The sequence below is a fragment of the Centroberyx affinis genome, unplaced genomic scaffold (genome assembly GCF_046629955.1).
Source record: "Centroberyx affinis isolate AG114_WGS23_722 - 3 ecotype Tasmania unplaced genomic scaffold, CSIRO-AGI_Caff_v1 ptg001015l_1, whole genome shotgun sequence".
NCBI lineage: Eukaryota > Metazoa > Chordata > Actinopteri > Beryciformes > Berycidae > Centroberyx > Centroberyx affinis.
Genome location: NW_027279576.1, coordinates 13,602 through 85,690, shown reverse-complemented (window position 1 = coordinate 85,690; position 72,089 = coordinate 13,602).

The window sequence follows — 72,089 nt, the reverse complement described above, 5'->3', positions numbered from 1 at the left end:
ACAAGACCAGTTGCAGGATCAAATGTTTCAAATTTAATCCAAAGCCAAATTTTAAAAGCAAAGCCTATACAATTTAATTAAACTTGTCTGATGGAAATAGTTGCAAGCATTCAAAAACAAACAAGCAATCAAAAAAAAATAGCAATAATATACAAATTCATCTGATAGTATGATTCCTGAGGGTGCGGTATTGAACCACTGTGCTTCCTGTGGTGCTCGGTATTGGTTTGGCTTTTACCATGTAATTTTTCTATGATTAAAAACAAACAGCAGAGATTAACAAATGGTGAGGTCTGGCAGTGCTGGGTCCACGGTGTTCCATTTAAAAAGGCTGGCAGCAGCAGGTTTTCAATTGAAATTAGTAAAGCAAGCCACTTTAAATCGCAACCCGAACTTGAATGCAGGCTCATCAGCAATCAGTGCAAAGAAAGGCAACTTCTTCTACTGGAAACACGCCTTTGTTAAAAAGAGTCATGAGATTGAAACATTTTTCTAGACCCCCAAAAAATCTGCAACCTACAGTGTCCTGATTAGAGAAGAAAGCTCACACAATAAACTGCTGATTGTGGCTGTAGCTATTCACTGAATAGAGTAAGAACGAGGACAGATATTTTCTGTAATATCATGTATTAGGGTATTTTTTTATTATTATTCTATGCACAGCTATGGGATCTTTCAATTGTTGCACTGATTGCAAATACCTGTACAAAACTGGAATGCAAAATCATGCCCCCCATAATTCGATAGCTCACATGTACATGTTTTTTCATTTGATGATAATCACGTGAGTTACTGTTCCGAGAGTTGCTGCGTTGTTGGTCTTGTCCAAGCACAGGTCACATGAATCCCTTCACCTGCTTTATAGTCTTTTCTCTGCTGCTTGGATCTTGCTTCACATGGATGTGACAGAGTACAGGTGATAAAAAAAGATGAAGAAGAATAACTGGGTGCCTTGGCTCCAAAATTTAATGGGTTCTTCCTTGGCCCATGCTACACCCTTCCACGAAGTTTCATGAAAATCGGGCCAGTAGTTTTTCCATAATCCTGCTAACAGACAAACAAACAAACGGCACCGAAAACATAACCTCCTTGGCGGAGGTAATGATGCAATACAGTAGCAACAAAATAAAACGCAAGGAAATGGAACAAAGCACAAAATAGCATGTTGGAGAGGCATAACAAGCTGACCTATCCCACCTAGCCGACCCAGCACCACCAACGTTAGACCCTCAGTGAAGACACAGAAACACTCCCACGACAGACCTTACAAGGAAACAAATGGAAGAAACCTCGGGCGGGCCGAGTCAAAGAGGGATCCCCCTCTGGGATGGCTGAGTGTGCAATAGGTCCCAGACTTGTTGATCCATCCAGGTTACTCTTATTATCACAGAGTCAAGTCTCTTTGAATGGAAAGCAGTGTGGGAGTCTCTTTTCAGTGGGAAAATATCTCGTTCACACCTTGCTCAAAGTCATTATGGGGTCAGCTAACCTCTCAGCTTTATAAAAACATAGTAGTAAACATATCACCCTGTACTATGTGTGTCAGTATGTGTATTGTGCCACTATGTTGTATGTCTCTGCACAAATGTGGGCAAATTCCTGTACATTTATTGTACTTGTAAGTGATTCTATACAGAAACCTATTTTTCCCATGAAAGAGTATAGGAGTAAAGTGGTTTTATGGTGAATTAGCGACAGGCTTGTCATCTTATTTGATTAAATAAATTAGGATGCTGATGCAGCATCAGCTGAGCTGCAACACAAGTCATTTAGTCTATTATTGCGTCCTAAAATTTTGTAAAACAAGTGAAAAAATCTGACAGCGAGGTTTGATCATTTCACTTGTTTCCAATGCAAATCAACTTTCGTTTCAAGAATTTTGTAGAATCAAGTTTCATTTTCTTGATAGTGCAGTGATCTGCCTTATTCTGACTTGTCACTCATTTTGAGAACATTCTAGTGAAACTGCATTGGAAACTAGTGGAGTTATCAACCCATTGGCAGAATTGTTCTCTTGTTTTAATAAAAATAAGATTTGAAAGTTGAATATGAGACTAAATGACTTGTTAAGATGGACGTTTTTTGCAGTGTAATCTCAACGGTTTACGTGGCGACTGCGGACCAGTGTGACCTGTCTTTGTCTGGGTCCGCTCCTCCTAAAACTCACTTTACATTCTGCAAAAGACAGAAGCTTTTCAAAGGTGTTGCAATGTCACAGGCCTGTTTTGACTGACCCGTCCAACCGGTGTGGATGCTAACAATAACTACAACAGAACCACTTGTCACAGTTTCCGCCAGGCTGGATTTTGCCCTCGGACCTGTCTAGCCTACTTTCACAAGAGCAAAGCCCGTCTGTCATAATGTGTTACAGTGAATGATGGCTTATCTCTTTTATTGCCACAAAAGATGCTGCAATATCGGAGTTGCTTTTTCTCCAACTTAAAGGATTTCTTCTTTGTGTGTCAGGAACAAACAAGGGGTGTATTTGACTTGCTGCCTCCAATCCAAGCTTTTTTTTGCAGGTTAACCTCTGTTTTTTTTCTCAACTATAAATAACCAAAAATGCTCCTTAATGGAGTAATTTACACACACCCTGCCAAGGCCATTGACAGGACTCTCTCCTCTGGCAAATGTCTGGCATTTACCGAATCGATGACATGAGTTATGAAGAGGAGCCGGGGCCTTGCTGCCTCTCCATTCTTCTCAATAACAAAAGAGGAAGTGCATTAAAAACTAGCATTGATGGGTTGTTGGGAGTTGCAGTCAATGAGCTCTCCCAGAGTTTAAAATTAAAAGGCTGTTAGGGTGAAAATTGTTTTCTCTGGTCATCCGTCATGTCCTGAAGGGTCTTTTTCACAGTGATTAATTAGAAACTAAAAGGGTAAGGGAAGGGGGGGGTTAGAAATCCAGTTGTTATAAAATCCTGGTGTAGTTATCCTGCCCCCTTGTGAGTTAATGACACTAGCTTCGCCTTGACTAAGTGTTATTGCTGCAGTCCATAATTTCATCTTGAAAATGGGCAAGGGAGTGGATCTTCCTTATAGTAATTGAGTATTGATTTGAAAATAAACAGCAGCGAGACTCCCACCCAACTGACAGACCCATCCTTCGGATGGAATCGACAATAAATGGGCCCCCGGTTCGAGGAAAAGTTATGGATCAGGATGATACAGTCAAGCGCACTGTTCCCCCTGCGATCATTCTTCCAATATATATTGGATTTTAGATAACCCATTTACGAGCCCTGTCATCTAAAACCTATAGTTTGGAGCAGGCAGATGATAAGTTAAGGCCAGGACTTCTGCAATACCGAAAAGTAATTACTGTATATGTTTTTTTTGTTTTTTTTTAAATGCACAGGAAATAGCATCCGATATAAAACTGTAATGAAACCGTGAGCTGATTAAAATTCAATGAGATTATCAGACGGCGTTAAGCAAATGTTTGATGTCAAACATAATGTACTGTATGCTCTCATAAATGCGGAGTACATCTAATGTCTAGCCGTGGGCAAACACCTTTATCTGAGCGCGAGAGGGAGAAAGCGGTAATGGTTCAACAGCTCAGCGGATCGACATAATACGAGGAGTCTAACACTTATGTCACGCCGGCCGTTAACCTCTGCGTAATCACTGTTGAACTGTGTTCGCACGCCCAACACTCCCCCCGAGCCCCCCCCGAGCCCCCAGCCCCGCGCTAACGACATACAAATGTGCTATTCGTTTTCATTAGCCGCCACTTCACTTTTGATTCAGGGGAAACAGCGGGGGCAGCGTGGGGGGAGTCGGGGGGTGGGGGGTGGAGGAGTAACACGGTGCTCTGCCAAATGACCTCTAGGTTCCTATCAGCCCGCAGAACAGATTAACAGAGAGATATGGGGCTCAGTTAATTTCACTCGCTGCCCTTAGAGTGGTAGAGGTGATGTCAAAGCGTGGTCGCCGCCGCCGCACTGCATTGTCATTCACACCTGCCTAATGAGCCCTGATTATCATTCACATGCTAATGCTTCATTTGTTATCGGTGTGACCCGCGTCGGTAGCATTATTAACCGTTATCTATATTTATCTTGTCAATTATTGATTGCCTTTTCCCGCCGCACGTCATTATTAATTTGACGTGCGGTGTCAAGCTCACTGTTAATCATATTTAAACAGATACGGGGGGAGATAAAAATCAATTTTCCATTATCCTTGAGGTTTTTTTTTCATATCCATCCCCGCACTACGGAAAGGACTTGAGAGATCCGCCATGCATGGCTGAGCAGAGATAGAGCCACGCAGAGTAAATAATCATCTAGTTTGAGTTTAATATGAGAGCAGTGAAAAGATGGAAATGGAATCTTCAGCTGTTCTCATGGTGAAATCAAAAAATCTAATTTTCAGATGCTCACCTGGGCTGGTATGTTGGTGTTTACCCAAATCGGTCAGCTTCTTATCTTGCCAAGTGTTTCAGTTTAAGATTATTGCTTTTGTATGTCAGATCATCTTGAATGAGATGGGTTCAAGTATTATCACTTGGATCTTCACTGCTACTCTAAGGCTTTAAATCATGGCCATTGTACCTTAAGTTGAAGCAGTAGTAAACCATGCAAAGTTGTTCTGTACAACAACAAAAGAAATCCAGTTGTATGTTTAAGAAATCTGTTCAGGGAAAAAAAGTTCAGTAGCTCCTTTTTTCTAGCGAGAAAACCAGGCCAGAAAGACAGGAAGCCTAAAGAGCTATTACCCAGTGGAAGGTAATGGCGCGAGGCGCGGGAGGATACAAATAGCTGAGGAAGGGCACTTCACCCAGATAATGGGGTTGAAGGTTTCTGGCATGGCGAGATTCATGTACAGACAAGGCTCCTTTGATGCAGTGACATTGGGGAGCCCATAAAAGCCACAGTATAAAATACAGAGGCGTTACTCTGAGCTAATAGGATCTCCGGCTTTTTGGAGGCAGATTTAGCATAGCCTGACATGGGAGACACAGAGACACTAATTGGATTCACCTACCTGGGTTCAATAAATGAACACAGGGGGATCCATCAGAGGAGATATAGGTAGGACCGGGGAAGGTTTAGTAGCTGTGAACCAGTGGTGGGTTCAACACTGAGCTGGCTGCACATACACACAGCAGTGGTGGCAGAAGTACACACTTCCTTTTTTAAAACAAGTAAAAGTAGAAACAATTCAAAGTCCTCAATTAAAAAAGAAATCTTTCGAAATGACATGATTTCATCATTACATACAATGTAGTAGCCTACTCATAGTAAAAGTAGATGTTCAATATTATGTCCCTCAGTGGTTAAGAAGTGTTCTGATCTCTGAAGCACTGACCTTCTAGGCTTCCGCTTTGCAGTTGTGTCACAAATCTGAAAGCAGCCACAGCTGGCACCATCATGGAGGTCCATTGGAGAATAAACTGTGCACAAATAATGACACCTGAGATAGAAAAAAGAGATAGGCCTACCTGTGGTGTGGGTATAGGACAATTCAGTAATGTTAGAAGTAAAGGTGAATAGTCTCACAATGTAGATGTGTTTCCAAATGTAGGCTACTAAACTATCTTGATTTCAACCAACACAGATTAGGTGTTGTGGACACCTACTTTGATGGAATTCTGTGACACCATGAAAGTATCATATGACAATAGCAGGAATTGGACACACCATTTTCACCTGTGCGACACGTGACAAGGTTAGCTAATGGCTAAGTTTAGGCAAGTAAAAGAATTTTGGTTAAGGTAAGGTTTTGGTCATGGTTAAATAAGAGAAATCTTCGCTACAAAATTAAAACTTCACTCGCAGTAGAAAATTCCTTGGCATGAGTAAATCGAACCAGGGAGTTGGCAAATGTCTCCAGCCATATTTTCCACCGTGTTATTTCAAAGTCAAACCATTGTTTCTAGTCGTGCACGTATTTGTATTTTAAGCCATCATGCTCATTCTTCACTAAATATCGGGACACCAGGCTGCTTTAGTACTATAGCTCCTCTAGCCTCCAAAACACTATAAGTTGAAGCTTGTGGAGAGTCAGCTCAGTTACAACAGTTTGCAGCAAAGTTATCTAGCTAACTAGCCAACAGGCTAATTTAGCAAAGCAACCAATGTTAATGTTAAATTGCAACTGCTAGCCACAACTAAAGTTTGTACTAGATACGTTAGCTAGTACACAAATCATGTCTTTAAGAAAATGGTGATAGCTGTCCAGATACTATGGTTAGCTAGCTAACAAGCTGATATTAGCCTATTTAAACACATAATTCAGCTGTTCTCATCTATTGTTGCTAAAAAGCTGAGGACCTCCAATATGACCACCCAGAGCATGCACATGAAAGCCTATAAAGGTGAAGCTAAAGTGGGTGGTGTTCAAGTTATGGTTGCCCTGTGAGTGCTGACTGGCATGTATATGGACTTTGACCTCACACAAGGTCAGACTATGTCAAAACTGCTGCATTTGCCATGATGTAAAAAAAAAAAAAAAATCATTTGTGTCTTAACACTTTAAAGACAGCGGTGAAAATGTTCCGAGAATCAGAGTCCCGAAGGTTAATACAATGACCTGCTTATGTGAGCTTTCTCCATGCTGACTGTCTCTGCCATCTTTTCAAGCAAAAATGGCTCAAGTTCACACCTTAAACCCTGACTGAGCTGACGATAACTCCACGGGGGCTGAACCTCCTTGTATAGCGGTCTAGTAGTAACACCACTGCTCAGATAGGTGATTTTGGTGGCAGGGACCGACGGGGGTAACACCTCCATACGTAGCATGGAATAAAGCTCTTGCACAGACCGCTCTGTCCTCTTGGCCAAATGATACATACGTGATTTATTTGGCACAGAGGAGACCGGGGTTTGATTCTCTCTGTCTGCATCCAGCCAGACACTATTTAGCGATGCTGTCAGAAAAGCTCTTTAGACGGACTAATCTTTGGCCCGCTGACAGCTGTGTCCTCTTCCAAAATGAACACAAATTCCCCCAGACCAGCTTCTCCTCCGGCTCAGATCAATATGGCTCTGATAAGCCAGGACACCTTCCAGGAGCTGCAAGGCACAAGGATGGGCTCTGACATATCATGATTTGGGCTTTAATTACTTGGCACATGCAGCTGACTTGAATGCGTGTATGAATGTGTGTGTGCGTCTGCTTTTGTGTGTGTCTGCTTTTGTGTGTAAGGGTATGCGTGCTTGCAAGGTGATTATCGGTGTAATTGATTACAGTACGCACGCAGTTAGTGTGCGATCACACCTACAGTTGATTTTCTTCTGGTACGAACCATAGTGGAAAAATTTGTTGCGTTTTTTTTGGGTTTGTTTAGGTACAGGTTCCTCCACTCTTTGCTGTAATTGACCTTTTCTGGTGATCATACCAGTTAAGAACACATGAAGACATTGCCTTCAGTTCATTTTGTTACACTAGGATTTCCAAGTGTGAGGAATTGCTGGCTGTCAGATGTCAACATCCGTCTCCTTATACCCATAAAACCCATTTTTGGGGTTGTTTCCATTACGTTCTCACTCCTAACTACAGTTCACTTGGAAGAGGACAGAGAGTGACATTTTCAGGCATCTCAGTGCAGTTATTTATTGCCAACTATAACCCTTCAAATGACATTGTTCTCACCTGTCCCCCCAAAAAACCATATCAAACTACGATAGGTACGATACGATATGTTGCGATATACTTTATTTTCCCCGTGGGGAAATTTGTTTTGGACTAAATGGGCAAACACACAGTTTAGAATAAACTTCTCCAAACATGCTTGGTGTGAATACGGCCACTTTAACACATGCAGTAAACACACACAGTAGTACGTTGTCTAGATATGTACTGTATGTCTAGATAGGTACTGTATGTCTTTTTCAATGGTCTGACTGAGGGCCTCTCTACTCCTGAGCCCCAGCCTGTAGGATCCTTCTCAGCAGACACATATATTATTTGTTATCTCCCCAACAAGCTCCAGGCCTCTGGGTAGCATGGTGGAATGGGAAATAAATGACAAGAGAGGGGAGCGAGCCCATCGCTCTGCCGGCCCACAGGCCTTCACGTAAATAGCTTTTAACGCGGGGATCAATAACGATAAGTTGTGATTAAATAGATTATTACATTCCAAATTGGCCACCCCGGGGGCCAACACATGTTCGTGGAATAACCAAAGGGGTGGCGGTACGCTCGCTTAGTCTTTTAAGGAGAGCTTGCAGATGTTTTTGCAGATGTCTTGAATAAGCCAGCTCTTTTTAAAAAACAAAAAACAAAAAGGTAAATCATCCCAATTACATTCCTTGTCAGTTTTTGTTCAGTTCCAGTGGAGAGGGGGCAAAGTAGATATTGGGATTCAACAACAATCTATTTTGTTTTCCTATTATTAGCATTATCATCATTAGTATTATTATTTATTTCAGTTTTATTATTATTATAATGGTGGACTATTATCTTGGACTCTCTTTTCATCCCTTGTACAAATGACTAAAATGCACATATCCTATGACACCAATGACAAACCAAAATATAACACTGAAGGTCGCAGTCCAAACCCAGTGACGCCTTCTGTTTGAAAGAAGCACGATGACAGATACGGCGGCACAAATGGAATTTACTTATCACATCGCGCAGGTTGTTTTCATTGAAGCACTTTGCGCTTTGTTTTACAAAAAGACCTGAAGTAGAACACAGCTCCATTCTTTTTAAATTGAAACCAAATTTGTTTTACAAGGCTAATCCATTTCTGACGGCTCTGCATATTCTTCCAGCATAATAGGCCCCTGAGTCTCTCTCTATCTGTGTGTGTGTGTGTGTGTGTGAGAGAGAGAGAGAGAGAGAGAGAGTGAGTGAGTGAGAGAGAGAAAGAGAGAGAGAGAGAGGGAGACATTCTACCCCACAGCCTTTGCCAAATCCATTTGACTTTAAACAGAAGTTCATTTATTAAATCTTTTATTAGACCCTTTTATTATGTATGCTTCTAAAGATCCTAATAGAGATGTAAGATAATGAAATTCCAGGTTCTTAAAGCGCTCATGAATCTCCATAAGTTGCCATTTTCAAAGAAAACCTGTTCCAATTGAGTCTGATATTTTATTCACATTATGAAAATGTTCATTCAGTTTAATTAACCAAATATGATTTATCTTGCTGCCTTCCCCTCTTCCAACATACTCATTATAAAGGTGTTGTTGTGTAACAGCATTATTGACGAAAAGTAATTAAACTGGCGCTGGAAGAAATGTTTCTGCGTTTCCACTAGTCTAAGGAAAGGGGGGATGAGGATTTGCCAGTCCGCCTCAACAGTGAACCTCGGCATGGCGGTTTACTCCAGGTGATACTTTACTAAGTGATCAACTCGCTCTCGAGGTGGGGGGAGGTGTGTGGGGGGGGGGGGGGCTCAAACGGACAGAAATAGCTCAAACATCATCTGTGCTGAAAGTGGAGGAAAAGTGGTGTGGGAAAGTGGGCATAATGGGAAGTTTTCGTAGACGAGAGTTGGTGTGCTGATAAGCGGCAGATAGAGGTTTTACACTTGGCCGGAGCATATCGGTAATGGCTCCAGGAGCAGCGGTGTATTGACTCCAGTGGAGGAGGAGATGAAGAAGGGGAAAAAAGCAACACTTCCGTCTGTGGTTTGGAGAAGGTGGCGCCCAGCCTTGGAAGAGTGCAGGCCTACAGGGAGGAGTATCTACCATGGAACAGATGTCCTAGTCACAGGAGACCGAGGGTGCGATCACACCGTACAGTTTGTTTTCTTTGGCCCAAATCATAGTGGAAAAGTTTACTTTGGGTTTTTTTAGTATTTGGTTCATTTAGGTTCATACTGCCCAATTACAAGTGAACCAGGGCTTGTAAACAGAAGTCACATGGACTCACAAGTAGCTCATTTACTGGACAGAGTTTGGTAATCTGCCATCCTGCGAGATGCTGTTGACATCTGACAACCAGCAGTTCTTCATGCTTGGAAAGCCTATAGCAAAACAAAATGAATTGAGGGCAAACCACAGTCTGGACTGATGCTCATATTCAGCTATTTCTTCATGTGTTCTTAACTGTCCATCAGAGTCCATCATGCTTAGCTAAAGTTACAATGACTGAAATGCCCCCACCAAAATCTACTTATACTGGGCTTGGGTGATATCAAAATTGACAACATTCCTTTGATGATGATGAAAATGTACAATATTTTCATTGCTATTTTGGTTGAATAGAAGCTCATAGACTACACAATAGGCAGTAAATGTGAGTTCCTCCTTATCCTATGATAGGAGAAGGAAGGAACTCACATTTTGGTTGGGTTGAGATGAAAAATTAGGGATAGGATTCCTATCCCAAATGTTTCATCTCAACCCAATTAATAAGTAACTACATTGGGAAATAATGTTTTTTTCTTTTTTCTCTAATTGAACTCTTTCACAATTATGCAAGACATACAGTATATATGCCTAAACACACATTACTGCCTGTAAACTTCACTGGTTTGGGATTGGCATTGGCATTGGTCTGGATCCAGCACCAGTGGAAATTCCCTTGTCGATTTAAAGTTCTTTTTTCTTGATTTTTGTTAGTATAAAATGTAAAAATGCAGCTTCCTTCATAGCCATCATACCACAAAACCTCCCTCACCTTGTATTGTGGTGTACTCGCTCGCCCCAGCTGACTGCGCTACTGGCTCACATAGCCAAATCTTTATAATTGCAGTGGTTCATCTAAAACTATTTTTCTTGGCGAATATCTATAGTTACTAGTAGATTGCGCAAGTGCAGCAGTTTTGTGTGGAATTTATTAGGTCTAGGAATGCTACAGTAGCACCGGTAGGGAAGCTGATTAATGATGGTGGATGAACATCTCACCCAACTTTATCCAGGTTCGCTGACTCTCTTTTCTCATTTGGTTTGAACCCAAGGAAATGTCAAATGGGCACAGTTACATTTTTCTTTGAATAAGATTTGCCATCATGCTGCCATTTTAAAAATACGCACAATTTTACATATTTGATTCTGCAAAGGGTTGTGCCACTGACTCATGGTTATTGTGTCATTATTGTGGCAGAGTGACAAGTATTATTGTGGCCTCCCAGTATCATGCTGAAATATAATTAGATTGCCCAAGTCGACCTTTATACCCATAAAACCTTGTGTTTTGGGATGGTTTCCTTAGTTAGTTTGGATTACATTTTCACTCCTAACGAAACACCGCAATTCACTTGGAAGAGGACAGAGACCTATCATTCATTTCACCAACAAGTGAAACCACCAAGAATTCAATATTAATGCCAAAAGGTCCATCAAAGTTGAATGTTCTCAAAAGATCCTGTCTTTAGGCTTATCGGGGGAAAAAAGCTTCTCAATGGGCTTGTACTCATTCTATCTCGCCCGCAAACTGGATCACTTGAACGTCGCATAGTCAGAGGTTGCAAAGATTCCAGTAATCCCTCTTCAACTTTCTTAGAGGTTTGAAATACATAAATGAGTTCATTAAAAACTTCTTTTACAAAACTGCAAACATGACAGTCAGCACTTCATCTTGGGGCCTTAAGCACACCGTCCAGAAGTGCAGCCATTTGCACTTTTTATAAGCTTTATCCCTACCTAGTTATTCTAAGATCTGCTGCTAAATTTGTCCCTCATTCCCTCTCCCTAAGCTTAAGCCGTCAGCCCAGTAATACAGCTTCAAGAGCACATCTCCTACCAACTTATTTATTTATATAGGTGTCTGCCTTTGGTTAAGGCTGCCATGCTGCCAAAATGCAGCACAGTGTGAGACTGGGAAGCAGAAATTCTGAGTTATTTTACACTACTTAAGTATCTATGGTATAGCTTATCTATAAAGCACGCTGTTTGATGTCATCTTGATGACTTAAAAATGCAGCCAATGGGCAGTGACTTGGAGAGAGACGTAACCACGCAGTGTGTCGCTACGTGAATATTACATATCTGTTTCTTTGAGAGAAAAAGCAGTGAAATGAAAATGTATTGCAATAGATTTCTTGGTGATGGGCTTTGAAAACATCACATTGGACACACATGCAGTTTCTCTATACAGTGATTGTGTCAACAGTCCTGACTACAGCCTCTTTGTCATTTTTATTTATTGAGCTTTTGCACTCGCATGAGCTTAACTTTGAAGTAGGACATCTATATCCCAAGAAAATATTTGACTATAGGGGACAGCAATGCAGGGTTAAATGTGCGACAACGGAGAGAAAACATCATTTGAATCCTGAAATTCAGTGGCATTACCCCCTTAACATGTCACCATACTTCTGATGGCACGCAACGGATGTTCTTTGTCTCCTGCTGAGCGCAAAATATCATTCCCTCTGCCTCTCCGCATCTCTACGGGCCGTTCAGGGAGACATCAGAGGAAGCCATCTGACGAACGACGGCAGCAAATCCTTGTTAGGTTGAAACCCCCTGGTTACCGGCGGGGTGCTCGGAGAATTCGCCGAGGCAGTCGATCGCAAAAAAAAAAAACCAGACGACTCTTCTGATATCCTTATATCTCATTCAGCTCGGTTCGGGCTCCATCGTTTGAGATATCCTGCTTTTTATCTGAGAGAAAAGAACATATTTTGAGCGGTTCACCTCGAGTTGAAATGTTGAAATTGTGCTTTGCTGACATCTTTCATGCTGTCAGTTATGTCTGATGAGCGCAGGACCTTACACAAAAATCCATTTACCCCTCAGAGGGCTATCACCATTGTGTCGGAACACATGTACTCAGCCATGTAACATCTTGCAGAACCTTCTGCAGATTTTCTTCACCCGCGCCTCCTAACGCGCCGGGGTGTTTTCCTTTCGAGGCCCCGTTCCCGGCGTTTTGTGCGATCGCGTTCTTTGTTTGCGCGTCTCATGCTATTCTTCCCTCTGTCAAAACGGTGAGGTGATATTTGGGTAACTGCGGGCTGTGAGGTAGAGCACCAGACTCCACCAGAGCGCCCCGAGTCAGCGAGGGGAGGGACGTCACGATGTGTCAGCCGGCATCACATCACTTCTGGCTCGCAGCAAGGCGAAGGTCTCCGGCCAAATCAGTTCATATAATAGACAGGATGAAGACAGCGACCTCAGTCAGATGCAGCCTGCACACTTAGACACAATGGGGACTGTGTGTGCGTGATGTTTTCCGCTGTCATGTTTGTGTGTGTGTGTGTGTGTGCGTGTGTGTGTACAGAATGTCCCTCAATAATACAAACAATAAAACGGTCACATGGTCAAAAAGTGGCTTGATTCAAATGCTCATACATAATAATCTGGAACTTTTTGTCTGTTTTGCTACACTGTATTGCCCATTAATACCATACAATAGTGATTCAACATATAGCCAGTTCATGAAAGCTTTTGTATTTGATGATCTTTCCCAGGAATCCATGACAAAAAACAGTGGGATGAAAAGGGCTTCCTAAATAGCACAGGATATAATCAAAATAAAAGGATTGGAAGCACCTTACTTGAGCAACGGCAAAATGTATTAAAGCTTCAAAAGCGCATACATCAACAACAGCGCATAATGAGCAGGTGAACATATATAAACATGCAGGATATGCAACGCATTTCGAGCAAAGTGCCAAAAATCCTCTTCCACAGAGAAGTGATGCGTTTTACATTTCTGGATGCGGCAACTGCGGTTTGTTTGGGATGAACAGAAGAAGAACTGGGTAGTTAGCATGAGCAGTGATAGCCACCATGGCTGAACAGACAAAGAACAGAGCGCCACCTACAGAAACTCAAACTGCATCAACAGAAAATCCAAGGAAAAGGAAACTGATTAATCGCTCAGTCTCTGAGCCAAAACGTGAACATCAGCATTGCCTACCAAAGATGAAAATTAGTCCAAGATGTGAAGAGATGATGAGGCACATGTGGCTCTTTTTCTTTTGGACGAAAGATTTGGAACGAGAGAGAGGGGTGACATGCAACAACGGTCCTAGGCCGAATTTGACCTTAGGACGTCGCAGGTACACCAGCCACCAAGAAGTAGAGCTGCAACAATTAATCGATTAATTGATTAGTTGTCAACTATTAAATTAATCGCCAGCTAGTTTGATAATCGTTTAATCGGTTTGAGTCATTTTTTAAGAAAAATAAATCAAAATTCTCTGATTCCAGCTTCTTAAATGTGAATATTTTCTGGTTTCTTTACTCCTCTATGACAGTAAACTGAATATCTTTGGGTTGTGGACAAAACAAGACATTTGAGGACGTCATCTTGGGCTTTGGGAAACACTGATCGACATTTTTCACCATTTTCTGACATTTTATAGACCAAACAACTAATCGATTAATCGAGAAAATAATCGACAGATTAATCGACAATGAAAATAATCATTAGTTGCAGCAGCCCTACCGAGAAGCCTCAGGTTTGGAGGTTTTAAATGTGGAATAGATCTATGCTGCCACCAGTTTGACTCATCTCATTCACATCCTCAACAGGCAACTGAACTGGGGTTTCTTCCTAATGGATTAGCTGAGGAGGAAGGTTCCAGCGGTCACCGATGACCAGGACAACAACCTGGACTTCAAAAGGAAAGCCACAGGAAAGCTGGACACACACGCTCTGGGTCCTGGTTGACTGGATCTAAATGGCCTGTGCAACCAGGCTGGAAGTGGTTTCTGACACATTGGTCACAGATCCCTGTGTGATCATGGAGGCCACCCTCAGCGATAGTGAATCATAACACACACTACAACACACAACATCAAGGACAGCGCTCCTAAGTGTGAAACAGACAGAACAACACAGGGCCCGACTGAGGCTGCGGGGCAGATTCACTTCCCTGGATCATTCTGTGTCACGTTCTCTGTGCAGCAACGCTGCTGCTGGCGAGGACAGTCTCTGCTTTACTGTCAGTGCCAGATTACAGGTGCAGCTAAACAGAAACAGGCTTTAGGGTATTCGAGTTCAACATGTACAATCTATCACACATGCTCACATCTTTATTTACTCTCAGACAAACAAATCAAGTTATCAGCCCTAAACAGCATGTTATCAGAGGTCTTGGGTATATATGTAAGTGTTTGTGTGTGTTGATGTGCGTCTGTGTGTGATCTACTAAATTTCTACAGGCTTGTAGAGTCTAGGATATGAGTGTGACACACACTCATATCCTAGTTTTAATTTTTACAATTCTATTATATATAATTCTATTATTATATGTTATTGTGTTTGGGGTTTTATGTTTCATTCTCTCAAATAATCTAATGCTTCAAAATCAGTAAGTAGCCTGTGACACCTGATTCTCATTCCTTCAGTCAACTCAAATACGCCAAAAAATGTATAAACAAGTACTGTTAGCTTTCATACTGATAATGGCTGTATCCCCTCTCATATGCTAGCATCTGTCCAACACATCCAGCACTGTTTACAGTTTACATGCCTGGTTAACTCCGGTGTGTGATTGGCTGTCAAGCTGTCAATCAAATCTCTGCTGAGAACGGAAATGATTCAACCATAGAAAATGTGAAGCCAGAAGTTTTTTGCGAAAATGAAGGCAAAGACATTTTTAGTGGATTTATTGCACTTTTAAGGTGATTTACCAACAGTGCAAACTGAATTTAAAGTTAATGAAATTAAATGTGTGTACTGTGGCTAGTAGGTCGTCAAAATGGAGAGCACAGAGAGCTTTGATATAGATACAGGACAAACACACAGTACAGAGTTTGCTTTACTAATGAATTTCAACAGGCTTTACTACAGTTGGACAGTTTGACAACATATATTACTCAAACTAAAGATAAATCATTTGGACAGAAAGGTAAGTTGGTTGCCAAAATAGGTGAAAAAGTTGCTGTACTAGACATAGAAATGAGTAACAAAGTTAGCTTGTTTAGCTAGCCTATATAGTAGCCATAGCGTTACATGGAGTTAGTGTTGTAAAACTAGCTAGCTAGGTTGCTAAAGATTAAAGATGGCCTGTGTGTTTGTCTGTCTGTCTGTATCGAATGCAGATATTACACCTGGGGAGAAGGAGAATGTGTTTAGGCAATTGAAATATGTGTCATTCGATGGAATCCGATTCAAAGTTCAGGGAAGCAAAAGCATGTGATGGACAAACATGATGAACTGAAAAGAAGAGTGCTACTATTCCTACTGTGAGTCAAATAAAAATGTTTAGCTAAAGTTTTTTCTTATTTTACCATGACAAAAGCCTTTCCCTAACCTTAACCAAATTGTTTTAGTTGCCTAACCATAACCTTAACCCAAACCTTAACCAAAGTTGTTTTACTTACCTAAATTTAACCATTAGCCAACCTTTAGCTGAAAATGCTCTGTCCAATTCATGCTGTTGCTACCGATTCCAATCTGTGTTTTAGATTACATACTTACATACATACTGTAATTCATGTCCACAGCAGGTAGGCCTAAATCTGCGTTTCAGAGTTCGTGCTCATTTCATAAATTTTTAAGAGATCACGTTCTGACATCACTTCCTGTAATCTCCTGTATCTTCTAGACACCAGGAAGAACAGCTGCAAAATACATCCATGCATGGGAGTAGTGACGAAAACTGACATCAGGCTGCACTGTAGGAGAAAATAACAGGCTGAGTCTATCTCTGAATCTATCAGTGACACACACACACACACACACACACACACACACACACACACACACACACATACATATGTGCACATAGTCACACATGCATACACGCTAACATACACACAAGCTTTCTTTGTGGATAGTATAAATCAAAAGGAAGATGAAGGTTTTCTTACAAGTTTGTACAAACAATCATATTGTGGCTATTTGTATTGAAAATGAAAACTGCCAAAATGTGTCATGTGTGTTGTTTGCGCTCATATTGGCAGCTGAGATTCTTATGTGTGAACAGACAACACAATGTACTGTAGCAGACAATGGATGGAAATCCAAGGACAGGAAAAAAACACGATTAGCTCAATGCTTTCAAACAAAAGTGACCTTTCGACTAATTTGCTCAGAAATGTTACCTCTCATTTTATATTTAACACAGTAATTAAAATGTTTACTTATCACCCATTTTCTCATTTTAATCTCATAGCACCGCGCCTGCCTTTTGTTTTTCCGTTTAATTTGTCTTCCACACAAAAGCCACTAATTAAAGAATCAGTCTTTGCACTCCTGTCTGTCTCCTCTTGTCGCCGCACGTCTTCGACCACCAGCTTCCTTCGCTCTGAAGTTGTGGCCCTGTGCCAGGTGGGTCCGCTGGCACAAGGCCTCAACAAAGATCTTTAGATAAAGTAATCATCAGTAGAGAATGCTCTACAAACAACAACCGACACAAATTAATGATGTCTTTTTGAATATCTCGCTTTCACATGAATCAATCAGCGGACAAAGCGGTCTTGCGGGCCCGGCGACAATGAGTCCAATTGAGCGGAGTTGTGATTATGATTCAGTGAAAGACACGATTCAAAGAATAGGGAGATTTAGTCAGAGGAAAGCGATCGAGCTTTCTTTCTTTTGAGGGAGTTTCTCTGCCTCGTGGGTCCCAGAATCAGCCGGTTATGTCGCTGATGATGCTGGAAGTGCTACTCAGTGGGAGAACTTTCAAGTGATTGGGGGGGGGGGGGGGGGGGGGGGGGGGGGGGGGGGGGGTGCATGAGATTTTTGTTTATTCAGGAGCCAGGTGCAGATAACAGGGCGATTAATGATTCGAAGTTGATTACAAGTCACTTACAGCACAGCACAGTATGCTGCTTCACAGTTTAATCAAGAACAAAAAAAATGAATGGATGCAGTTTGGCATTTGTTTAGGCATTAATACCTAGGTGACTGTATCTTCCCCTTGTTTGGCAGCATATCTTATCACTGGTCATCGTTTCTTTTCAGTTTCGCGTCAGAATTCAAGTTTGGACCATGTCTTTAATGAGCATTTTTCTTATTGCTGAGACCGTCAAGCTCCATGCACCGAGGGTTGAATCTAATCATTCTCCCCCAATATGAAATAATGAAGTATGAAGGGTAATTGTTAAACAAGTGGCCTCTTGGGGATCTTTACAAGATTGTACCTGACGTGTGCGATGTGTACAAGGCTTCGTGTGAGCACGGGCACACACACACACACACACGCACACACACAAACACTCGCAGATTAAACCCTATTAATGCAAACTCGGAGCCGGAGTGACATCTCCTGCAGCGTAATGAGAAATTTAGCATGAATCTGAGACTGATTATCAACTGCAAATTTGCTGTAATGCCAGTAATCAGAGGAGATGCTACAGTGGAGAGAGAGAGAGAGAGAGAGAGACAGCGAGAAGCCAGCAGCGTGCCCGACCGCTAATTAAACCATACCTGCAACTTGTTTTCTGGCATCTTGCTTTATAGGAGAATGCCGCCAATGCCCCGAGGAGAATTCACTCCTATGCCACGGAATGATGTTTTGATTTAATGGATTGCTATTTCTCGTCGAGTCCAACTAGTTTAGCCGGCTTTAAAGCGATGAATAAACATTTTTTATGCTTTTGAAAATGGCTGCGTTGAAATTTGGCCGCTCGGACTCTTTAACATTCATCCCGCCGCCGCAAGTAAGCGTCCCGGTGTCAGAAAGCCGCCCCATAATGTCAGAGAGCGAGACTTAGGGGGGGACACGCACTAAAATGATAATCACCTCATGATATTCTTGTTGCCACGGGTTGTCGGGTGGTCCGCTCAGGTGTCGGAGGGTTAATCACAAAATTAACTTATCATCTTCCTGGATGAAGTAATTAAGAGGCCGCAGTGCAAAATCTTCATATAATTGAGGGTGAATAATGAGGAAGAGAAGGGAGCGCTCTGCAGGGAGAGAGGAAGAAGGGAGAAAGATCACAGTTTGGTAATTAGAAGACGGGACACTTGATGCAACGCACAGGAAAAAAATGCTGTTGTGCCGCCTATGGCACGATTCTATCGGCGTGATATAAGGCCGCGGTCGTAATGAGACGAGGTACGCTGTGCACCCCACAGGCAAATGCTCTCTCCGCACCTGCAAAAGAAATGCTATACTATTAATAAACTACATTTGTGTGACTAAACCAGGCCAGCGCAGATTTATTTAATACACAGAAATAGATCGGGCAATACACAAAGCCACTGTACATTTGATACTGAATTTACATAGAGTGTATTTCAAGTTTTCCGGTTTTGAGTCACAGTGTGGGCCTCTGGTTAAAGGTCAAATGCCATCTAGTGTAGGATCTAGTGAAGAATTTCTATGCTCTGCCACCACACTGTTCCCCCCCTATAGGTGAATTGCAATAAAACCTCATAGTAGGACTTTTTCTTTTTGGAAAATGGAAAGCAAGCCAATTTTTGCTCCATAGATTTTAATGAGAATTTATGTATCCTTCACATCCTCTCACTTAGATGGTTAATGTAATGATTAATGGAAGAAAATGAAAGCAGGGCACTGGGAGATAATGGGACAGTGGTCTCTGTGTCCACTGCTTTTACTGCATCGAGCACTTTTTGGGGGTTTCTGTGTATTTTGTTCGACCACGGCAAAGATAGAGGCAGAGGAGCCAATCAGCTGTCTACAATACATGAAACCCTGCCTTGTGATTGGTTGATTGGTTGCTTAAAAATGAGGTCCACGTAAAAAGCAGCTAGATATAATGCTTTTTCCAAGGAGGCCATTTTCCACGGCCTTGTGGTCATTCCCCATTAACTTCAATAAAAAATATAAAAAGGGGCAGGCAGTTTGAGAAAACTAGCTCATGTAGTGTTCACAACAACATACTCTACTGTATGCTACAAGTGAGCAACACTAAGTACTGTAGGAAGCTGCCACACTCCACCACAAGAGTTTGAGAAAAACTTTGAGCAAAGCAAAGCAAAACGAACTGCCACATTTAATTTTTTCAAATTACAAATACGTATTTTTCATAGAAATATGACACCCTACCTGTTTTCAATGCTAATACTGTGTGAAACATTCAATATAGATAAAGTTTGTAATACATCATGAAGTGACTCGCCACGTGGGAATAATATTAAGCTTCAACTAGTTAGGAGGAGAGGTTTGCAGAAGTTTAGATGCTACCGCTTCATCTAGAGCAATGAAACAGGCAGCCAATCAGAAGCCTTTTTGATCCAGAGCTTTGACTTGATTGACTCACGGTCATAGAGTGGTCAGCAGGGGCAGACTTTGAGAATAAACACTGCACATAACAGAGGCATTCAAATGTTATTAACAACGTTAGCAGAAGTGACCCTTATTGATTTATCAACCAGAGGCAACTTTTACCAGTGTTTTAGCAGGTGTTAATTTGGGACCCTGGGCATGGTTCAGAAGCAGTCAGAAGCACAATTTGCACTAGTTTCATCTGTTGCAAGCTAGCTTCCACTGTTATGCACCAACTTAGCTAACATTAGCTAAGCTTTCACAGTAGTGCTAAGTAAGAAATGTGGGTGAACTATAACTAAAGAAAAAATAATAACTATATTTTCAGAAAAGCAATAATTAATTAATCCCATTCTTTTTAACTCTATTTCTGCAATAATAGGTATTATTTTCTATACAATTAGATGGCTATCATTTCACCAGTTAGCTCATTTCCTCTTACATACACTGAAAGGCAAGAACCAATTAACACTTTGTTTAATGTACTTTGTATCTGTGTAGTGCCACTGACAGACTGACCACAGCAATCATGCTCCACACCATTAACATAGTTAATGTTGATTAGCAAACAATTCAGCTTAGTTAGCATGTAGGTTTTGCTGCCAGCTGTAAAAGATGCCTTGCTGTTTAAATGGAAACACAACAGCTCAGAAGGATGCAGCTTTTTATCTTTTTTTTTTCTTTTTGTGTGTAGGTCTTATCCAGGTCTAATGAAATAGGCTTCATATAAAGTACAAGAAGATATGGCGTAGAGTAAATGTCTTGGATAGTCTTGAGTTTCAAATGAAGCAGGCATGATGTCATGTCAATATCAGACCTTCAGAGCCCAGTGTAGATCCATAAATGTCTGTGTAACAGGAATTCGATGGCCGCCAGAGACCTCGGCGCTAATGTTGGTTTAATGTGCACGGCTGTAGCACCAGAGGTATTATTAGGACCATTATGTCTCCCAAAAAGACGGCATCTGTCTCCTCTGCATTTTCTGCATGGCGAGCACATGAATACAGCAAATCAATACAGAGAATAGCAATCATGAGGAACCGCTCAAGCGTCGGTGAAAAGTGCGACACGGCGAGCGGTGCGAGCTGTTTAACGGAACATACACGGCCCGCTCGGGCCTTGCTCAATTTATCGACTGCTGCAAGAAATCAACAGTGGCAAGCAGCTTAGCGGCTCTCTCTTTCGGTAATAGACTCCATTCATACCGGCCTTTTATTCTCCGCACCGCACGAGGTGACAAATGGACATAATGTCTGCCGGGCCGCCGCTGAATTTATTTGATTTTTCCCCCCCCTCCTCCTCCCTTTCCTCCCTGTCCTCCCTTCACTTGTGAATCTGGCTGATATATCTTGACGCTCTGAAGTATCCAGAGTAAATTCACTCTGCCTCTATTGCTGTTTATAACCTTCAGGCTGCCAGGAGCTATCTGTGTAAGCACACCACGAACAGCCATTGTCATCCTTGAATAACTTCAGAACACAGAAAGAGGCAGGAAAAGTGTGAGCGGAGGCCTGAAATATGATAGAACGATGAAGAGGCTTTCATACAAAGGAGCATCCATGTTAAGTAACATCATGAGCATGACTTAAACGGGAATAGTTTGAATATAGTAGCTGTCCCGTGTGTAATTTGTGTTAACAGTAATAGAGTGGATGTTAAAACACAGTGCATGTATTCCATCATGATTTGGGGAGCCACAGATGGTAAACTGAACAGTATAATAAACATAAATCAGATGACAATTTGCTTATCGCTGCATAACCGTAAATAAATGCATCTTCCCAGAATCAAATAATCATATTTACTTCATTATATATAAACAAATATGTTTACTGCTTTTGGAAAAAAAAGGTAAAACAACATCAAGCACCGAGTTCTCGTTTACTTATTGAAAAAGGGCAGAAAGTCCAGATGATCATAATTTCATGTGAAGATGCAGACCGTTAATAACGAGAGCGTTTTACTGTGGGGTGCCGCATAAATAAATATTCCAGCCATCGGAGCCTCCGGTCGGTCATCTATCACCCCCCCACCCCCCCCTGCTCCCAAAGATGTGACGCACCCCCTGGAAGATAATTCACCAGTTGTGGATCCTGAGCAGCAGATGATCTATACAGTCCTAGAAAAGGTTATTTATCGCTTTCATAATTAAATTTGGTATCTTGGTGGAGGGACTGTCACGGTATGATTAATCAAGTCCCACTGGCCAGAGCCGGGAAGGGCCAAGTAGCAGGTGTTGCTCACTCCGGCTTGAAATGCTGCTGCTCTCTCCGGTGGTCACATGCGAAGGAAAAAAAACATGGCGCTTGAGAGCAAAGGAAAGGCCGGATAAATATAGGAAAAGATGCAAATCCGTCAGTAGTGCATTGAAGCATATAGTACAGTGTCTATATCAGATACAGACTATATAACAAATCCCACAACAAACTTACTTCCCTCTACGCCACACAATTACCTTACAAGCTTATGTTTTCTTCACCTAGATGGATGAGAATAATAGGCGATCATTTGCATTTATTGATTAAATGTCACCAGTTCAACGCAGTAGGTTGGAATACAGAAGACGCCAGCGTTCCTCTCGTCAGCGAGGCGCCTTTTTTTTTAACCGCGCTAATATCACTTAATGAATATGAATGAAAGCGACTCGTGATTTCAAGTAATTAGACTCGACGGAAAAAGGTCGGAGAGGTCGCGGAGATCCCGGGTAGGACCTAACGCTTCGAGTCGCCATGTCAACGGCGGGGAGAGGGGATGAACCGACTGCAGGACAACAGAAAGTCAATATCGGTGTTGAACACAAAATGAACACGGTGTTTAATCCTGTGTCCACAACAATAGTCCGCTCCATCACATTGCTTCGCCCGAGCCCGCGCTTCAATTTACCTTTCCGCCGCCGGGCCTCGAGGCGCGGGCTGAAGGTGTGCGGTTTTATTAGAGTCTACTTTGTGCGTGTGTGTGTGTGTGCCGTGTGTGATCAGAAGCTATGGATTACGCTCTAGCCTGCGCTCGGCTCGTTTTGAAAGGGCTCAAATTGGCAGAAGTTGCGGAAAATGTGACAGCTCCAGCTATGAGTTGGTCTGATGATCATCGTTTCACTTCCCTGACAAATGCGATTAAAAGGAGCTGTTATGTAAAGTTGGGATTAGCGAGGTTTTGACAATCTTCGGTAAAAAATAGGGCAAATTGAGTCCTAGAGCTATATTGAGTGTTTATGTTAATCGACAGCAGTATGTGACCTGAGCGAGGCGGTGTACTTTTTTAGTCGACGTTTGCGTCTTTATTTAGAGGCCGCAGTCAGGTGCTTGACCGGAATATTCTAAGTGAACGGGTACAGACGGGAAAGAGACTTGAATCTAAAATGATTTAATTTGATTTTTTTTTCGTTTCTCCAATAATGGCATGCAGGTTCAGTGCATGGTTCATCAGCATGAGGTACAGCAGGTTAATAATAACCTGTCATACTGATTCTGAAGAGTTGTTAGGTTTTACTTTGTGGTGGTAGATGGAACATTAATAGAATAATACACTGAAATGGTGCTTTAATATGTTAAGTTATGTTCTTGACAATCTTGTATATCAAATATACGGAGTTACAGTGAGGTAGTCGACTGTGCAAAATTTTGCAGGCTTTAGCAATTTACAAATGCTAAGGTACGTTTCCTGAAAAAAGCCAATTTGCAGTGCTGACACTCATAGGCCCATAATATCTTTGTATGTTTTTTCCTTTGCCTGCCACAACCACTGAAACAGGAGGTAACATTTTACATGAACTCATCTTATACAGGAGGACTTTTATTTTGAAATCTGAAGTTTTTCAGCTGGGTAAACCTTATTCTGTTCATTTATAGTGTTTTTTTTAGAAAAAACATCTACACACCTAGACATTTCACCACATGTACAGCCTTCTGTAGACATGTGAATGTAAATTTCAGCAAATTTTTTGGCACTTTTTATTTGTAATTTTTTTTTTGAGTTTTTGACTTATTTCATACTGCACGCATTTCATATTTTTTTGTATATTCTCATCATGCACATAGGCCTACTGTATTTTTCATTCATCTTCTATGTCTCAGTAAGTTTTACTGCTTCTAAACCAGACCTCTCCATAATTGTATTCACATTTTTCTACTTAACATGATCTGGTGTTGAAATTGAAACGTATATTTATATAACTCTGATTAACAATATAACCCTATATTGTCATTTACATCCTATTTTTCTCTGCTGTAACCTATTGCTATTTGCTATGACAATCACTATTACTTTAGCTCTATGTTTATTATCACTATTTACTACTGCAATGGTTCATTTTCATCTAATCTTATCCTGTGTTATGCCTATACATGGTGCTCTATCCTGCCCTGCTGTCCTCTGACTGCCAGCAGGGTGTTAAGTTCACCGGAGGGCCGCTTTCCTCGTCACATGTCTGTTGTCTCGCCCCCCTCCCCCCCCCCCCTCTCTCCTCCTCACCTGGTGGCTGGCCGGAGGGTTGCTAGCCTCAGATGGTTAATTATCTCTTGTCTGAGCAGTGATCACCTCCCCGGGGGCCCTGCAGCATAACGCTGCATCAGAGGCTGCCGATTGAACTCCCTCCCGGCCCGCTGGGGCGTCCGACCGCCTGGCTAATAACGATTCATGCAGCTGCCAATCCGGCTGACCGACGCCATCAATATTCCCGTCTGCAGAATAACAGCAATTAAGAGACAGGGATGTTAACAGTAAGGTGCGGGACAAACATCGTCCGCCGAGATTATGTCTTACATGGCAAAGACTGGCAGCTGATTATATGGAGGCAACATTTTCAACCAGTCTGGAAAATTAGTATTGAACACAGGTGCATTGGATCTGGATGCATCAAATGTTTTGATATTTACTACAGTGATAATGTGTTACATCACACAGCAGACATCTCCGACAAAATATGATGAATGCTTTTTATATTCAATTCTCGCTGTAAATGAACATCACTGCTCCTGATCTGAGGAGCAGCATGCAGTACATGCCACATGAATTTGAAAACCTTGCCGCACAATGCAGTATCTTATCAATAATAACAGGAAGATGAGAAATCGAGCATATCATTATGTTACTTTTTGGGGAGGGGGGAAACAGAATTAAATACCCACCAATCTGGTGCAGTTATAATTCATGACACAGCCTCTTCCAGCTCCCCAGGAGCCATGTTAGGAGTCAGAGGCTGTCTTAATCATGCCGAACAGTGGGGAATGCCTCTGAGCCCCGCTCTGTTAATGGCAGCAGCAGAGAGAGCAGGGGATGTGGAGGGAGGGGCAGGTTGAAAACCCTAGGCCCTAAAAGTGTAGGCCGGGGTTATTATCTGCAATTACCCTGATTACTGAGCCCTTCATTTGAATGACTAAGGTGAAATTCATTTACTCCCGGTATTACCACCAAACTGACTCTGAGATGTTCATTAAATACTAGATGAACTGCTCCTAAATTTAATGTATTCAGATAGGAAACAGATTGTTCATGGAACAATATGAATACCTCTTAATCATGGAGGCAATAGTAAATGTTACTGGCAGCAAAACTCTCATTCATTTTACCGTATTTGATCTGACCATGACTCCCTTTGTGCTCTGTTCTTCCTTGGTCCTCTAAAACTATTTTACTAAAACACAGCAAAGCCTCATTGCATTTAATAAAAGCTCTTTCATCGCCCTAGTTATGCCATCTGTGAAAGTCAAATTCCCAAATACATAGTTATTGCTAATTCTCCCTGCGTCCTCAGACAAATATCGCTGCTAGGGAACACCATATCTAGTGATCAATCATATCACCTCCCTGAACCTGCTATGCAATTTATTAAGTGCTAAACAAATGGGCCGGAGCAGGCGAGCGGCTGTTCCCAGGGCCAGGGAATGTAAATCTAAGCAGAGTAACAAATTAGTCGGACTTCTCTCTTTTTTCCGGCATGCATACCAAATTTGCTGGTGGCAATGCAAAGCGACCCAAGGTACGCATTAAACTTGCAAAGGTTATAAAAGAAATTTGTATTCGTAGGCAGACAGCCAGAAGCTGTTGTTACCGACGCATTATGGTGCTATTAGGAATATGGTGAGCTACAGTTAAGAGTTTTACCTTGAAGAGTGTCTTTGTTTTCTCATCTATTTATTATACAGAGTTTATTTGTGTGGATATGAAGCGAACGTGAAGTCAGTAAAGTCAAAACCTCTGCTGTCTAAATGTATTTATTTATTTAGTTACGTAGCCTTTAGTTAACCAGGTTAGTCCCACTGGGATTAAGAACCTCTTACTCACAGGAGACTTGCCCAAGAAAGCAGCATCAATACAAACATAAAGGTTCCAGATAGACACCATACAAAACAAAATGCAATCAAAGTCACATAGAGAGAGAGAGCAAAAGAGAGAGAGAGAGAGTGGAATTTTCTGTGTGAGCACTCCAATAGGCAGTTGTCCAATATCAAATCAGTGGGCTCATGGGCCAAATCTATTTAAATCTTGGTACAAAACAAAGACAGCCACAAGATCCTTCAGTATCACTTTAAACTCACCAACAGAGAGCAGCTATTCCAGCTTTAAGTCATATGTAGAGGGAGCGGAATACATGAAAGCACTTCTCCTCATTCAATTCTGACCTTAGGGACAGATAATGGAACAAATCCTGAGACTGTCATCAGTCATGTTTTGTAGATATTAGAGCAAAGGTCATCAGTAAGCAGACCCAGAATGGCCTTGTATATAAAATGTATATAAATGTAATTAGTGTGTGAAAAGGACAGTCAACCTCAGCAAAGACGATGATGGGTAAAAAATAAAAGTAAATAATAAACCTCAGTGTTCCATGATGCACAGTATCTATTGTACCAAGGCATTGGGAGGAGGAATATGAATACATAACATTGCCATAATCAAGTATTGGCATAACATAACATGCTTTATGCTTTCAGCTTTAATTTCCTGGCAAGATGCTAAATGTGCCCAAGGGAAATGAAGTCATCAATTAAAACTCCCAAAAACTGTATTAAATACATATATTTCTCTACATAAAAGTATGTATTATATTCCTAAATACACAAGATTCAACAGACTCAATTACTTGAATTTGAGTATTATTGAGTATAGGCAACAGTGAGGCATACTGTAGATTTGCAGTGCTGGAATACACCAATCCAGTGAAATGACTACATGAATATTCAGGAGTGTGAAATGATTAATTGATGAACTGCATGATTTCTGCCACAGGCCCAAATATTCAGGCATTATTTTACCATTTGGATTTAAGCAAAGAATTTGAGCCGTCTTTATCAATCCAGACACATTACACCAATAGCCACTGCCATTATTATTTTCTTGGATACCAATTTGAGACGCAATTCAGGAACAAAGACAGCAGTGTAAATTGTGTGCAGAGCGAGTTAGCGTGGGCTGCGAATCGGGGGAGAGCGGCAGGCTCATCAGTATGTTTTTTTTTTTTTCCTCCCAGTACTCGTCATGGATGGAAATGGCATCACAAGGCTCTTTCAACATGAATACCGGCCTCATACCGATGCGGCGACCCGGTCGTGAACTTCTCCGTATCTTCGCCAAACAGACGTCGCCCCGAAAATGGCAAAATGTTTGAAATCCCTCCGCTAGATTTCCTCTGTGCCATATGAGAGGAGCGGGCCTTTTTTTTTTTTTTTCTTCTTCTCCCCTCAGCGCTAATGCACTCCCCAAACCTCACCTTTTATCTGGCCGTTTAAAATTCATAAAGTGCGACTCGGTGATTACTTTTACACATACTGCCTTTGACCTCCCGTCGGTTAATTATCATAAAGCCGCGCAGAGGAGAATGAGCCATCGCCTCCTCTTTTGTGCCACTGTAATTGCATTCTTAATTTTCGGAGGTGAGGAATACTGATATGGCAACTCAGGCCTGATATCACAGGAGTTACATTGTTGGGGGGGGGGGGGGGTTTGGTTTGTCTATAGCGTCGGGCCGTACAGAGAAACAATGGCAGGGGGTCGGTCCAGCGGTGGAAAAAACAGAATCCACACATGCAACTTTAATAATTTGTCATCAAGAGGCAGATATTCCTCGGAGAATTGAATTTGGAGACTCACCTTGTGGGAGCCCGGAATGACTCACTGAACTTTTACAGCCAAATCAGGTTTGTTTCACAGCGGGGCTAATGAGGGTGAACCTGAAAATGTGCCGGTATCCCTCACAGTCTCGCACGGGCCGCGTTGCCTCTGAAGCTCGATACGTCGCTAAAATTTTACGCGAGCAACTGCAACGAAAAAGGAGAGGAAAAAAAAGTTGTTCTGTTTTCACCTTTGTTCGGCAGCGACGCCGCTCCTATTAACATTCCCCTAGGAAACTGAGTTAAAGCAACAGTCGTGACAGAGAGAAACAACCAAAAGTAAGAAACTCCGAATCTAGATCAGCAACTGGCTTCGCGAGCACATCATTAACTGGAAAAAAGGCGAGGGAAAATTCACACCTGGATTAATGAGAAGCCTGCCAGCAGCATGAAGCATATAACACTTTATGATATATCCATACACTTATAAGACTTTATTATTACTGCCTTCAACAGGGTGTAAAAACACAATATCGTGCTGCCATATTTTACCCCCTAATGAAGGCAGCCTGCCTGTTGAAACACAGACGATCATAAAAGCTCATTCTGTATCGCAATACAAAGAGTGCGGCCATTCTTTCAAGTCTTAGATGGACTGGACTCAGGTTGATGGCCTTCCTGCAGCGACGGTAAAAGGCTAAATCCCACATCAAAAGAGTCACTTTATGTTGTGTTTACGCACACCTACTGATGCTAAGAACGGTTTCCATGGTGTCAGAGTAGACGCGACTCGCCAAGTGCCACTGGGGCGTTACGCATTCACATTTTCTCACATTCCGCTGATGATCTTATCCTGAGCAACTTACAGTGAGTGAGTAGGTAGGGATTCTGCGTATTGCTCACAGGCACCAATAGCACATGTGGTTGTTGCTGGGATTAAACGTGAGACCTACTGGTTACGGGACAGTGTCAAATTATTACACCCTGTTTTCTCCTCCATCCCTCATAGGAACAGGTTGGAAGTAATGAGCCTTGTCTCCGGAGATGTTTCTATTTTTCTATTTTTACATTTTTCGTTTTCCGTGCGCTAAAAGTCAGAAAAATACCTTTTCCCATCATGAAAGGATTACATTAAGGAGGCACGACTAGAAACAGATATTAGTTTTGATATAGCGAGGTGGGAATAAAGAGGATGGGCAGATACATTTTCCTTCAACTCTGATGACCTGGGTTCAACTCCTAACTCATACAAAGAAATGTTAGTGTAGTTTTGATTTTTTGTGAAAGTTGTTCTTATTTAACCATAACCAAAACCTCAACCCTAACCTTAACCAAGTTGCCTAACCAAATTTGTTTATTTTACTACTTTACTACTCCATGACATGTAATCTAAACAAGTTCTAACATTTAACAACTAACAATTAACAGTTAATCTTCCTTCTTTGACTGTATCCAAAACCTTGTCCAGATACCTCATGGCTGTTTTTGAAACTTTATTTATCTAGCGAAGGGTTTGCCACAGTCTTTTCCAGTTGGCCACTGAACAGCTTCACTGGAACCATTAGTGGTTGAGTGCCTTGCCCAAGGACACTTCAGTGGTATTGTTCAGGGAGGGGAGGATGTTTCTCCCAGCACGTCCAGGGCCTCGAACCGGCGACTTTCCAGTCACAGTGACACAGTACAGCTCGCAGTGACCATCAGTAAATCCCATATAACCTTGTCAAGGTTGAGCTTTTGGAGATAACAAGATTCCGTCCCGATAGTCACAACATAGATAAGAAATATACATTTTATAATCAAATATTGATTTTTTTTCTATCTTGTTTTCAAGTGTGTGACATCAAATTGACTTTGCAGGATGGCAAAGACTCATATTTCCAAGCCTGGGAAGCCTCAGGAGTTGTTTGGGTTGGTGAGCTGGATTTAGTGGGACATTTTTAACAATGAAGGACCATATTTGATTAATTATAATGAATATTAATAATATTAATAATGAAGGACCAACTTCATATTTGGTCAACAGTGAATATTAACAGCAATAAACAAGAAAACAGTATGACAGTTATTTTTCATTGTTACAAATTATCAATAAATCCCATTTTTTACTCATATTCCACAAATTTATACTCTGCTGTCACCCAGCAGGTAAACAGTGTCAAGCTCTCCAGTGAAAGACTGGTTGACTCACCTAATCAATATGTGCTGTTTAATCTGTGAAAAACATATTGATTGGATAGGACATTAGCTTAATGTCAAAATGTATTTGGTAAAGGTCTTGTGGGAGTTATTAATAAATATGTGTGATGGTGTTCAACTTTAATTGATTTACCATGTTGGCAGCGCAACATTTCATAATTATGCCTCCGTCTTTCTTTAATCATGCAAATTGGCATTTTTGGTATATTGGATCTTAAGAAAATGTCTGTTTACTGTCTGATCCATTAATCCTGCTATCCATATGCATCCATTTATTCACCGTTCAGCCAGCCACTACCACACCCACCTAGCAACCATTCATCAATCCCACCTGCATCCATCCATCCATCTATCCTTTCCTCTGCTTCTTTCTTTCTCTCATTCCCTCCATCCATTCGCCCCGTTATGCTGCTTTAGTTGTACCTTGGATCTGAGAAGTACCTCTCCTGTCCTGACTGATGACAGAGTTGGCCAAGATCCTAATTGCTGGATTGGAGGAGAAGGGCTGTGTAGCGTTGCATCTAAATGAGCAACAGCAGCATCACAACCTCCGCTAAGACCATCTGGAGATGAGGGGAAAAGACATCTCTGGATCCTTGCTACCCAAGTTCTGAACGTTTATGTATCCAGGAAAAGTCGATAGAGTATGTGTTCTCTTTCCCAGCTCCACCCTGCCTCACTTGAGCAGTTAGGGGGTTAAATGTCTTGCTCAAAGGCGCTTTGATGGTAGTTGTTGAGAGACTTGTTTACTTCTCTCAAACACATTTTCCCAGGGTTCGGGTTAGCTTCTCCAGCTTCTAGGCTACCATGGCCCCAATTTGCGGTGCAGGGTAAATCAAGGATTTAGTGGTAAATCAAAACTATGACCTCCAGCTGGTGATCACATAAGGAAAACAACCACCATATAAACAAAAATCAATTACATTGTCGGAATCACATTAATTTATGCTTTTTCCTCTTACGACCCATCTTCATATAACTTACATATGTTTGAGACTACGTTCTAAAATGTATACTATTAATTTATGTCATAAAGATTAGCCTGAAAAGGTGGTAAACTCTATTCTGCAAATAAAAAATGAGTAAAGTTTAGGTTTAGGTGGTTTCACACTGATGAATACTGTTTACCACACTGAAAAACTAGAATCTTTTACCAAACTTTCTTTCCCAAACTTTTACAGATCACTAGAGGATAGGACTTCAACGGCTGTGCTACTTTTAGTGCTGTGATTAGCTTGTACTGTAATCAGAGGAGAACATTGCTAAAGTAGGCTACACAAGCGGCTGATGAGTGGGAACATACGATGATTGAATGCGTGCCCATATCTAATATCTTCAGAGTATTTTAGCTGTCAAAAAGGGCACTGGAAAAAGGGAACTGGTCATGCGAGTGCTTCGCTAACGTAACCAGGCAGCGCTAGGGAGATGGTAATGTAGCCGTCCCTGGGTAGATGTGGTTTATGTAGAAACAAGGCTGTAATCAAGCACGAGGACAGGGTCTAATTACTCATCTCCCCCCCTGTCTCTCAGAGACCACATCACTGCTCCCGAATTACAGGCTTCACGCCGACCTGTGTCTGTCAGGGGCAATACACTGACAGCACCTGGGCTACACACACACACACACACACACACGTTAGATGACACACCTACGTGCATACACACATACGTACGCGTCCATTTTGTACATACGAGCAGACGTACACCCCCACACACACAGCACACAAATGTATGAAATCAAGCTCTGAAATGGTAGAGGAACACACATACTGGCATCCAAAGAACAGAAGTAATATATTATAGTGATGCTCAGGGATGTAGTGGAGGGAAATTTATTGCATACATTACAGTAAGTATCAAATTGATGCAAGATAAAGGAAAAATATAAATCAATGCTATTCACAAAGTTTGATTTTTGTTTACAGAGGGATTTTCAGGTGTCGTGACGCCCCCTCAGGCGGCCATATTGGAGCTCAGTGCTTGGGCAACAACAGCTGTGCAGAAGTGATTGCGTTTCTAAATATAACTTGAATTTGATCGATTTTGTGTTTAGATAATGTCAGCTTGTTAGCTAGCGATTCGTGACGCAACTGCGAAGCCTCTCTACTGGTTGGCTGGAGGTCGCAGTCTACCCACCTTTATACTTTCCACTACACCACTGTATTTTACAAAGAAACAGACTTATTTTTTGTTGAGAACAGATTGCTACAGCAGATGAGACAATCCGGTATGTCACATGGCTTATGGAGCGTCATAAAAAAAAAAAAACCCCAGCCACATGCACAGATGTCATTTTTGAGACATTTATTTTCCATCTTATCTGAATGAGATGTCCCTTCAAGACATTTCAAAGCAATAGAAGATTAACTATAAAGATTGGCAATGGGTGGAAGCTGTTCAAATGTCACCCCAAAATAGCTGTGATGTGGCAACTTAAGTAGATATGTTATCTGATAACAAAAAAAAAAAAAAAAAAGCTAAAGAAGCTGCCTGCACAGACAGAGCCCTTATCTACTGGCTCAGAAAAAAAAAGATGGCATGACGGTTCCTACACAGCAGGTAGGTAACTGGCAGTCACCTTGATCCTCACACACATGTTCTCACACGTGTGGCCACACGCAAGCATCACACACACACGCACACAGCGAGCAAGGTCACCAAACATGGATTTAGGTTATTAAGTTAGAAGACGGCCATGTTCCTCTTGGTGGATTTTGGTATTTCTGCAGTCACTAAAGACAGCTAGGGTTGGAAAGTTTTACAGATAAAAATGTCAATGCCATAGAAATGGGCAACAATTTCATCATAAGCACAAATTTTTACTCTTCTACCAACCATAATACCTGGTGTAATCACTTCTACATGTCCAAGCCAGCATGAACCCAGGTAATGTAGTAGAAAGAGAGGGTGGACCTCTTGTTCTAAAGGTGTAATAGGTCAGCTATCTCCAGGTTAGCATGTCTCTGTGCTCTTCATTGACATAAACCACCAGGGATTTTTTTTCTACATTTCATTCAGAAGTTTATTGCCCTCTTCTAACCTTACTATATTCCAGAAAAAAAAAGGTCTGGTACATAGGAAACACGGTGCAGGTGCAACATATTTGAGACAGTGAACAATAGAGGCTTTGCAGTTGTGTCAAATCTCCTTTTGGTCCATTGGAGAATTGGCCATGTGCAAAAATAATGTCGAAAGAAATAACAACCAGGCTAGAAAAAGAGATTCCTCTGAAAGATTGCTGTGGTTTGGGTGTATATCATTTCTTTATTATAAGTAAGACTGAACAGTTTGATAAGGTTTTGTTCCCAAATGTAGGTTACTGGTTTTTGGCTTTGTTAGCTAGCTAACTAGCCAGCAGGCTAATTTAGCAAAGCAACCAACACTAATGTTAACATGCAACTAGCTATGAACAGCTTCTACTCGGTGTAGTGCGCACATCAGACAGTGATAGTTAGCTGACCAGATATGACTTGTTAGCTAACCATTGACTGTAAGCTAACTAGCTAACATGATCTAAACACAAAAAGAGACGTATCAGTGGGGAAATGGTCAAATTCCCAGTCAGAAACACCACAGAAATTAACCACATAATTGAATTGTGTTGCTTTCCAAGTCGTACGCTTAGAAATTCAATTAGCTGTTCACAGCCACTGTTACTCAAGAGCTGCCAGGCCGCCAGAGGGTGTGTTACATAACCTTAGACAGTATATCTCATGTGAAATTAAACATAAATACTAGCCTACTACGTCCTTTTGGAAGAAATATCTAATATGTGATAGTCTGTCACATGTGAATGTTTGTGTAGACACGTGCATTTATAACATCTTCCTGACAGATGTTGCAAAAAAAACCACATGTGCATACACACACACACACACACACACACATACACACACACAGACCCCTCCCCTCGCCTCCCTTGCTGAGATTGATTTACCTTTGTGTCCCAGGCCTGTCGTTATCATGGGCCTCTCAGACAGGCCTGCTATGATAGCTCAGGGAAAGTGGGACGGAGGTGGCAGCAGGCGCATGATGGAGAAGAGCTTCTTATCGCCGATGGAGAGATCCATCATTCTTATGCTGTGAGAGAGAGAGAGAGAGAGAGAGAGAGAGAGAAGTAGAGTTTCTGGTTTGGTCTCGTTTCCTTCAAATGGATAAATAGTATAAGTGCTACTCACTGTAGGATGTTTGTCTGGCTTGTTGTTGCTTTTAAGAGACCACTGAGTAAGGGCGGCGTTTGAAGTAGTGTTTAAAGTGGCCTTCAGAGATCTGCCGACGCACTGTATAATATGACTCATTTTGTTGTTCCTTTCTTTTCTTTACCTGCTTTTTACCTGCTTAGTTTCTTCGGCATTCTGTGACCTTCACCTCATTTTTAACTTGTCAGAATTCCAGCCTCACAGGAACATTGCTTTGGTAACATTGATGAGCACCATTCAAAAGTGTATAAGTTAGAAGATCAACCAACAATATAATAAAAGTTTCTGTACCAAGAAACAACAGAATACAGTAACGTTAGGCTACTATAGGCTTGCTAGATAACAGTAGCAACTGAAATTCTAGCAAACATAGCTTATAGCACAAAAATAGCCTACATACTGTACGTACAGTAGAAGCAGGGCTTATACAACAATGTGCTTTATTATAAAATGCTACAGTACAATCATTAAAAGATTTAGCGATATGTATTGTTTCATCACTATATTGCTGTAGCCCATACAAACTAATAGATGAAGAACCCAGAAATAGTTCTCCTGTTGTGTGATGTCACTGAAATGTATTTGTATATAAAGAGAAATATAGGAGATCCCAGCTAAGGTGTGAAGATTTATAGTTAAAGTAAATCTTTTACAATAATACAATTTTTACTTCATTTAATTAATTACATACTGCTCAATAAAGAACAGAGTTGATTTGTACAAAATGACTTTTTGCCACACTATGATGAAGTTTCATAATGAGCAAGTATAGCGAAGCGTCTCATCTCTGCTGACCCTGCTTGACTTGACTGACTATTGGCTGCTCTAGAAGTCCCTGGATGATGTCATATGCTGATTTGCATATCACTATATTTGCTACAGCCCCCACTCTTAGTGGAGGGAAGGGACTACTACGCTGTGATCATCAGACATCACAGGATTAGACAAACAAGCAACGCAAATCGGCATCAGCCGCACAGATTTGTCACCAAATGCTTTGGGATCCAACGCATTAACGTGGCTCACCATGGTCTCTTCCGGTGCTACGTTTGTTGTTAGTCGCTTTTGACAAAATAAAGTCATCAGTGGGGTCTGAAAAGTTGCAAAATCTAGTGACAACGTTGCCAAGTTGGCAACAGTGGTGCTGTGGTGACTGTGTGGTTACAACTTACATAAGCAGAGGAACCCACACATCCAATCCTCTTAGTCCAGGTGCGTAGGAATAAACACCAAGGCTTGATTATTACGGAATGAAGTTCCTGCACTCTGCTCTTGCAATACAGATGCTTATTTATTCGATCCTATATGGACCTTCTTTAGAGCATGAGTATGTGACTGTCTGACTCTGTGGCTATGAAAGACATCCAGGACCTCTGTGTAACTACAGTATAATTTGCCACTGTAGCTTGGATATATATAGACTTTACCATACAGTATACGTACATTGCCCAAACCCCCTATGATCAGTCTGGGACCTGCCCTGCTGCAAACAGCAGCAGTGGAAACAGACATGACGCCTTTCAACTTGGATGTCTAACCTTTTGAAAAAAAAAAAAAAAATCTTCACTTCCTAATGCAACATCAAAGCCACACTCCCACTGAGTAAAATATCTCCCTCCATGAGTCAACCCGGCACGCAGGGGAGTGATATTGCTGATGATGAGGAGCTCCCAATGGGCTGAGATGGATCAGCACTAGATCATACGTGCTCCTATCCATCTCTGTCAAGCCACAGCGCCGCAAATAGTATCTTCCTGATCTCCACCCCAGGTGTCGCCTTGGTGCGTAAGGTTTGGACAGATTTACAGCCCTCCCTATATCATTCCTATGTATCATCTAGAGATTTTGAATGGGCGGTAAGGTTTATGATTATCTAGATAACCTATAGTCCGCATGAGGTGCCCTCTGTTTATGCATTACACACAAACATCCTGAATAGACCTTTATAGCCTAGTATAGTATAACAGTATGATATCACCTTTTCAGCGTGTCAGACTACGATTGAGATAGCATCTCTCCCATCTCCTAACCTGTCACTACGCAGCGCTTTGCACGGCCCCCAAAATACCTGTCAGATAATGATGTTTAAGTGCCTGGCCATTATTTCTCAAGCCGTCTCTGTCTGAAATAACTGTTATCCAGGAGTTCTGGGAGCCTTTAACAATGCTGCCGCGGAGACACGGTTCTTCTCACTCGGCCTAATGATCATCTCATCTAAACAGTGTGTGGATCTAGCAATTGCGCTGATGAGCTACATCATAAGATATTAAGCCATGTGAGATGCAGGCATTGTTGCAGTCATCAAAGCCTAAAGTGAAAGTGTTATTGATCCAGTCATTTCCTGAAGATCTTCTGGGCAGTTGATAAAGATTTCTCTATTCCCCATTTTAGTATAATTATGGCATTGGATTGGAGAGAGTAGTTGAAAGTACATTGACAGAACATTCTCGGAGAAAAAAAAAATGCTATCACTGTATCAACTTTTTGTCTACACAGTCTGTACATATGGCAGCAATCTTTGGTAATGCTTTGAATTGCAGCCTCTCACTTAAGGTTTAATTACTGCTTGTTAGTAACACAATAAAATATAGTTATTCAGCATTAATTTAAGATAGAATAAGATTTGTTGTAATGAACCATTTCTCATGCAGTGTAATACATAAGCTATATTCATATAATACAGCAAAAAAAGACAATTTGAGAGTTATTATATGCAAATCACTGTCAATTTCCTACATGAGCAGTGTATCACCTTTTTGGAGTTTCAAAAGTCCACAGAGTGCTGTTGTTTATTTGTAATAAAACACTTTGTAATTTTGGCTCTATTGACTCATTCCCACCTACCTAAGGCTGGCAAACTGTGAAAGCCCACTGGTGACATGTTTGGAGATAATGAAGAGGCAGATGGCTTCTGTTGATGAACATGATCTTTGAATGATATCTAATCTGCAGCCTTTCTCACAAGCTAATTTAATTTCTCAGAGGAAAACCTTCAGGATTCAAGAGCTGTCAGCAGGCAGTTCCCTAGCAGCTACAATCAGCACAATGTGCTGCAGTGACATTTTAACACGTGTGTTTGTATGCCACAGTTTGAGTCTTTGATGGCTTACAGGTGCTATGTGTATCATTTCTAAACATCAATATATCACTGTCAAATTAATTGTGATATGTTGGTATAATTACTGTAAACAAATGACACCGTTGGTAGCTTCTATCTCATGCCAATGGTATTGTTACTGCTGGTGTCTCTCAAAATTAAGACTACATTTCCCATGAACCTTGTTGCTTTCTGTCACAATAAGAGGATGTTCCCTGGTGCGTTTGTTTCCATAGGCTTTTCACTTGTTCCACCATCTGCCATTGCGAGAAACTGAAAGCTTTACCTCCATTTGCACTGGAAAAACAGCGCCCTCTATCTGTTTTGTGCTGTAAAGCAGATTTCCCTCCAAATCTGACCCGGTGGCACACAATGTAAAATACAGTGTAGAGGCTGCTGATCGTCTCAGTGATGGTCTTGTTTGTTTACAGTAATTCTACTACTGTCTCAAGCTTAATTTGGTAATGATTTATTGATGTTAAAACACATATAGCACCTTTAATATCGACTTCTTTAACGGCAAACATGGATAAGAATAAGCACGCTCTCTCTCGCCACCTTTTCAAGTTTTGTTGCAGATGAATAAAAACCGGCTCATTGTCCAATATTGTTTCTTGTTGTCTGCGCCGCCCAGCTGTTTATGCAGTCAACAAACATTACTGTGCGCTGAGAGCCGGAGCCAAATGAGGAAGGACACAACGCCCAAGGGTGATTTGTTTAACTTTGAAAGGTTCTTTGGTTTGTGTTAGATTGGCTGCGAGCTACGCGGCAGCGGATCATCTAGCCCGCTCTCCCAAGTGGGTAGCAGCCAACAGAGCCTGGGCGATGTGCGTGGGTAGAGAGGGAAAAGATAACCCCACCAGGGACTAAACGACAGTCCTCATTTAGACAGCGCCAGGCAGGCCAGCCATTTAACAACACAGAAACAAACACTCCATTATATAATCTTTGACTAGTTTTTTTCCCCCCCTGTTCTCTAAGTCTCTCTCTCTCTCTCTGTTTGACTCTCTCGGGAGTGTAATGTTGTTCTCTAACCAGCAGAGAATGAGCTGGATGTATCTCATGAATCATATTAGAGCAGCCTTTAATCCTCTAAAGTGTGGGTCTCGGGAGGATGAGGTTACAGAGGAGGAAGAGGGAGATGACAGAGAAAACAGATGAGGTGGGGGGGAGAATAAAAAAGGAAAACTGAACCAGGTAGAAGACAAGATAAGTCTGCCTGTGCCGGGGAAGTGATCCGGAGGTTTTTGCGAGGTGGAGGGGGGGGGGGGGTAGCCGTCCCGCGAGCTGTCAATCTGCACAGCTGGGAGTCGCCCGTTCCCTTTGGGGTTATGGGTAAAGAGAGCGCAGATAGGGCCGCTGCCGTCTTCCTCATCCGTCCCTCCTAATCCAGCCTAAGCACTTCACCGAGGAGGTGCGCCGGAGATCACCTGGGTCTGTGGGGGATCAAAGCCGCTTCAGCGAAAAATAAGAGAAGTCTTGAGGAGGGAAAAGCTGATGTAACAAGAGGAGGTAGATTAGCATTAAAGACTTGACAGATGCAAAAAAAAAAAAAAAAAAAAAAAGAAGAGAAAAAAAACTTGTCAGGGCCTCGGCGGTAATCTTCGCCGTGAATCACAGCACTTCTGGGTTCGCCGCTAATGACAGGCGTACCTGCGTAAGTATCCATCAAAGGAAACATCGCTTCACCAAATGAAAAGAGCGGTTATTTCATTTACCTCTCCAGAAAGAAAAAAAAGCGAGCCGGGGGGTGACGGGGGATCCAGCTGAAAGGGTTTGCATTAACCTTAAAAGAAAAGGCTGGGAGATACGGCGTTTTCCCCGTCCCAATTTAAAATATGTCCTGCCATCCATAATTTAGCAGACGGCTCCTGTACTCAACTTGCGCGAGGCCAGACCTCCCCCCAGTCATATATCAAGTCACACATAGTAATGTATTTTGACAAGTAAATTGCTTGCCTCTTTGCTGATAGCTCCTCACTTAAATAATGAATTCTTAGTAATAGCCGCAGAAATAATGCATACCGCAGATTAACGTGGATGAAATGGTTATTACCGATAGAGGGATCCGCTTCCCTGAAACGGCGGTTTATTTGGCGCAAACCGGTCAGTCAGTGGCTGTGTGAAAAGTTTAAAAGTTAATGACTACAGCAGGTCTATTATTAGAAGTTCGATCCAATTAAACTAGCTGAATGGCACGAAAAAATAAAGCAAAACGCTGTCCGTCCCACCTTGACTCGCCAAGGAATGCACAAAAATCGGACAAGAAAGGACGTTTATTCATCGGTGCTTGGCACATCATAGCAAGGTTGCTTTGTTTGCCATTGAGTTGTGCACCTGAGCGACGTCTGACTGGACCGCCTTAGGTGTTGGCAGTGGCGACGGGGAAGGGCGTGCTGATAATGCAGCTGATTAGGCCTCTGATCACTATCTACAGTACGGCTTATGATGGTCACAATCAATGGGAGGCAAGCAGAGCCAGCCCAGCAAAAAGATTAAACCGCTCATACCTTATGATAAAGTCTGACTCGTCGTCGTGCTGCTTTTAAACTACAGCGTATTCCGGCAAAACTTTCCTCTCTTCAAGCATCAGGTCGCGAGCCGAGCCACAAACACATTGTTTTGCACACAGCCGCGTATCAGCGCACTCCTCCATCAATGCCTTCCCCTATTTGCCAGGTTGAAAACAGGCCCGCCAGTGTATGGGTAAAACCAATTTGGTACCATGATCCATATCCTCCAACACTTTGAAGAGGGAGACATTTGACACAGCATCAAAGACTCCGCGGCGAGAATGAGACGGGAGAAGGGAGAAGAGTGAGGTGACAAATTGCCGGGGTATTAGCCGACATGAAACAAGGGGGCAGCTCTGGCGTCGCCATCATCCCCCCCCGGCCCGCAGCGCGCCGGGCTCTGAATGGACTAATGATGACATTATGTGGATGATAAAGCTGTTTTTTTGGAGTCCCTCAAAGCTTGTTACAAAGTCGCAGCGAACTTAAAGCACACACCCTTGAACAAGTTTGTGTCCGTAACTTTGATCTCCGCCGTGTTGTTCAGGCTTCGCGTCCCGTTCCTTTCATGCTGCGTGGCCTCCGGATCTTTTCCAAAAGGAATGCTTGTGTAATACTCCTTATGCACGGGACATGTATGCGTTTGAAGCGAGACTGTGTCGCTGCTTTCCTCGTTGTGGGCCTGGGTTTCCACAATTTGTTAGATATTCTGGGCGAATAAAATGAAAGCAAAGAGCAATTAGTGGGTAGAATTTCAATCATTTGCAAGACGCATAATCATGGAAACACTACTCCTAATCTTCAGTTAAATAGTAATAATTTGCACGGTATCACCTTCTCTGAAGAGTGTTTTTAATTAACTGATAATTAAATGTGTAACTTTATTCCAAAATGTAAAATAAAGCATGTAAGCAACGAACAAACACATTAATTACATATCAGTCTTTTGCTTGGTAACTGAAAAATGTAATGGTTCAAATATGAACTAAAATCAGGCTCGGTTCATTCGTTTACTCTGCGGAGAATTCATTTCACCCGGTTATTTTTCCTCTTACGACTCCTCCAGCAACACAACGCAGGATTGATGCCACTGACAAAAAGTACATAAATCTCCCGTTAAGAAACTGCTTTCCGCCTCTTCGGGAAACCGGGACCGGGTCACTGAAGTTTAAGGGTTAAGAGAATGAAATTTCTGCTCTACAATGTACAACATTGCGGGGCGGCACAGCCTGTCCAGTCGTTCCATTTCCCTGTGTAAGCACTACAGAGGAGGCTAAAAGGCTAAAAGATTTGGAGCATGCTGACGCCATATATTCTGTCGCTAAGATTCTTAGTGGGAGAGTGGAAATGGGAATAAACCGGGACACCGGAGTCAGCGGGGCAGATTTGTCTCCTTAAATTGACAACACAAACCATTCGCTTGGAGGAACTGTTCAGTAACTTAAATATGAGGAAAAATAAGGCTTCAAAGATGCTTTAGAGGTCACATAGAAGTCCATGAAGGTGTATACTGAACCATTTTGAGTGTAGCCAAATATAATGGTGTGCTCCATTGACAAAATTTTGTGCAGATTGGAGTTTCTGTTTATTCTTTTAACTCACATTCGTTTAAACTTGCTTTTGACATTTGGTAATGTTTTGTTGTATTATATTTATTTATATCTATCTATTCATAGTATTCCCATGATGTCACATGCATTTCCTACCAATAGGGTGCTTTACCATATACACAGCTCATTGGCTGTGGCTGTCATTTGATTATAACCACTTGTTAATTTGTTACAATCACCTGTTATTTTCCTACCAAGATGGCTGTGTGGTGATGTAACAGAATACTATGAACATTGTATTAATTTGCAATTAAATTACAGTAATTCTGTAATAGATCCTGAATTCCCAATTTGCTTTATGTAAATTGTAATAGACCTCTTCCTCTGTTTATCTATAGATAGACGGACTGATTTGAATTTGTTTGATTTGATTCTTTCTCACCTGCTTCATGACAAGTGACTGTATTATGATTACAACGGAAAGTAACAGGAGTGATGTGAGAGTGAGTGCGATGACATGCAGCATGGGTCACGAGCCAGATCTGCCACGGTGGAGCTGTGAACACACGGTACAACACGGTTCACTGATCCACTGAGAGCTCCTAATGCACCCAGTTCTGAAGAAAGATAAAAAAGTTGCACTTGTTCAAGTGAACCTCAGCTGCCCCTCTGCTTCCCACCAGGCTGAACACGGGCTGCCGTCCCAGCGGACAGAGAGGCGCTCTTCAGCCGGGGCCTACCTGGTTAGACGGAACAAGGAGGAAGGGAAAGAGGAGGAGAGACTCATTAAAAGTGATCCTTTTGTCCGGTGCAGCCTGATCAGCCTCAGCCCCTGCTATCCGCCGGAGGTCCCTTTGAAGAGGTGGGCCTAATCCCGGGCCTGGAGCGCTGTCATGGTCAACCTGGGCTACCCTGCTAATGAGTGAGGGGCCGGGGAGGAAGTTCACACCTCGGAGTTGCGAAGTAGTTCAACACCTGCTGGTACGCCTAAGATAAAGCAACTCACTATGAATGGATTTACACAGCTGATGTTATAGTGTTGAATTCTCAGATACATTCTGTGCCGCAAAGGCCGGAAAATCTGCTTCATTCTTCCTATGTAACCCAGCCAAACTTACACTGATGCTGTAACGATATATCCAACTGGGTTCATCTGATATTTTTGGACTGAAGCTACTGATATTTTACACCAATAATCAATATATTTAAATTTGACTAATTGCATGCCAGCTCTTTAATGCAGGGCTCCCCATCTATTCAATGGCAGGGAACCTGTGGGATACATTGCTGCCTTTAAATGAAGAATTGATTTACACAAAACACTGAAAAATTACAAAAATGACTGGCTGATATCTGATATTTAATTAAAGGCCAATTTCGTCTTCATACATTGGCGAACCGATATATCAGTCTAACCTCAATATCCAATATCCCAGTTTTCAATAGGAACATTCCGAGCAGGCGATCCTAAATTTGTCACTGACGTCTTCTCCGCGTCCCTTTATCTCCGCGCGGGGCTTTATGAGTGTTACTCCTGCGGCTGCTGCCTACACTCTCGCCGCGCTATAATCCATATTTACCTTTCCCTCTGCCGCTCTCTCTACCTGCGAGACACCTTCAGGGCATCCCTTTGTCTTCCCACACTCCCCGAAGAGCCGAGACAGACGCAGCCTTCTATCCTCGGCGTTACCTGTGCTGTATGTGCAAAGTGAAGAGAGAGGGGGTGGGGGGAGAATAAGTCACATCCCTAGAGGGAACTGTGGGTAAAAAAAGAGAGAAACCAGAGAGGTGGTGGAGGGATTAAAGCCTGTCTAATGATGTGGGGTAAGGAGCAGGTCTTTTAATAGGGCTGCAGCGGAGCATGATACGAGGAGAGACACACACACACACACACACACTTGAATATGCTGCGTTTCATAGAGAACGGGCTCACGCACACATGGAGATCACACACACACACACACACACACACACACATGCGAGGCCTACACGGTGCTCCGGGATAACAAGGCAGCGTCACAGGAAAACTTGAAAACACAGCCGCCCACAGCACTCCATGCCTAATATGTTCATGGAAAAAAAATTGGGGGTGGCAGATGATCAGATGAGTGTGTTCCTGCCTCAAAAACACAAAAGACGCGAGAGGGGGGGGGGGGGGGAACCTTTTCAAGCACAAAAAGGTGAATATTTTCAGAGATTTGTGGGGGGGGGAAACGAGCGTGAGCTAGAATATGACTGAGGGAGGAGATGCTGTCATTTCTAAAGGTAAAAGTCCGCTGCTAATTACCAGTGCAATTAACTAAGTGTGAGGTTCCAGCTCTGCTTTGAAACCTTCCTCGCCCCAAAATGTCTAACAAGAGGATCACACAACCTCCGCCGCTTTGCACTCTGATTAAAGGTAAGTGAGCGCTTGCTGTAATCCTCCGATCCTTTTTTTTTTTTGTCCCAGTGGGATTTAGTTGAGAATGATTTCCTCTCAGCGGCGAGATTTGTGGCTTTTGTTTTGGGGGGGGGGGGGCGTCTCGATGTTTATTCAGTCGCTCTTCGTCAGGCCCGGATATCGAAGCGGCCCGAAAAAATCACCCTCAGAGTTAAAACGTAAAGCGAGCCCCCCCCCCCCCCCCCCACCACCACCACGCTAGATTACGGATCCGCCCGTGAAGGATGGAGTGCACCCCGTGTTGTTTTCTCAGGCGGTGCGTAACCCTTGTTGACTCACTCTCCGGCACGAGCGTCGCCATGGCAATGCGCTAACACCAATCTCCAGTGAAATGTGTATTAGTGGGAGTTTTTTCTCTCTCTCTCTCTCTCTCTCTCTCTCTTTCGCTCCCTGCAGAAACATCTTGTTAATTGCTCTGCAGCGCTAACATGACAGCGAGGCTAAGAGTGCCTTTGGAAGGTTCAGAGATGGCCAAGCGGAGCCGTTTATTGGCTGAGAAGCGTGATTTATGACGCCTCATTGGGAGGACTAAATCGTCTCTGTGTTTGTGTGTGTGTGTGTGTGTGTGTGTGTGTGTGTGCGATTCCCCTCTCGACGGGGGGAGCAGCTGAGGGGACAGTTGATTGAAGTCTTAAAATGTTTGGGGGGGGGAATAAATAAGCTTGACTCCTTGACATCATTCTAAACTCTCAGCCATTTAGCCGTGCGCCGAGAGGGCCGTGATTAATTGGAATGCGTGCCGCTAACAAACGAGGGATTAATTCCCCCGGCAGATTTAACAGCGTGAGCGGTTACGTGCCGCTGTCATGTCTGTCCCCGGATCCGGACCCCCCGCGGCGTCTCGCCGGGCGCGCTCAAAGAAACGGGTCAGCGATTGGGGGGGGAGATTTGCACCAGCGAAGACATCAGATGGAAAGAATGTGAGTTAATTTGTTTCACTCGAAAAAATGGAATGGACTACATTTAATCCCTCGTGGTGTCTTACCTCACCTTCACGTACGATTAAATACAATTACTATATCGCATGTAAAATAAAATACAAAAGTTTGTATGTTCTCTGTGTGTTTGCCTGGGTTTCCTCTGGTCCCATAATCCAAAGACATTCAAGTCACCTAGATTGGAGACTCTAAATTGACTGTCTGTCTGTGTTAGACCTGTGATGGACTGACAGCATGCCCATGGTGTTTCCCTGCCTTCTGCCCAATGCATGCTGGGATACGCTCCAGCCCTTTGTGACCCTGAAAATGATTAAGCAGGCTAAGAAAGTGAATGAACAAATAAATAAAATAAAAATGACTTATGTTACATCAGCAGCACCCATCTCCACTCAGACACAGAGCTTGAGCAAAGCGCTGAAAACTCACAACAAAAAACACCAAATCATTCCAGGAGCAGTGCAGCGATGAAGCCATCTGATCTCTCTGATGAGATGCAGGTGTGCAGACTGGAGTTTTAGTTTGTCTGAATTGGTTGGCTCATTGGCTGAGTTGAACCTCAGTGGGCGGAGCCACAAAACAGTTCTATGGAGCTTAGCTAACTGGCAAATTTGAATGGCAAAGAAGAAACTCTGGTCAAAACATAAAGGTAATGACTTCTTTCTTTTTCATTCTTCATGAACATGACATTCATTATCTTCAGCAGGCTAGCTAACTATCCAGATAGCTATAAACTAGTATGGCTGGTTTGAACTTGAAGGCAGCTAGGCTAACTAGCTAGATAACTTAGTATGACTAGATAGCGCTAGGCTACATAACATTAGCTTCCTCTTCTCTTACCTCTTGTCTTTTCCACTGGGCTTCCTTCTAACATTACTCAAAGAACCACTCTAAATTGTGGTTCTTTGGCTCCGCCCACTGTGGTTTAACCCAATGAGATTATTCCTGCCTCCAGAGCAGCTCTGCCCCCAGGAAATGTTTGTCTGGCTAAAAGTCTAATCTGCCATATGGGTAGGTGGCTGTGTGTGTGTGTGTGTGTGTGTGTATGTGTGTTTGAGAGACTATGGTATATGTGTGAGAGAAATTTATGTGTGAACTCTGTTTACCTTGTGTATCTCTGGTTACCTTGTGTATTTTGGCTAATAGAGTAATCTTCTTAAATGTCTGAGGGGAGCTATCATATAGAGACAGAGGTGAGCGAGTGGACCTTTGCCAGGATACAGTAAGCGGCGTCATATGGGGCCATTTTTCTTGGCAAAATTATGGAATTACATTGAGCTGAGGACAGTTCCTCAAGATTGGATAAGGGATGAATAATTTAAGGCCCTATGATTAATCCAGTGGCGAAATGCCCTGTTGAAATATAGGCATCTCTGAAGGTAACTTTAGCCCTCAAGAAAGACGGATGTGGAAGTTTGTCATGCGATTTTCTAAGGGAAATTTCATCTCGGGCACAGCATAAATCTTGTTGGCAGGGGGAAAGTACAATAAGTTCATCATGAGAACGTCTATATCAAGCACAATTATAGCTCAGTTGTGCATTCTCCTAAAAAAGCAACATGTAAACTGAGTGCAAGTCACCAAAGTTCGGATTGGTCCAACGTATAATCCTGTTGTTGATACATACTTTCAAGCTACTTTGAGGATGAGCTTACAGGGTTTGCTGTGAGTTAAAGACTCTCATACTGTCAGTTATACGTACAGCTTACTGAGAAACTTCCATAACATTTTGAAGAGTTGCTGGATTACGGCATTAAATGGTCTAAACTCTGTGTATGTTTGTGTGTGTCTGTGTGTGTGTGTGTGTGTATGTACATATGTGCAGCAGCAGCAAGACAGACCAAGAGAGAGCCTGCTGCTTTTAGTCTCCCTGATAAATATAGATAGTACGGAGGGCAGCAGTATATTGCTTTACACAGTGAAAAACACAACCTGAATCAATTTCACAATTAGCCAGTTCAGTGTTTTAATTAAAAAACAACAGTCGCCTTTGAAGAAATCAATTCCAACTAAAGAGGCAAAGGAGAGAATTCCCTCGCCGGTTTGCCATCCCTCAGCACTGTCAATTCAAAGACATGCATGGAGACGCTTTCGGGCCTTTGTCTTGAATCCGTAGATTACAGCTTTAAATAACAAACTTGGAAGCGGTCTTAGCAGTGTTTGTAGGGACAATTTTGATGGTGTCTCTCCTGGGGGTTGAAGGGAAAGCCCAATTCCACTTTGTCTCTCTGTAGAGTAAGCAATCTGCAGCATCAGTCTCCCTCTTAAATACCACAGCATGTTAGATTATAATTTCCCATGTTCCATTTTCGGTATAGATCACATAGGAAGTCTGGTGTTTGTACTCTATTGCCACTGACAGGGCTTTAGTTCCCACAGTTATTGATCTGCCAGCTTTAATTTCTATCGACAGCGCCTTTTATCCCTGCACTGTCAGAAACTACATGCCCTCCATCGCTATACATCCACACGTTTTCTCAGCCAACTCCACCCATGTTCTCCCATGTCAAATGACAGATCAGCCGCGCTGCAATCTGCAAACAGCGTTACTCGCATTCTGACGCGGATCTTGTCTCGGCTGCTCACCTCCATGTGTGGTTTAGTGAAGGGAAAAAGCCGCAAACTTCAAACCCTGTCAGTGTTTGACGCAGTGATAAACCCCGCCTGATGAAAGACTAGAACTTCAGAGAAGAGGAGGTGATGAGCTTAACTTGGGGATTTAGCAGCCCTGTCTCTCCCTTCCCGTGTTTTGTCAAACAGCGTATATAGAGCCCGCACGTCTGATTGTTATTCTGAGTAACAGGCAAGTAATGACACTTGTCTTTGATCCTTGGAAAATGTTAACATACGAGGGGGGGCGGGGGGGAGTGAATCCTTCATGTGGACGGATTTCGAAACAGAATTCAAATGTTTGCCAGCATGTATATTGGCCTGGTTGCACATTTTTTACTCCTGCATAAGACTTCTAAATTATTTCTTCCAAAATAAAAGTAACAAAACAAAATGTAAACACTGTTACTTTGAAAATAGATGCTCTGTCTGACCAAGCTTCATGGAGGCTGGCTTCTGTCCCTGTCCCTGAAACATGTAAAAATGTTTACTACCACCATCTACTGTTCACTTGGAGGAGTTGGCTTCCCAAACCAGCAGGCTGTTTACTTACTTAGATCTCCTTTAGCAATAAGAATGGCAACAAAATACCTTGATTTGGAATAAATTTGGACATAGAATTATGAGTGTTCAGCACAAGAGAATTCAGTTCCCAGAAAGATGGATTAAGGTTTATTGCAGGCTGATAGTACAGTTCTGGGAAGTGATTCACTACACTGAAGTTGTCTGACTCTCTCAAGCTGTTAGAGGCATACCTAGTATATTGCTTCCAAGGATGCACACACCACCTGTTTTCAACTTTTGTGCCAAGAATCACAAGATTGCAATTGTGGGAGGTTGAATGTATTCTTTTCTTTTCACTTAAAGGAAGAATGTTGCTCTATAATTCTTAGGAAAGTATTTCTGACATTGTACACCAACTGTAGCAGCGACTCAGTTATCTGCAAATTAGGAATGTCTTCTGTTATGAGTGGACTCAAGGTTTCCATAGGCACATGCATTCAAACTAGCTGAAGGAGGTAAACATTTGTCATTATGGTATACAGTATCAACCTTTGCAAACAAATAATATGAACACTGTAAAATGATTACAGTTAGAAGAACTTTGGACATTTGGGATGCTTTATTTAGTTGTTATTATGTGGGTATTTTTTATTTAAAGGTGCTACATGTAGCATTTTTACATCAATAAATCATTACCACATTTATTTTTGAAGACATTAGTATAATTATTGTAAACAAATGAGACCATTGGAGAGAAGATATGCAGCCTCTACACTGCATTTTACATTTGTACCTCTGTTGGATTTGGCGGGAAATCTGCTGGATTGCTTTATGGCACAAAAGAGAGGACAGAAAGCAACAGGGTTTATGGGAAATGCGGTCTTAATTTGGAGAAACACACTGACAATACCACTGGAGTGAGATAGATGCTACCAATTGTCTCAGCCATCATTTCATTTGTTTATGGTAATTATTCCATGGTGTCACAATTAATTTGACAGTGACACATTGATGTGTAAAAACGGTACAAATAGCACCTTTTAAAGGCATCTCAGTTGTCAATTTCTTGCATTAAAAGTTGAAATTAGATAATAATATCACACTTCTAAAACCTCTAAAGTGTTACTAAATTGGCCTCATTGGCCTAAAGGAGTGATGGACAGAGAGAGGGGAGATAGATACTCAGCAAGGCTGGCTAAGTTCATTTCAGCGGGTCACTGCTGCTCATAGCACCTCTTTGTCATCGCCTCTGGTCCCCCGGGAGCCCTTTAACTCCGGCCTCATCAGAGTCCCACAGAGAGCTCTCTGTCACTCACCCAGACGCCGACCTCTGATTGGATCAGAGATTGATTACACCCCATTCATACAGCGCCATCATTGGAGCACAGGAACTGAAGCACGGCGGGTCAATGGGGCCTTGTAATCAGTGTCAGTGCACTAGTGACACGTGGCCCAGCGGCAGGGAAATCACTCAGTTGATTTGAGTGCGGACACGTACAGAGTGTCGTAATTTTAGTCCAAATCAAAATGTGCCATGTCCTCAGTGCATATAAAGTTAATTGCCAAGCAAGGATTCAGTTTGGCTGGTAAATGTGTTGAGTGATTTCCAGTCAGCCCTTGATTCATCTCTGGCAAACGCACGGAAAAATATCCTGTAACCCTAATCCTCATTAATCTTGCGATATGTTATATTTTACTTTATGTGCAAAACCACATGCCTGACGCTCATTTGGACGACAACTCAATTACATCATTTGACTACTTACTTAGTCTCATTTTCAATAAACTAGAAATGCAAAAGTGACAACGCGGTTAATGTCAGCCACAACAAGACCACCGCTTATGCAATTTGTCAACTTTTGTAATGGAAAAAAGATTTAGTAGAAGGATATTTTAATGATAAAATCCCCACAACCATCTGTTGGTGTAATGAAATGGCTGGCGCTGGCAGAAGATCTGGATGACCTCTCGGTTTCCGCGGGCAGCATATGCCGCGCCGCAGCGTTGAAGGCGCAACCTTTCTAGTGCCTGTGACCATCAGCATCCTCATAATCATCAAAACCTCATCTGTAACATTCATAAATCCCACGCCGGTCTGGATTCTTGAGGATTTGCAAAGCGGAGCGCGCCATATGCTACCTCGATCCCGCGCAGCCGCGGTCTCACGGACAAAGACGTGAAAATTAATTAAAAACGACGGCCCGCTGTTTTGATTTTAATACCTGCAAATATCACAGGGAAACAGCAAATGTGCCCGTTTTGATCCCCTTTTTATTCCGGGAAGTATTAAAGAGTGGGGGGATGGTTTTAGAGCAGCAATCCACAAGTGCTAAGACTCTCCGCGGCCCGGCTACCAATTCTTCCTGCATTGTAAGATTAACAAACTCAAACTCCTCGCCGAGCCGCGGAATGTGAAGCAACGTGAGCAAAGCGGCATTGTTACTTTCCTGTGCTTTCTGCCACTCACACGACTGTGACTCTGTAATACTTCAAACGGCTGCGGGACTTAGAGTAATTCTGGATGCTGGCTTTAAAGTGCTAATAGCAGGATATTAGTGATGTAGCAAAGTGAGTGTGTGTGTGTGTGTGTGCAGTGATTGGGGGAGGAGGGGTTGTTTTACTGTATGCGGTGGTATCCTCCGTGTGTGTATGTGTGTGTGTGTGAGGAACGGAGGCTGGCTGAGATGCTGTCGCACCGAGAGGAAGCAGTTTCAAGGATTACTGTCGGGGCGGAAAAGAGGCAATTAATCTCTGTCTTCAAAATGGGATACAGTTGAGCTTCAAGGCCTTTAGGATCTTTTGGAGAATGATGAGCCTCTGTTTACTAATTTGCCCATGTGGTGGTGGTCGTCGTAGCGGTGTGTGTGTGTGTGTGTGTGCAGATGCATCCACACACATGCATGCGGAAGTGTTACTTGCTCACATTTGCATGCAGTTGATCAGATTGTCGCCAGGCATCAGCACAGAAAAACAGTCAATAGCAGGTTTAGCCATTAAATAAATACAAAAAGATCACACATGCATGAGAGGAGCGAAGTTTGTTTGATTTTTGTTTTTGCTCATTTTTCAATTACAGCCAGTTCCCTTGTGCGGGGCGGCTGGAGCGACCGGGGTGCTATCAGTTTGAACAGGGTGTTTGATCAGAACTAAGCTCTGTTGGTTGGCTGACATTTGATTTGTCACTTCTGTCCTTGTCCCCCTCTCTATAGTCGGGTCAAAACCAACACTCATAATGTCTGTGTGAGTTGCACAAAAAAAAACATAGTGAAAGGGAAGATAATGTGGTGTGTCCTCAAAACAGCTTTGTTCGAATCAGTTTGAATCTCATACATTTATATGTAGCTGCTAAAATGTGAGTTTTTGCTTTTGTAAGAAACGCAGCTGAATTCATCGCGGCCGCCTCTGTTCCCCTGTATCATCAGCCCCTGGTCTTTTTTCGGGAGGATAATCTGTTTCAGAGCCGCCGGGGAGGTCAAGGCAGTTTCCGGCACTGTACCTGCCTGACACCAATAACCACGGCGAGGCGAAACCCAAACGCGGCCGTACATCATTCCACCCCCAGCTACTGTAAGGAGTTTAGCCTGATCAGACCTGGCACAACAAGCGTCTTTACCTTCGGGACCTCCGCAACGGCTTCCTCCATCTGTCTTTGCAGATATAACTCTCAATCTGCCCGCGAACGCCGAACAAACAGCGGGAACAAACATGAAAATGCGTAGGTCGAACCATCCTGCGAATCCACTCCGAGCCGCTCTCTTTTTGTATGATTAAGGATAAAACACGCAAACACTGTAAACACCTCACGCCATCAAACACGTCGCGTTCGGTCTTAATTATGCACACTTCAATAAACTGGACAAGGTGTTTTGAATCCGGCATTGTATAGAATTACTATTTTGAGAGCTCTCTCCTCCACTAAACAGTGATCAAATTTACTTTTATTCTATTCATTTTCTCCTTCCCTTTCTCCTTCCCTGTCTCTCTGCGATAAGCTCCCCTCACCAGAGAGTACAATGGAGCCATTGTATAAAACCACAGAGCTGATAATGTTACGTGACATTAGGGGCAATGATGTTAGCTCCCATTCAGAGAGACATTTTGATTGGAACGTACACTTACAAAGAGCGGCATAATATTCAATGGCTTCGGAAATTAAGGAATCCAATATTAAAGACAATCGATATCAATACGTGCAATCCTGGGATGTTTTATTAGTCTGTATCAGAACCACTTTAATGCTGTTATTCACTCTTACACATTTCCAACATACACAACAGCTGCATGTATCGAACACATTTGCTACCGATACGTTCATTTGAAATCCCTCCCGCCCGGGCAATCTACCCGCCGCAGCAGAAGCGGCAAAGAACTCCCAATGTCATTCAACTCCTCTGAAGTAAGGACTCGATTGTTTTTTCCCTCCCCCTTTATGTATAATAATATTCATATTTCCCCCTGAACGCTGACCCGAGAGAAAAAAGGGGCCATTTCCGAGCTGTCACTGCAACGTCTTTATCTTCCCTCTCCAAATGTTGGGGTCAGCCAAGACTGACGCTCGGCAGACAATTCTCTAAGACCTAATGTGATTAATGGGTGTCAGTTAGGAGGAGGAGGGGGGTGTGTGGAGGGGGGGTGAGGTGAGGTGGGGTGGCGAGGAAATTAAAAAAGAGAAGTCATCCAAAAGGAGATTGTTGCTCCAAAAAAAAAAAAAAAAAAAAAAAGGTACATCGGCGGCGGGCGAGACTTCGGGCTCCCTCGACTCGCTGTCAGATGAAACGTTCAAAGTCACTTTCAAAGTTTGAACGCGGCCGGGGAATGCAACCTTGGAATGAGGTGTGGGGCCGACGTGCTACCTCCTAGCAATTAGCGGCGCTTTGTGTTCGAGCTCCGTCGCGTTTCTGAGGCGGCGGCGGCGGCGCGGGATGGCCTTCCGTTCGGTGCCGGTGAAATTCCTGACATTTCCCGCCGCGCCTCCGCCGCCGCAACTCCGACTTCGCCAATATATCGTTTTTTGAAAGGCCACGGTCTTTGAGGAAGCTGAGGACATCAAGTTTTTCTTACTTCTCTCCTTCCTTTCCCCTCATTCCGCCAACCAATAAGAAGTGAAGTCTGAAGTTGAGATGGCATCAACATGCGTCTTGTATTGTGTCTAGATCTGATGTAGCTGGATTGTATTTACACCTTCCATGAAACCGTGCCTCCAGCATCCATCTCTCCCTCACCAAAACGCAGATTGCCATGTACCCCACTTCTTCTCATAGTACTTACATCCTTAAATACTGACAGGTAACATCTTGTCTCGCTTGTTCTCCATCCATAAGTATACTGACAATCCAAATTTGACAATTATGTTACTATCTGAGCTGCCTGTTTGTTGTTCTTCCTGGTTGGATCTGCATGTAAAAACTTCATTTTCATTTACATAGCTCCTATATGTGGACGGGAGACACACTGGATTCACACTTTGCTGTTAACGAGGCCGCCTCCGGAGGCGGGTTGGGACGATCGGATCTTCAGCGCGCGCCTCGGGTTCATTTACACCTGTATCTGTGCATTTGCATCCGCTCACACGCTCCCCTACCATATACATACACACACACACATACATACATACATACATACATACATGATTGCACTCAGCTCCCTGCGCGTGGAGCGGTAGGGGGAAAAGTGCCACTGCTGTGGATTAGAGGCTGAGGAGCAAAAAAAGCAAAAAAAAAAAAAACGGCTGTGGAGGGGAGATGAAGGTACACGCGAGTCTCCCAGTCGCCCGCCTTGTGAGGAGCCTGAACACCAGATAAGGCCACAGCCGCCTAATCCCCCCAACCCCCCCACAACCCCCCCACTAAAAGAAAAAAAAAAGCTTAAAGTCAATACCCACCCAGAGAAGGATGGGGATGGGGGGATGGGGGGATGGGGGGAGGCCTCCGAGGCTCCGAGGCCTGCGTCTCCGCAACGCTAACCTGGCTGGGCAGGTTGATAAGCTCGCTCGCCCTCGCCGCCTTCCCATCAGCCGGAGAGAACCGTGTACGTGTGTGTGTGTGTAGGTGGGTAGACTTGTCGGATTTCAATCGGAATATTTTGGGTCATCGGTGGTCTTTTTTTTTGCTAATTTTTTGCTAATTGCTAAGTTTTTTTTGCTTTTTTTTTATCCAACAAAGCTCATGTTGCAGCTCCGGATGGGAAAACGGTGACAACTTCCAGACAAAATGTACAGAGGAAGTACGGGCAGTAGCATTAATATCTTTTACTTCTGCCCGAAAGTCACGTCGGATTGTTTACAGCACGAGAGCAAAAGCTGTAGACTTCTCAAGAGGCCAGGAGTGTTTCAGGAGTGTTAATTATTTTGATTAGCGTGACAGATCTATCGCCATGGAGACAGTCCTACCTGAGCAGAGAACAGGAGAGACGCTGAGCTTTATATTAATTATTCCAATGTTGGAAGAAAAAAAAAAGATTTTCTTACATACAACTCGGGGTGTTAATTGCTATTTTCACTTTTGCTCTAATCAGTCTAAGTCGACCAAATTAAAATCACTCTGAAGAAAAGAGTCTTATGAGAAGCATATAGACACAACAAACAAGGGATTTCTTCATTTCCAATTAACAGTATTCCATCAAATGTAAAAACATCAAAAGTGCAGAATATGAATATGTCTGAACGGCGTGCTGATTGGCCTGCTTATCTTAGATTGCAGGTGGCTGATTTGACGATGAACAAGGAGATGTGGCCCTCGCTGCCAGGTGTTTGCTGGAACCTGAATTTAAATGCAACATTTTAATCCATATAGGTATGACATCAAACTAATGTGTCAAGTGTGTGGGAATATAGTGTCAGGTAAATAAACACAGAAATGCAGAAACATTCTGCAACGGTGCAATGCATTTATTTGACTATATACTGTATCTTCCCACTGAATTTTTAAAACCATCTTTCACTTTGGCATATCATTATCATATATATATATATTTTTCTAACCACACATAAGAGTATGAGTTCATGAACAGTCAGTCAGCAACACACGAAGGCGTCGCTGGCTTTTTTCTTTTTCCCTTGCTCTTGTCGTCGATAACTGCAAACAAGCCCCTTGTGTGTGCGGACACGGAAAACAGAAGAAGAAAAAAAAACACGAGCCGGGTTACATCGCCGGGGTTTGCTGTACATTCAATAGACGTATGACTTTTTTGGACGTTTTCAAAATAAAAGCCAGGGAGCTGCATCAATACACCCCTGGCAACCAAGGTATTATTCGATCAGTCATGATTTCATAGGGGGGGGGGGTGCATGCTAAAAAGTAAAAAAAAAACAAATAGTGAAACACCATTATAAGGCTGTTAGCAATAAGAGTTTTTTTCTTTTTCAAACATCTGACGTCTACGTTAAATCTTACGGCGTCGCATTTCAACAAGACGGTGAAAAAGATGTGAAAAGCTGTGGCGTTGCATACAAAACCCGGATGGTATGCTTTCAAGCGTAAACAGCTTATAGCATAAACAAAGCACCTATTTAGCCGAAGAACATGTCATAAATGATATCGGTCGAGCCTATTGTGTGCGATCAGGCAATACTGAGAAAAAGGGAATCCGCGTTAGTTGTGAGCCTGTAGCAGCACCTTGGATCCATCCAGAAACGACTGACCTTAGTGTGTGTGTGTGTGTGTGTGTGTGTGTGTGTGTGTGTGTGCCTCTAACCTGTAACCCCACCCCCACCCCACCCAGCCTGTTTGCCGTTATCTATGTACGCCTCACCCCCCCCGCCCCGCCTCACACCTTCATTACTGCCCCAAGATAGTGGCATTGGCAACTTGTCACTTCTATTGATTTCTCTTAAACTGCAATTTACATGGATATTTGTGGGTGTCCTGAGGGCAGGCTGGACCCCGGCCACCCCCCCCCACCACCACCACCACCATCACCACCACACACACACACACACACACACCACCGCCCCCCCTCAGGCTGAGAGGAAATGTTTCCGCCCACGACAGAACCTCAAAGTGACTTTTCCGTCTGACATCAGCAAACGTGTCGTGCCGTTATTTCTGCGAATGCATCGCTTTTTTTAAACTTTTTTTTTTTTTACCATCAGAAGGAAAATGGATGGGAGTTGGTGAGGGTAAATCTGATGTAGGTTGATGGATTTGATACTATATTTTTTTTTTGTGTGTGTGTGTGTGTTACTTTTAGGAAGAAAACAGCAGCGTTTACAGGCGATATGAATAGGAGACTGCTTTAGATGCCGGGCCACAGATTCCCAAGGTGTTTGCTTGGGGGATTTTAACGCATTTTGTTATTGTTTTGAGGGTTGCTGCTATTTCCAATATCCCTCTTTTCCCCATTCGGTAATTACACAGAAAACACAGAGACAGACAGACAGATAGAAAACGCAGTAAGGTCGTCGTGCGCTCCATGTGGCCTTAACCAAGCCGTGTGTACGCGCTGTAATGACCCTGAACGTATCTGGCAGTGGCGTAGCGCCTCCTCCCAACATACACCTGACCTTCCGCCGTGGCAGCCGGGGGAATTCGACAATAACCTCCAGCTAGGAAAGCCACAAATGCCTTCTGAAAGCCTCGACGCTGCGCTTTCACACAAAAATGCCAAAATGCCACAATCTTCAAACTTTGCAGTCGCGACAAACTGTCAAAGGACTTTTGCCTCCCGCGCTGAAGGTCACCTGCAGCCTCCAAAACAGGAAGCGCACAAAATATTTAGACGCATTTTGTCTTATATTTCCTAATTACAAGGCCGGCGCCGCCTCGGGTAAATTGGAAAATTGTACAATAATGGACTCTGAAACAATATATCAAAGATGCATTTGATGTAACGGGCGCCGGGTTGTTATCGAGTGTCGGAGAAAGCCAATTAATTGAACATTATGCATCTTACCACAGTAATCTCCCTTTGTGCACTTGTCACTGACCCTACTTTAGAGGAGAGAGGGAGAGAGAGAGAGGGGGGGGGGGGGGAATGAGAGAGAATTTGTTTCAGATCCGTAATAATCCCCGCCGGAAAATTCTAAAACCCAAATCTCAATATGGACAAACACAGGCGTACAAGGGGAGAGAGAGGGGAAGGATTGAAATACAAATAGAGGACTCTCTGTTTGTTTGTGTGGTAAATTGTGAATTTGTGTTATTTTTTTTTAACTCTGTACCTCTTCTACCTGCAGTCGGAGATACATATAACACATCATGAGTCTTTTAGCCTCAAGTGGGTGCTGAGTTCACAGCAGAGGGGCTTATATAGTGAGTAAGGAGAGTGTCCTTCAAATGGAGAACCCGGGTTCAAGCCTCTGCCCTGCTTTAGTGTCCTTGAGCAAGACGCTGCATCCCTACCAGCTGCACACTCTGACCTCTGACCTCCCCGTGGAAGAAAGCAGAATTCCCCTACAGTGTTCCATAAAGCATGGGAAATAAATAAACATGGCACAAATATTTACAAAAAAAAAAAAAAAAAAAAAGGCAGGCAGCGGGTGAAGAAGGGGTGTGAGCTGGTGGGTGTTGCTGGTGATGTCACACCTCCCAGACAGCCAGGATTGGACCCTAATTAGAAAGCTCGGCAGCAAATAGATAGGCGTCCTGCATGATTGAATTCAAAGTGGCTGATGCCCAAAATTTCTGCAGAGGCGCAGCAAACTCGAGGAGAGGAGCACAGAGAGCGAGAGCGCGCGCGAGAGAGAGCGAGAGAGAGAGAAAGGGAGCGAGAGAGAGAAAGAGAGAGGGGCTGAGACCGGAGGGAGCCGGTATCGGTGTCGCTGAGAGCCGCCACGCTGCGCTGCGAACAGTCTCTCCGCGAGCAGGAGGAGGCGAGCTGGAGTTTCAGAGGTGATAGGAACGGCACGGCGCGCTCCCCCCCCCCCCCCCTCTCACCCTCCTCCCCCCTTGCTTTGGAGGGATCAAAAAAAGAAATAAATAAAAGGGAGAGCCGAAAATATAGTCCGGGTGTACGTCAAACCCGAGGACTCTGCGATACCGGGAGACTGAAGCGAGACAAGTACTAATAAAGGAGAGTCGAGCCGCCCGAGCCCCCCCAAGTTCTTCCACCGCTCCAACGCGCCGATGGCATCCGTACTTGGGAACAACAGCCGCGCGTCGGGGGCTCAGAGCGGCCAGGTCAAATGCAAGTTGAAGAGGAGACGGAGGAGACGGTCGAAGAGAAAAGGTAAAACTTTACATCACTTTTTACATCGCGTTTTTTTGTGTGTGTGTGTTTTTTTTTTCTCTCCCCATCCATCCAAAAAAAAAAAACAACGCAGAGGTCGTGCGCACCTTGGCGGGGCATCGGAGCGCACGGCAGCCCGGGCGAAACAGCGCAGAGCCCGGCTGCGTTTTTTTTTTTTTTTAGTTAGTGCGTATCTAAAGGTTGAAAACAAGCAACATTCACAAATGTTGTCCATTCGGCTGGACGGGCGGGAATGAAGCCGTGCCGTCGGCTTTTTAATGGCGCATTGTCATTCCCCGGTAAAGTTGAAGTTGTTGCTGCATCCGTTGTCCTTTTCACAGCCGCCACGCTTTCTGAGACCGACGAGGATAACGACGGAATTTAGCGGTGAATTCGCCTTAATTTGGGTTTATTTCCAAAGTGAGCTTTACAAGAATGGCAGCTTGTCTTTTACAATTTAACACGTGACTTGACATGCATCTACTGAAAAGGACACGATGCTGTCACTGGATCCTGTTTAACTTAGGATCCTCATTAGGAACACACCGTTTTCTTTCCTAATAGTAATCAAGATCATTAAATCAGTTACTGTGAACCAACAGTATGTGACTTAAAATATTTGAACTTGTACTTGTAGCTTTTCTGTTTGTTTTACATGTAAACCAAACTACATTTTTAGTAAATTTTTATCAAGAAAGGACAAGAGTCATGAGCACATTACATTACATTAGGTGATAGTATTGTCAGGTCACTGACTAAAATACACATCATGCTTACAGGCTAAAATCCAGTGATAGTGATATTCTCAGTAAATATATATTTTTTTAGCCTATTTATTTTTTCCTTTTGTATTTTATAAAATGATATCCACCTTATTAGAGTCATCAACTCCCATGCTTTTGCTGCACTTAATTCAGCTGCACCATGTGTTATAGTTTAAAATGTGAGGAATATTTTTAGGCCTGCAACATGATGTGCATTTTGTAAAAAAAAAAAGAAATAGTTGTTTAGCACTGACAAAACCTGATTTTATTATATTTATTTCTTAGTATTACAGTGCCTTTTTAAATAATCTCTCAGTATTTGTAGTAGCAGTTTAAAATATACATTATACTATAGCAAGAAGGGCCTGTGCATGTGTTGACTCATGCACAAACCTCTGTTCAGTCAGTGCTACTGATGATGAAACCAAAGCAGTGTATCAACTTGCGAATGTGTGACTAACACTCCCAGTCATACTGTAGCACAATCCACTACTCGGCTGCTAAATTATATCTGTAATCAAAATGGAAAAGCGCAGCAGTTTGCGGTGAACAACACATAATAGAAATGACATTTGCCTAACAGTGAGTGAGGCTCTTCCCTGCTCGCTCGTACAGTAATAGATGGCGACCGGGGGGGTTCAGGGCCAACAAATCCCCAATGTGGTTTCTGTCATGCAACCTGCAGGGAGCCTTATCTCTGCCAGTGACAGCTACAGGTTAATACCCAGCATTTACTGATTTAAAAAAAAAAAAAAAAAAACCCACTTCCACTGATCACACATTTCCCTCTCACTTTTCCAAATTTTGCATTTTCTGCATTTTAAAAATAGCCACAATTTGTCATGCGATGTTGTTGTTTTTCTAATTAATCCATGCTGATTGCTGAGTAGTAATTTCACATCAAAGTTGCCTGAAGTAATTACGTAGCTAATGATGAGGTATGGGCAAAAAAAAGAAGGAGATTTGAAAAAGACCGAATAAGAAATGATTTAGATATGACAGCCACTAAAGCTCGACTGCTTCTGCACAGATTCTCCACGATTTTGTGTTCCTTCATTATCTCCTGAGGTGTTTTGCTTTGGATTTAAGGCTCTGTTCAAACAGGCGCTGCACACTGCAGCGTGCTTCGTGGCTGATTAACAACAAGTTACCCAGAACTGAAGCCTCCACACACTCATTGGCTCTGACACAGGTCACAAACGCTCACACAGATATATCTGCACCGTCTTATTCTCTTTCACATTTTCAGAAGAAAGGCGGGAGGATCTAAATACAGTGGCAACGACACATTTATTGTTTTTTTTTTTCCTTCCTCGTGATAACAGTTGTTTGGCGTTGTTTATGCTGGGAGATACTGACGTGCCACCCCATTGCATTGTGGAATATGGATGAACGCTCTGAGCGTGTTGACGTATCAGACTGCAATTGAATGCATAACGAGGTTTCATAAACACTTTGCACTTGTCATCAAACTACAAACAGACAACTGCGCCTCATTTCCATAACCTCTTGATTTTTAATAGCCCAAGTAATTGAGACAAGGGAGACAATACATAAAATATAGTGCTGAGGCAAATGTATTTACATAATGGAAACGACAGAATTGGTTCCACAACATTAAGCATTGCATATGAGTATCACACAACGCGCACGCATTAGCTGACGGGCCTTCGCAGCGTGTTTCCAAATGGCTAATTTATCAGCGCCGCTGATTCATTCTGATAACACGGGACATTAGGGGCCAGTTCAGGGGCCAATTGTAAATGAACTGTGTCTTTGTGAGCTGCCGCTCGCCGCTGACTTTCCTCCAGAGCTGCAGGAAGGGAGGAAGAGGCCTCACTCTGCAGCAGCAGCAACACACACTGACGCCCAGAATGTGACGTGTGCTGTCCATGCCGGTCACATCTCTTATCCTCTTCCTTTTTGATTTATTTTTTCCGGAAAAGAGACAAAGAAGTCTCAGAAATCCCAAATTCGAACAATAAATGTTTCTTAAGCTGCTGAAATGAAAGCACTATATGATTGAAGAAGGCAGACGAGGCCTTTTCCACTTCCAACTTGACCACAAATAATAACATAAAGCCGGATAGGCGGCCAGACTGAGCTTTATTTTTGTGCTATCATTATTATTATTCATCTTTGATGACACAGATGAGGATTTAATGTGCGCTATGCGATCTAATACACACTCATCTTGAGATTTCAGACAATTATTTTTATAGTCCTTGTGGCAAAAAGTCACAGGGGATTACCGCGTGGCATTTGGGGCTTAATCCCCTGAAAACGCCGCAGATTATTTGTAGATGGACTGTATTAAAACCTATGTGTGTATTCAAAAGGTTGTAAGCAGATTCCCTCCCTCCCTCCCCTCCCTCCCTCCCGCCCCCCGTCCTATTAATATTATTTTCACCCCGCTCTTCTCCGCCGCAATTGTTCTTTTTTTATTTTCAGGCACGGCCGTAGAGCGCGAAACAAATAAATACAATAAAGATTAGAGGAGGGGGAAAGTGGGGCAGCGGCCATCACTGGAAATTCATTTGCTCACCGTCTCTGTCACCCGGGCCTCTCTCTCTCTCTGTCTCTCTCTCTCTGACCAGCTGCAGCATTCCTGGAAATGGCACACTTTACTAAATTCATCAGCTGTGTGTGTGTGTGTGTGTGTGTGAGTGTTTTCATGCCAGTCGCAGTAGTAGTCCCCTCCAGTTCTTCTTCTGCAGTTCGCCAGCCGCCGCCTCCCCCCCCCACCCACATTGTTCACGTTACGTCTGTCAACGCCACATTGTATGGCGTTTTGCGGATGCGTAGCCCGGCGTGCTCCATCACCGCTCCGAGTGGCTTCGTAGACACGCTGCGTATCCGCAACTCTTAATTAATCACAGTGTTGTGATTTAAGGTTTTTTTTTTTTTTTTGGGCCCTTAGGGGATTTCGGCGCCGTTTCCCTGCCGCAATAAAAAAAAAAAAAAAAGACAAATAGCAACATCGGAGTGGAAAATGCTGCACACTGTAAATGTAGTGCGTCTGGGTTTGTGTCGTATGTTGACCGGGCCGCCGAAACCATATCGGTCAATCCATTTTCACCAGTGTGACATGACCTTTTTTTTTTTTTTTCTTCCTTCCTTCCTTAAAGCGTAGCATATGCGCAACATATTCCTAATCTTTTCTTTCCCCACAATGTGTTTTTTCTTTTTTTTTTTTTTTCTGAACAAAGATAAGCACCGCACAGATTTATAGGCCAACGTTATTTTTTACAACCGTACTTATCACCCTGTACTTTCAGCGTATAGTACTGTATATCTTATCGGCGTATCGTGGAGAGTGCAGAGGGGCGGGGGGGTGTGGGGGGTGTGAGGGGGGACAGGGTGTGGGAAAAAAAAAAACAGCGAGTGTCACATAATTTATGTAGCAATTACTGTTTACGCTCTCGTTTCCTGGCGGGGCGGGGGTGGCGCTGCACAGGGGCTCGAGTGTGGGGCTGGCAGGGCGATGGGAGGTGGTGTGTGGGGGTGGGGGTGGGGGTTGGGGGGAGGGGGAGGGGGGGGGGGGGCAGAGGACGAGGGTCACCGCCTCTCCGCCGCCGAAACCATTAGCGTCGAGGGGCGGCGGTCGCTGCGTCCCGCTAATGACAGCGATGCGGCCCGTATCAAGGTGCAGGGCAGAGGTCGGGACGGGGCGGGCGGGCGGGGGGGGGGCGGAGGCCGAGTCCTGTCCCGAATGAGCATTCTGAAAGACAGAACGCTCGATTAGGATTGGCTTTTTTAATCAGAATCAGGTTTTATTGGCCAAGTAAGTTTGCAAATACAAGGAAGTTGACTGCACATTATACATAACAAACGAAGAAAAAACAGCCTTGTGTTGAGCTGGACCACCATGCATTTAAGAGTTTATCTCAAATTGTAAGTTTCAGCTTGATGACAAAGCATTGTTGACATTATCCAATGGGTTTTGGAAGGGTTCCGTAAAGGCCAAGAGGTCGGAGAATTTTCTCAACCCATAGAGGAGCATGCAGCCCTTCAGTTGAAGTGAAAAATGTATAGACATTTTGAAAATAGGTCTCTTTTCTATGCAATATGGTGTCTGTTAGAGCCTGACTAATTGCACTGACAAAGAGCTGTGGATGTCAGTCATGAAAAAAAACAAATTGTACGCAAATCTAGAGAATATTGAGTTGTGAGTGTTTTGAGCACTGACAAAAATGCTGTACACGAGTTGAAATGATATATTATAAATAGGTATACATATTTAACTAAGCAACCAGTATGGAGTGGAGCGTGTAAGAACTGACTGGTAGAGTGCTGGTGTCCATTGTGGTGTGCTTGTGTTGAGCAGTTAAATGTTGATGGAGCTGTTCTTGGGTCTGGTTGTTTGTAGCTTTTGCCATTTTAATGCCAACCTGTTTAGTAATCTCAGTGTCTCATAACTGCTTCTCTACTCAGTTCTTCTACACTTGGGTTTTCAACCTGTACAGCATAATGCATAGTCAGTATACAGTGCATTCTCTGCCATGGCCTACATTTACATTCAGGATCCATTCATAAAACCCTGGTGCAGCACGACACGGACAGGCAGGGGACTTTAAATAAATGCACATCTTCCTCGCTTCCTCGCAAATTATTCATGCCACCAATTTTTCTAATGTAGGTTTAATCACTGCGGGGGAGGAATGTTTCTGGTGAAGACGCACACTAGTTACCAGTACCGGCTTTTTAATGTTGGGACGGCCCAATGTCACACAGCCTATGTGTTCTGGGGAGGCAGGAGATTGTGTTCCGCAGATGTAAAGCTCCAGTTCCAGCTCCCCCCCGAAACAGTTCTGTCATATTTGTTTGTGTTTGTGCTGATAAACGCATTAAGAGCCGCGACGAAAAACACCGCTGGCATTTATGAGGTTAATGAAGGTCAGTGCCGATGGAGGCGGCGCGGCGCTCCTCCCGCGTGCGCACGCATGGCTTTCCGAATTTACAGGCACTTCCTGATTAAGGGGTGGCGCTGGAAAAAAATTCGGCGGTTCAGGACACGGCGTCCTCTAACTGCCAGAACGTTTAGCTCAGGGAAAGAAGGTTATTACCATTGACTGTGGTCTCTCGAGGACAGCTGATAAAATGACCAAGGAAAAGGAATAGCACAACTTTTTGCACATTAGCATAATTAGTAATTATCTCTTAATAGTCCCTCTTGGCTCTTTGGAGCTCGGCGGTGGGAAATTCTGCTTAAAGTTAAGGCACGGAAAACAAATTTCATGCCGAAATGTCTCAATAACACACATGAAGTGTCTCGGGCGGGTCGGGAGGGGAAATTAATCACCAGTATCAAAACCACAGACGCGGACTCACAAAATGCAGAAGGTGAGACTTAAGTTAATTAGTCTGTTCTTTGACTGACTCCCACAGTTTGAGAGCTAAGTGTATTACTCAACACGTCGCAAAAAAAAACAACCAAAAAAACTTGTTGCCATGACAACATGATGCAGAAATTAAATTGAGTCAGCCACGTATTGTGCTCCATCACTCTCGCTCTTCACAACAGCTTTCAAAACAGTGACTGCTTTGGTGTAGAAATTGGAGAACGTGTAACATTGCAATATTGTTTAAGCGTTCTAATGTACTGAATGTGTTACCGGTGTCGATGGTAATTATGCTCATGAGTGTGTGTGTGTGTGAATATGTTGGCATGTATGTGCCGATCCGTGTGCATATGTACGCATTTGTCTGTTTGTGTGTGTGTGTGTGTGTGCGGGCATGCGTACTGTACGTGCCGGTGTGTGTGTGTGTGTGTGTGTGTGTGTGTGTTCCCAGCAAGCTGTCAGTCCTCATAAACAGAGATGTAGCGCAGCAAGTCAGCAGCATTATCGCATCCTGTCAGTGTTTTCTGCCTCTGCGATGCAATGTGGGCCAGCAGACGAAGCCGGCTGAGAGAGTTCGCGGTGTAACAGACAGAGAAGAAGCGACTCCGAGCGTCCCGAGTGGCGTTCGATTGCGAGTCGAGGATCCCGATATTAGACTTAGCTCCGTTCGTTAAAAGTTGCCGTCTTCGGGAAGACTTTGTCGCATCTTGAGGGAAAGACTGAGCTTCCGGCGAATTGTTATCAAAAGTAATATGTGAGTGAGTTTGGAACGTGTATGTGTCAGAGCTTTGAGAGTCAGTGAAGTTTCAGCATAAAAAAAAAAGGCTTTTGATCATTTTGCAGTGACAAGCTTGATGGTTTACATGACTTATTTCTCCAGCTATACTGCCTTTGTAGTCTTACTAATTTACAGTATGTTCCCAAGGCAAGATAAAATGAGTTTTTTATGAGTGACCTTACGTCAAGACAGCCAGCTTTAATCATAAACAGAATCACACATTGTATCTATATATATACATACTGTATATACTGTTGCTACCATGCTGGATATTATTCAGTCCTGCAGTGTTTGGCTCCCACGTTGTTAGCGAATGTGTAGATTTCAGTGTAGCTGTTGGTTCAAGGCGGCTTCCTTTTATTTTATTATTTCGGCGCGCTATCAAGACGAGCTCTCACATCTAATCTGAAGTCCTGCCAATGGCGTGGAAGCGCCCCACACATCATGGTGGCAAAACATTTCTCCAGTTTATGATCCTAATTAGCTCTAACTGTGCCATCATCCCTGAGTCATCATGCCTGGAGAGGGGCCAGATCATTTGATGGTCCACAGTTTCTTTTACTCCTTATTTCTCCTCTCTCTCTCTCCCTCTCCCTCTCCCTCTCTCAAGTTGTCTCTTTCTTTTTCTGTCTCACTCTCTCGCCGTCTCTCATCTCTTATGAATGCACACACACACACACACACACTCACAGAGTTGTTGTTGTCCTCCGGCTTGCTTGTGAGTATTCACAGCAGGGTAGCTGGTACTGTGAAAAAGGGACATATTTCATAAGCAGAAAATAGCTAAAGAAGGTGTTAGAATATGTGCATAGAAAAACCTTTATGCCGCTGCACTGACTCAGGCCAAAATATGTCAGCCATGAAATGTATTTAGTTGCCATTTGAGCTCTTTCATTTTGAGAACCGAACATCACAAACACACTTTCGCATATGGAGTCAGCTAATGCCTTTTTGAGGGTGTGGCACGGCGCGCACTATGGACCGTTTTGGTGACTTGAAGCACCGCTACACCGGTGTCATGCTTCAGCCACACGACAGCACAGCATACCTCCTGCGCCGCGCTGACACAGCTAAGTTAACACTGATACCCCCGCTTCATATGGAATAATGAAATTGGATGAAGCGGCTTACCGCGCGCCGTCCCTTCTCTCGCCATCGGAGTGGGTGCCTATTTGAGATAACGTTAATGAAGGGGACTTTAGCCAAGAATAGACACGTCTTATTGCCGGAGGGGGGTGCGAGCGGGGGGGGGTGGCGGCGGTGGCTGCTAACAGCATTTATTTCCATTAATAAGATGGAGCGTTTTACAAGAGGGCCTCTCCTGAGGGCTCTCTCCGGAGGTCGGAGAGAATCCTACACCTTTAACAACCTCCGGACGAGTTCATTTTACCAAGCAGCCTCGCGGTAGATCCACTGTGTAGCGTCTTCCTCAAAGAAACTTAGTCCCTAACCTTGACGCGGGCTCCGCGCAACTTGAGGCTGAGGTGGGACACTCCATCACCGTAATCACCGCTGTCCGTCCGTGATAGATCTCTTTAGGTCATTAATATGAATCCGTGGAAGCCTGTACCTTTTTTGCGTCGTCAGCACCGCCGTCCATTTTAGAGCGAGATAGTATGTTTTTCTTGGAGGGCCAGATGGGCAGATAGCGTGGCATTAGTATGAGTTAGCTTAAAGAGTTCTCCAGTGTAATTGTGTCTTTATCTCTTTGCTAATAACCCCATGATGATGCACTACACCCACAATGGATTACGGCATTATATGATAAGTGGTAAGCATTATGAGGAACAATGCATTATCTCTTATGCGGTAAAGAGGTTTGTGTCATGAGCTCAATTACCGCGCCAATACACAGAATGTTTTCTAGCGCGGTGATATTTTAACCTCGCTTTGCATGGGAGGTCAATAGCAATCTCCCACTTACTTCTTCACTATGTAAATATTTCTGATGGTGCTTGATTCATGGTAAATGGTAAATACACATTTCATCCCCCCCTCTGCATATTAGATCCATGCGGCTGATGGAATTGCTTAATGGCAGATTAGTCCATTGATAATGATGAGCGCACAGGCATATGAGGTTCCTCACCGCTTCATTATTCTGCTCACATGCGAGCATTAAATAACAGTTTTTCCCCTCTTCGCCCTACAGTAAATCCTCTCTCATCCATCGATTCTAGCATCCTTTAGGGGCTCCTGCTAGGAGAGACCGACAGGCTTATCTTGCAAATCCTTTAAAAGGTATTTAAAAAAAATCTTTGCCTGCATTAACTCTGTCTGATGTGATTTTTTTTTTTTCTTTTTTTGCTGCATATCACCAGCGAGTCGGCCGCCAACGGAATGGTCGAGTTTGAGTTTTATATACCTCTGGGCCGATCCGTGCGATATCCGAACCTTTTTTTCCTCCCCCAAAGTTTCTTAACAGTCACACACCATGGTGTTTATTTTTCTTCCTCGCCGCCCCTGATTTTGATTTGTACAGCTTGGAGTAGTGGACCGTAATAGATGTGTTTGCATTCGCCGAAAAACTGAGAGTTCCAATCACTCATCCATTGCCTTTGATAGCTCAGAGTGTATTTGGTTTCTCCCAGATAAGGCCTGAGTATACATCGAGTCGGATTCAGTTGAATTGTTTGTACACACACACACACACGGCGCTTTGGCACGGGCCCTGCTTGGATGGGCTTTGGCATGAAGGAGAATTTCATTCCTCTCCCCCCCTCCCTCGCAGTCCCACAGTGGTGCTGTGGGGCTCGGGCTGTCGGTGGAGGTTGAAGGGTGTCGAGGACCCGGGGCTACGAGTGTCGCCTTGCGTAAAGGACAAAGACACGGGATCTCGGTCTCCGGGTTGAGCGAGTCCCCGAAACACCGGCACAGATGAACCTACATAAGCACCGTTCCCAATTTAGACACAGGGTATATCGTCATACAGTAGAAAGTGCATGCGCTGAAGTACGCCTCCAGTAAAAACTCTTAATTTCAGCGTGCAGTGTAAAAATCCCTGCTGTCTATCAATTTTCCAGACATTAGAAGCTAAGTTGCACCTAGGCTTGCGGTCGTTTTCCATTTCTAGGAGTATGGATGGGAAATACAATGACACTGTCAGAACTTCACAGGACATACACCTACCATGTGTTCAAAGCGGCTTACAGGACCATGTGTGCATACATCTTTGGCATAGCGGTTGAGCAGAGTGTGAATTTATTCAGGGGATTTCAAAATAAAAGTCCTTTCAAACTCAAAATCAATCAAAAAAAAAATCAATCAATTATTTTAACTGAAACTAACCCATTATGGTTAACAATGAAAAGGTGTGTCGTGAAGCTGTTCTTCAATAGCTTATATGCAAGTCTATTAAATGAGTCATAACTAGAAAGTGGTTTCGCATTCATATTAACAGTTTTAGCTTGCATCAATGTTTTTGTTGTGACTTGGCAAGCTAGCGTTACCAACTTTAATTCCAAGCTATAAAGCTATCTAGTTGGTTAACAGTAACCAATTAACAGCTAAACAGCCAGGCTAGCTAGTGAGCAATCTAGTGCAAGTAGTCCAAGTAGTACAAATGGTAAACTACAAACTACTACAAATCAGTTTCAGACTAGGTTTTTACTCAAGAAAGAAGTCCTCGCTGTATAAATTACCACACTGCTGTGTCTGACAGACGTGTTGCATGCAACACTGAAACACATGAAAGCTCTACAGAATGGGTTGTTCAGGTGTTACTGAACGTATGCTTTCGACTTTAGAGCGTTGTCTAATTTTGCAGCAGTGCTATTTTTTTCCTTGTTTTGCACACTGCCCCGAGCACACAGAGCGTTTTTGCTAGTCCCAAAGTGGCTCCTTTGTCTCTGTGCTGCTTTTCACTTGACAGAAGACACGTTACAGTGTCACCTCCTTATGGGCATAGATGTCCAACTCTGTGCAATGACTTTAACAGGGATGTGTTAAGTAAATATTCATTATCACTTCTCAGAAATAGCTGCAAGGTCTGCTCCGTCTAACTCCAGTACTTGCTTATGAAACAACATGGCAAGAGAGTTGTGATCAATGTCAGTGTTGATCACAACTACAGTAGGCTACAGACTAAACTCAATTCACTAAAACCTGGCAAAGTTCCTGCATCTAATATCATTTACCACCAAAACTTTCAGACCTGCTTATATTGATTACATTTCTTGGGACAAGTGGAGCAATGACTGATTACTGATGAGAAATTATTATTTAGTCAATGTGATAAATTATCATATGTAGGTCACCAACAGCACTCAGCGTTAAGGGAACATTGGTGCTTATTGCTCAACTGATGTGATTTATTTTAATTTAGATGTGGCTTCCAGGTGGATTTCTGGTCATTTTCAGTTTGATCTTTGCTCTCGGTTATAATGATATAAACTACAAGATCATTTTTGGACTCACTCAGGCTACCTTGTCATACCTACAGACACAGATGATGATGGTGTTAGTGTTGGTGTTTTCCAAAATACATATCATTTTGTAAATGTCCAGAAACATCACTTTAAATAAAACAAATCATCTAGCACCTGCCAGGATTCAACCCCTAAAACAAGCGACGGCGCTCTGTGCAGAATTCAAACTTTAGCTGCTGTAAACTCAGAGGAACTCCCCTTCCTTTTCAGAGGAAGGGGAGAGCGGCAACTGGGTTTAATGATAATAGCCCTGACGATAGCAATGATAATCCTCCCGCTATTCCTGCTGACTGCAGAAAGCCCGTGCTTTGTTCTCCGCTCCCCCTATTAGCGTGATGGAGGTTCATTTTAATTTGAATGGACCATCAATTGGATAAGGAAAGAGACGCCCGCTCACATACGTGCACAGACTGGCGTGGAGGAGAAACCGAGCGTGGAGGGGAAATACGTGCACATGAGAGGATGCGGGCACATGCATGTACACACACACACACACACACACATACACTCTGTAGTCTCACACAACAATAGAGAAGTCCCGACAGGTCAATGTGATGAACTGTCTGGGCTGCAGGTGCTATTATCTTGTTGTCGCCTGTTCCAGGAGAGTTTCTCCCAACTGTCAGCCACAGCGGGGGCTTAAAACCGCCGAGATTCGCAGACAAAGAAAACTTCAAATAATGCAGCCGGTCGACATGGGGATAAGTACACTGTGTCTGTGTGGAGCGGTGCAGCTCTCCAGGTGCTATTAGTCTCAGGAGGAGGGGGGAGGCAGTGCGGTGCAGAGAGGATTGACTGAAAGGAGCTTCAAGGAACAGACATATTGCATTTGTCTAACACTAACCAACTAACTAACCAGATAGATATACATTGATTGATTGATTGATTGTGAAATTAGTGTGTGGTGGGTCTAAAAATTGTCCGTTTTCACAGTTACAGGTTCTGGACTTTGAAGGGGAACTTATGCTCGTTTTTGCATGGCTTCAATTTTTTTTCTGTTTTGGGGGTTTTCAAATGTTTTCATGCCGCTGGCCCCAAAATAGACACATATAAGGCCCCGGACCGCTATTTGATAAGATTTTGTCCCAGGTATTCCCATATAAGAAGATTTGTTGTTGATTTAGTATGGAATTGTAGAACTGTCTACAGTCTACATGAGGAGATAATAGTGGTTAGAGTAGAATAGTTGCGAGTGAATTAAATCACAGTGACTTTAGACTATTCCTCGTTTTGCCGCCGACCCGCCGGAACCTCCTCGAGGACCCCTCCGGAGCTCCCCGGGCCCCACTTTGAGAACCACTGGCCTATTTCACACAAACAGTTTGCGGCGCGCAGCCCAGGCTCGTACCGGGAGGAGACGAGCGAGCCAGCTGGAGCCCCGAACGCGCCGCGCCTCTGCCTGCTATTCACTGCTGCTGGAGAGCGGGCCCGGACTGGGACCTCCATGTGTTCCAGTGGCCTGAGACGTAGATGGATGGTTGTGTGGGTAGAGAGGGGTGGTGACTGCATGTGTGTATCTGTGTGTGTGAGTGTGTGTGTGTGTGTGCGGTTGTGCTTGCAGAGCCTCCGCCTTTACAGAAAGCTATGGGGAGTTTTGTCGACCCAGGAGACTTCCATCAAATTGTTTTCGAGTTTGGATTTTTGAGCTCGGTGATGTCATTCAGCCTAATTTTACAGTTGACTGTGACTTACAAGTAGGAGTTAAAACTAGGAGTAGTTTTTAACCACATAAACAGAGAATTTACAATTACATTCATTTTCCTTGCCTGCATGTGTTGCCTTTCTTGCTGTGTTTCATATGTGAGTACTGGGGTTAGACTGATATAGTGGGCAGATATTGGCTTTTTATCAAAAAACCTGCACTGAAATTTGATTTTCTTTGCACATGCAGTTTCCCTGCCATTGAATAGGAGTGGCAGGTCACCCTCCCTTAAAGAGCGGTTTAGTTAGTTTAGCTTTCAATGGAAAGCTTTGGTGTCCCATGATGGTCTCAATGCTGTTTCAGAGGCTTTTCCACCCTGACACGAATAACATTTGTGAGGAAATGCTGAATCTGTGTAATTTTTGGGCATGAAAATGGTCAAATTTAAAGATGGTGAATATTGGTACAACATATCAGCCTTCAAAGATCCATGTTGGTCGAAACCTAGTGAGGACACGGTAAACTGTCCCGATTATAAGCCACTCACTGTAGCCTACATCATGCTGCTTGGACTTGCACAGCTACAGACTGTTGAATGTATGTGAGCATGTACTGTGAAACTCCATATTGTGTCACCCAGACAAATCCCTGCATGTTTCTGATAAGCAGAGACTGAGCGTATAGCATTAGTCCCCTCTGGTATAGTTTCAGCTGATACTCTCCTGGTGTTGAATGGGCTCTACCGCATAAACAAGGCTCTGCCCCGGCTGTGTGTGGGTAGTTTGTCATAGCTGTGACTTCAGGGCTATCTAAACAGCAGCAACGGGGTGC